Source organism: Lathyrus oleraceus, chromosome 5 (assembly GCF_024323335.1).
Source record: "Lathyrus oleraceus cultivar Zhongwan6 chromosome 5, CAAS_Psat_ZW6_1.0, whole genome shotgun sequence".
NCBI classification, from domain to species: Eukaryota; Viridiplantae; Streptophyta; class Magnoliopsida; order Fabales; family Fabaceae; genus Lathyrus; species Lathyrus oleraceus.
Window position 1 is genome coordinate 219,960,818 of NC_066583.1, and position 72,089 is coordinate 220,032,906.

Consider the following 72,089-nt stretch of genomic DNA (forward strand, 5'->3'; position numbering starts at 1 on the left):
CGTCCCTGGGAGATTTGAGCTTTCATTGTATTTTTATTATTTCCCTTTTGTAATGAACATTGATTAAGGAAATTATTAATAAAAGTTTCCCTCTTTTCGGTGGTTTATGCAAAATTAAATTCCAAAAGTCCTTGAAAACATTTCATACATTGCATAGCATGACATAACTTTGCATAACAGGTATTCTGAAGGATCTATGTTCTCACGGTCTTCCTATTGCAAACAGAAAAATGGCTCTCGAACAAACTGTCAAAGATCTCCAGGCTCAGAATGCTCAATTCCAGGAGATGATGCTGAGCTTATCCAAGGGGCAGGAGGAACTGAAGGCTCTCTTGCTCGAGAAGAAGAAAGACCAGAAACCTGTGAGTTACATTAACCCGGGAAGAAGGCGTAAAGGACAGGCTGCGGGAATCAAGATTAGACTTCCGAAGGATCAAGAGGAGGAGACGGAGAATGATTCAGAAGAGGAGAATGCTGACCCTCTCAACCAGGAGGACGACGATGAAGATTATGAAGATGAACAGTACTCTCCAAAAGAGGATAAGTATAAGTTGTTGGAAGAACGCATGCTAGCTATGGAGGGTCAGAAGGCGCCCGGTCTGGATTTCGAAAGCTTGGGATTGGTCTCTGATGTGGTCATTCCTCGCAAATTCAAGATCCCCACTTTCACTAAGTATGATGGTGCGTCTTGTCCTCAGATGCATTTGAGAGCTTATGTGAGAAAGATTCAGCCGTATACCACTGATAGGAAACTATGGATCCATTTCTTCCAGGAAAGCCTGTCAGGCACACAGTTGGAGTGGTATTATCAGCTCGAGAGCTCTAACATCCGCACCTGGACTGACTTAGCGACGACTTTCTACAAGCACTACCAGTACAATTCTGAATTGGCGCCTACTCGGCTACAGTTGCAGAATATGACTATGGGATCTAAAGAAAGCTTCAAAGAATATGCTCAAAAATGGAGAGATTTGGCTGGCAGAGTCAAACCCCCTATGACTGATCGAGAATTGGTGGACATGTTCATGGGTACACTAACTGGTCCATTCTACAGCCATCTACTGGGAAGTTCTTCATCAGGTTTCACTGACCTTATATTGACGGGTGAACGGGTTGAAAGTGGTATTCGAAGTGGAAAGATACAGGCAGCTACCTCCGCAAGCACCAGAAAGACCCATCAGGGAAAGAATGAGTCAAATGCTGTGTATGGTGAAAGGGGTCATAACAAGAAAAGCCGTGACCATACCATCGGAGCAGTCACAATTGCAACCCCGCCAGCTCAAAACTTCCAGCACAGACAAGACAGGCCAAGAAGGCAGTTTACCAAGATCAATATGACTTTAGCACAAGCACTACAGGGTATGCTGAAGGCGAATTTAATTACCCTCAGAGGCCCTCCTGCAAACGTCAACACTACTTCGCCTCGTTATAATCCCAATGCCAGGTGTGCATATCACTCCGATAGCCCCGGGCATGATACAAACGATTGTTGGTTGTTGAAGAATAAAATTCAGGATATGATCGACGCGGGAGAAATTGAATTTGATCCTCCGGAGACTCCTAATGTCATCACTGCTCCTATGCCTAACCATGACAAGACTGTTAATTCTGTGAATGACAATCCTCACATTGCTAATGTGGCGGACTTAACATCTCCTCTCCTGATCATCAAGAAGAATTTATTGCAAGCTGGTTTATTTCCAGGTTGTGCTGAAAGTTGCGATATTTGCGTACTTCGACCCAACGAGTGCTTGAAGTTGAGAGATGGTATTCAACGGCTGATGGATGATCGCACAATTCTCTTCGAAAAGGTTCCTAAGGTGGAAGACCCTACTGAAGAAATATCTGTGATTGCTAGGTCCAAAGCTCCAGTGAAGATTACCGCTACCAGAGCACCTGTGAAGATTACTGTCGAGCCCAAGGTAGCTCCCCTAATCATCACTGCACCTGGCCCAGTACCGTATTCCTCCAGCAAAGCCATTCCGTGGCATTATGGAGGTGATGTTTACATCCATGGCGTAAAGCAAGTTGGTAATTCTGCTAATCCTAATGACATTGCCGGGACTAGTAAAGTTACTCGAAGTGGAAGGATCTTCTCTCCAGAAATCTCACCTCCCGCCCCTGAAACCCGAGGAAAGGAACCAGTTAACCCTTCTCAGTCAGGGACACCCGTCGAAGTTACTACCGAAGATGTTGCCAAACAAGAAATGGAAGAAATGCTGAAAATCATCCGCAAGAGTGATTTTGATGTGGTAGAACAGCTGGGGCATACTCCGTCTAAGATCTCGATGTTATCCTTGTTATTATCTTCTGAATCTCATGCCAATGCATTGATAAAATTCCTGAAGACTGCTCATGTACCTCAGGAGACATCCGTCGATCAGTTCGAAAACTATGTTGCTCACCTGGCTGTTGACAACGGCCTAGGCTTTTCTGATGCTGACCTGACATCAGCAGGAAAGAATCACAATAAGGCTCTGCATATCTCCATTGAGTGTAAGGGGATCACTTTGTCTCATGTGTTGATCGATAATGGCTCTTCTTTAAATGTGCTACCGAAAGCCGTGCTCGATAAACTTGACTGTAAAAGCACTGAACTGAAACCTAGTGACATTGTGGTGCGTGCTTACGATGGTGCGAAGAGTGTTGTCCATGGTGAAGTGGTTCTCCCTATCAAGATAGGACCTCAAGTCTTCAACATTATCTTTCACGTAATGAACATTCGTCCTGCCTATTCCTGCTTGCTGGGGCGCCCTTGGATCCATGGGGCAAGTGTTGTAGCCTCGTCTCTCCATCAAAAGCTAAGGTATCCAATAGAGGGCAAGATTGTCACTGTGTGTGGAGAAGAAGAATATATTGTCAGTAGTGTGCAGGCCTTCAGATACGTCGAGATGGATGGTGAATTCTTTGAGACCCCTTCTCAGTCATTTGAAGTAGTTCCTCCGACTAATCCTGTCCTTAAGCCAACTTCCTGTGTGCCCAAGGTTATTAGTGCTCCTCCTGCCATGATTTCTCTGAAAGATGCTCAAGACGTGGTTGAAAATGGTGGCCGTACTGGTTGGGGTCAACTGATCAACGTACCATACAAGTCCGACAAGTCTGGTCTGGGATTTAACTCTGAAAGGATGGTCAAAGATCAGATTAATGCTGTAGAAGATGCTGATAGCGATTGCGACCTGGATAGCTGGATTTTCCCAACAATTGGTGACGAACTCAATAATTGGAAGGCTGAAGACACTATCCCGATTTCCTTTAGTCATGAGTAATTGTTATTGTCTGTTTTAGTGTTGCAATTTTTTTTAATTTTGAACTTCTTAAAGCATTGTGTCTATGCCCGGGGCACAATAGCTAATTTGTTAAGGGTTTTGTCATTTTCATAAGCATATTCACATTCAATAAATCAATGGACTTTTTGCATTCAAATATTGCGCTCTTTATCTTTCCTGTCATCTTCCGAAAAAGCTATGTTTTCTTACACACACTCACGTAACGAATTGCAGATCCATACCCACTTTGGATCCTGTTGATAATAGTTCTACTACTGTTCATTATGACTTTGAAAATCCGATCTACCAAGCCGAGGATGGAAGTGAGGAAGATTGTGAAGTACCTGGAGAACTTGCCAGACTGGTACTGCAAGAAGAGAAGACTATACAGCCGCATGAAGAGTCAATCGAAATTGTAAAGATGGGTACTGAAGTGGACAAGAGAGAAGTCAAAATAGGAGCAGGCTTGGAAAACAGTATTAAAGAAAGATTGATTCAGATGTTACATGACTATGTAGAGATTTTTGCTTGGTCTTATGAAGACATGCCAGGATTGGATACTGATATAGTAGTGCATCGTTTGCCAACGAAGGAAGATTGTCGTCCTGTTAAGCAAAAGGTTCGCCGCATGCGTCCTGAAATGTCTGAGAAAATCAAAGCCGAAGTTATGAAACAATTTAATGCCGGTTTTCTAGCTGTTACTTCTTATCCTCAATGGGTTGCTAATGTGGTACCGGTACCGAAGAAGGATGGTAAGGTGCGAATGTGCGTCGATTACAGAGATCTGAATAAAGCGAGTCCCAAAGATGACTTTCCACTCCCGCACATTGATGTTCTGGTAGACAATACCGCTCAACACAAAGTATTCTCCTTCATGGATGGATTCTCGGGTTTTAACCAGATTAAGATGGCACCCGAAGACATGGAGAAAACTACGTTTGTGACGCAATGGGGCACTTTCTGTTACAAAGTAATGTCATTCGGTTTAAAGAACGCCGGGGCAACGTACCAGCGTGCTATGGTGGTTTTGTTCCATGATATGATTCATCATGAAATAGAAGTATATGTGGATGACATGATAGCCAGATCTCATACTGAAGAAGAACATCTCGATCATTTGTACAAATTGTTTGAGAGGTTGAAGAAATACAAGCTGAGATTGAACCCGAACAAATGCACCTTTGGAGTAAGATCCGGTAAACTCTTGGGATTTATTGTCAGCGGTAAAGGAATCGAGGTTGACCCGGATAAGGTGAGAGCTATTCAAGAAATGCCAGTGCCCTGTACAGATAAGGAAGTCAGAGGTTTCTTGGGACGTTTGAATTACATCGCCCGATTTATCTCCCATTTAACGGCTACCTGCAAACCCATCTTCAAACTACTGAGGAAGAATCAAGAGATGATGTGGAATGACGAATGTCAAGAAGCTTTTGACAAAATCAAGAAGTATCTCCAGGAACCTCCGATCCTGATACCACCAGTTGAAGGAAGACCTCTAATCATGTATTTGACCGTGTTAGAAAATTCAATGGGGTGCGTGTTGGGGCAACATGACGAGTCTGGTCGAAAAGAGCATGCCATATACTACCTTAGCAAAAAGTTTACCGACTGTGAAACAAGATACTCACTGCTCGAGAGAACTTGCTGTGCTTTGGCCTGGGCTGCTCGCCGACTAAGACAGTATATGTTGAATCATACCACTTTGTTGATTTCTAAGATGGATCCCATCAAATACATATTTGAGAAGCCTGCCCTCTCCGGAAGAATAGCAAGATGGCAGATGATTTTAACAGAGTATGACATCCAGTATACTACCCAGAAAGCAATCAAAGGAAGCGTGCTGGCCGATCATTTGGCTCATCAAGCAGTGGATGATTACCAATCTATGAATTTTGAGTTCCCAGATGAGGATGTCATGCTTGTTACTGATTATGAAGAACCTGGACCGGATGAAGGACCCGAACCGGGATCCCGATGGACTATGGTTTTCGATGGATCTTCTAATGCATTGGGCAATGGTGTTGGTGTTGTAATCGTTTCCCCCAAGGGTTGTCATACGCCTTTCACTGCTAGACTATGTTTTGATTGTACCAATAATATGGCTGAGTATGAAGCGTGTATTTTGGGACTCAGAGCTGCTATAGACCTGAGAATCAAGTTTTTGAGTGTGTACGGAGACTCAGCTTTGGTAATCAGTCAGATCAAAGGAGCATGGGACACTAAACATCCGAATCTCATCCCTTATCGAGAGCGGGTGTTGACATTAATCCCATACTTTGAAGAGATTACATTCGAACATATTCCACGAGAGGAGAATCAGTTGGCAGACGCCTTGGCCACCATGTCATCTATGTTCAGAGTCAGATGGGACAATGAAGCTCCCAGGATCACCATTGAGCGACTAAATGAACCAGCATATTGTTATGAACTTAACGCTGCTGAAGTAGAAGAGAAACCTTGGTTCCACGAAGTAAAAAGATATTTAGAAGCTCAGGAATACCCGGAAGGGGCGTCCATCAATGATAGAAAATTCCTGAGGAAGTTCTCCGCTAAATTCTTTTTGAGTAATGGAATATTATACAAACGTAATCATGATTCGACTTTGCTTCGTTGTGTGGATAAAAAGGAAGCAGAAAAGATTATGGAAGACATGCATGACGGTATTTTTGGGACTCACTCTAGTGGACATACAATGGCCAAGAAGATTCTGAGATCAGGGTATTATTGGTCTACCATGGAAGCTGATTGCCACCATCACTCCAGAACTTGTCACAAGTGCCAGATCTATGCGGATAAAGTACATGTGCCTCCTGCTCCATTGAACGTGTTGACAGCCCCGTGGCCCTTTGCAATGTGGGGCATTGATATGATTGGGGAGATTAAACCTACTGCGTCTAACGGACATCGCTTCATTCTTGTTGCGATTGATTACTTTATAAAGTGGGTAGAGGCAGCCTCATTTGCTTCTGTTACCAAGAATGTGGTGGCACGGTTCATCAAGAATAGTCTTATTTGCCGATATGGCGTCCCTGAAAGAGTTATCACTAATAATGGCACTTATTTGAACAACAAGATGATTACTGAACTCTGCATGCAATTCAAGATAAAACACCATAACTCTTCTCCGTACCGGCCAAAGATGAACGACGCCGTGGAGGCTGCTAATAAGAATATCAAGATCATACAAAAGATGACAGTAACATACAAAGACTGGCATGAGATGTTACCATTTGCTCTTCATGGTTATCGCACTTCAGTACGCACTTCGACAGGGGCAACTCCTTTCTCTTTAGTCTACGGAATGGAAGTTGTCTTACCGGTGGAAGTTCAGATTCCCTCTCTAAGAATCATGAAAGAGGCAGGTTTAGACGAGGATGAATGGATTCAGAATCGGCTCGATCAGATAAATTTGATTGATGAAAAGAGACTTGCGGCTATTTGCCATGGGCAGGTATATCAGAAGCGCATGACCCAGGCATTCAACAAAAAGGTCAAGAGACGGGTGTATCAAATCGGCGACTTGGTTATCAAGCGTATCATTCTACCACAAGGTGATCCCAGGGGCAAATGGACTCCCACATACGAAGGGCCATTCGTAGTTAAGAAGGTATTCTCTGGTGGAGCCATGATACTTGCTACGATGGACGGCGAAGACTTCCCACATCCCGTGAACGCAGACATAGTCAAAAAAATACTACGCATAAAAGAGACCCGCTAGGTCGACGTACCTAGGCAAAAGTAAGGGCATCCCGGCGAACCAAAAGGGTTCGGGCAAAATTAGGAATAAACATATAAAAATGTACACCCGACAAGTCAAAAACCTGAAAAGGCGGTCCAGGCAAAAATTAGGGATAAGAGCGTATGACTATGTCCCGTTCTCAGTCAGCTTCACCCAAGTTCAAGGGACTGAACAAGCCAATCACTTCCATCCGACAGCAGGAGATGAGATGCTTGAAGACATAATGACAGTAGCAGAATTAAAATCGATAGGACTTTTCCTTCATAGCTTTTTCTTTATGTTCTCAACAATTTCCTCTTACTAGGATTTCTGTCTCTTTGTACACAAATTGCCTGTTTATAGGCCCTCTTTCAAACTCAATACAATTTTATTTCCAAAAAGATGCTTTTGTTTTACTTTTTCTGTTTTGTTTGGGTAAACGTCCATTGATTTAACTTGAACTGATATATGCATTTGAATATGATTGATGTTTATCACAATACATGCATAAAACGGAAATAGCAATTACAAGAGACTTCAGGATCGAGGAGAAGGTCTAACCATGCGTTCCAATGAATCCGGTTGCTAATTCCATTCCCCAGCATAAACCAGCTATTCCCCAGAAGAGGGTGGCATCACCAAACAGACTGGTCATCTCTTCCATCCCCAGCCAGGCTCTGTTGAGTGTTTCCACCATCAGACAGAAATCAAGTACCCCCAACTAAGAGAAGGTCATCAATACAAATATCTCCAACCAGAAGATGGGGCTTTATTTTCCCCAGGGAGTCGCCAGGAAAAACTTTTCAGATACATAATTCATTCATTACATCATTTCACAACATACGCATGCATACATTGTTCGCATTCACTTTCATAAGCATAAAACATCTCATGCATCATGACATGGCATGAAGCTAACTTTATTTTTCAGGTTAATTATCCTCCTGATACAGTCAAAACAAAGGTCCATTCAGACGGACATCTTTATCAATTACATTCAAGATTCAAATACACCCCAGATATTCATTGCAAATACAACATATGACTCCCGCAACTCAGATGCGATCTAACGTACGGTCTATTCTGATCCTCAAATCCTCAGATATTGCCTAGCGTACGGTACATTCCGGGGTGTAGTCTAGCGTACGAATACTTTCTTCTTCAGATACAGCCTAACGTACGGCTCATTCTGCAACTCCAATACGGTCTAACGTACGACCCATTTGGATCTTCAACTCAGATACGATCTAACGTACGATCCATTCTGACCCCTTTTCAGATACAGCCTAACGTACGGCTCATTCTGCAACTCCAATACGGTCTAACGTACGACCCATTTGGATCTTCAACTCAGATACGATCTAACGTACGATCCATTCTGACCCCTTTTCAGATACAGCCTAACGTACGGCTCATTCTGCAACTCCAATACGGTCTAACGTACGACCCATTTGGATCTTCAACTCAGATACGATCTAACGTACGATCCATTCTGACCCCTTTTCAGATACAGCCTAACGTACGGCTCATTCTGCAACTCCAATACGGTCTAACGTACGACCCATTTGGATCTTCAACTCCAATACGGTCTAACGTACGATCCATTTGGATACTCAAATCCTCAGATGCTGCCTAACGTACGGTACATTCCGGGGTGTAGTCTAGCGTACGACTACTTTTTGCTTCAGATACAGCCTAACGTACGGCGCATTCTGCAACTCCAATACGGTCTAACGTACGACCCATTCGGATCTTCAACTCAGATACGATCAGCGTACGATCCATTCTGATCTTTCCTCCCCAGCGAAGTCACCAGCCTAATGGATAACTCATTCTGCTACTCGGATGCGATCTAGCATACGATCCATCCTGATCCTTTATTCCCAGCAGCATATGATCCATCTGATCTTCCGTCATCAAACTTCCCCGATGGCATCTCTAAGCCCATCTCCATCAAGACTAATCGACAAGTGCAAAATTTTGGGGCATTCTAGTGTTCAATAATCTTCCACCTCCAAACCACGAATGGCACATACCATTCTAACTCTCTCGGTTCAAGAATATTGAACAGGGGCAGCTGTCATACCCCAAAATTTGCCCGTCAATCTCGCAAAACATTTTCCGAAGCGCTCCAGCTCATTTTTCAAGGGGTTTACCTTAAAGAAACAAAGGCCCAGCTCACAAGGGGCCCAATCCAGAAAATGACCCAAAATGGCCTGCTCGCTGGGCGAGCAAATCCTTCGCCTAGCGAAGCTTGCGAATACCAGAATTGTTGGGCTTCATTCTGAGCCCATTAGGTCACAAATGGTCTGCTCGCTAGGCGAGCAAATCCTTCGCCTAGCGAAGCTTGCGATATATCAGAATTTTTGGGCTTCATTCCGAACCCATTAGGTCACCTCAATCACTATAAATACCGACACTTCAGTCACGAAAATGGAGAGACGAAGACGGACGGAAACCCTGGCATAGAAACCCTGGAGACTAACTCAGAGAATTCCGAGTAAAGAAACCCTGAAGGAACTCAGCGGCATCAAGGTTACCTCTGCCCAATCCAATCCGATCCGCCAATCCAAGGTCGCAATTCAGTTTGCAAACAGGTTTGCATCGCTATTATCGCCTTATGTTCTTAATTTGCATATGGCATTATGATTAAAGTTATGAAAATATCTTAAGTTTGACATGTGAATTTTTAGTGTGTATCTGAATACCTTAAATGATTAACCATGTAATAGCTGTAATGAAAGCTATAAGGCATAAAATTGGCTGAAATTGTACTGTTATCAAAACCGGAATCCGCAACCGCTCGCTAGCACATCGCTAAGCGAGCATGCAGCGAGTATTCGCTAAGCCTTCACTAGGCGAAGCAGGAGCGAACGTGACAGTAGTTGACTTTTCAGTTCTGATTTTTTTCTTGCCCATCTGACATGTTTTATCATAGCCATGCATTGTTTATCTGATCCTGTTACTGTTGTGATTTCTTTTGTGGTGTAATTCTCGATTGCACCCTGATTTGGTATTCTGACATGTTTGCTGAGTTTTGTAAAGGTTCACATATCCCCGGAAAAGATAGCTTGGTAGGTATTCCACTTTAGTTGTGGGATACCCTTGTGGAGATTCACCCTAAATCACTTAACTGATTTCAATGTATTAATTTTAATATGGAGACCCACCCTAAATTACCTAGCTGATTTTAATGTATTGATTTCATTGTGGAGATTCATCCTAATTACCTAATTAATTGTAAAACTTTGCCTTTAAATAAGTGATCTCGGACCTCTCTTTGTTACCCTACGACTACGGTATTATGGTCATGTCCCGCGAATGTGGGGATACACTTAGCAAAGACCCTTCGATTAAATCATCATGTCCCTATAAAATAAATCATAGTCCCTCGGATGTTGCCTTCGAATATATGATTTTGTCCCTCGATGACCCTTTGTTGTAGCCTACGGTTAAATGATGATCGTCCCTTCGAATGCTAAGGTATCCTTACAAATGTTGCCTTCAATGACCAATCGATGACCCTACTATGACCCTTTTACATCCAAAGGATAAAACTACTTACTTCTCAATAGTAAGGACAGTTTTACCCTCATAAGGATAGGAAATACCCATAAAAGACCTTGGATAGGTATAACTTTTAATTGCTGGCTCACAACCTAAAATGTTTTTCACACCTCACACCTTTCAAAAACATCTTTTAGAAAATCACCACTTGGTATACATTCATACGAGAATCATTACCGAGTTATATTTTTCTAAACAACTTTCAAACCCAAATGAGATAACCACTTTGTATACATTCATACAAGAATCATTACAAAGTTAAATTCTCTTTTCAAAATAATTTCTAAACAATTCACAAACACTTTTTTTTCAGACAAACATAAGTGATCAAGCAATTAAGAGCCCATAGATAACCATGGATACAAAGGGTGCTAACACCTTCCCTTTGTATAATGTACCTCCCGAACCCAAAATCTAATTAAGGTCTTTCCTGTTCTTTTCCACCTTTCCTTATCGGATAAAAGAAAAGTCGGTGGCGACTCTTGCTAACCGCGACATTTGCTTTACAAAGCAAAACATACAAAGTCAGTTCACCGTATGACAACATCTTTTCCACATATGTTGTACGAAGTATGGCAGTATTAGATGAGCATTGAAAAGGATATGTTGCATTTGTTTTGTAGAAGAGGAATCGACAATGCCGATTCATCCATGGTGGTCATTTGTCATCATCGAAACCTGTGATTGTATGTTGTCTGACAGTTTGCCCTTACAAACTGGTTGACCAAAAATCAACTTATGCAAAAATGTTACTTTCCTTTGTAATTTTTCAATGCAATGTATTTGAACAATGTAATCCAATAAATGGAATGTGTTTTTAGTCAAATGTTCTAATGAATCACATGATACAAATGATCACTTTCTTTCAAGTTCACTATGAAACACATCACTTATGCCTTTTAAAACAAGTTGAATGAAATGAATGTGATGGAAAACATAAGACCAATGGAATGCCTTAACCAAATAGACAATGGAATTAAATTAAATTGGACTAGGCAACTTGCATGAGTCTTGACACAATGATGGGACAGATGATGACATGTGCATGGAATGAGACTAATGATGACCAATGAGAACATGTAATCAATGAATGTAATGTGAATAGAACATGAAGGCAAGCACAATCAATCACACCCGCCTCATGTACACTCGTGTTTTTGTTCCTGAATATGAAGTAGAGCTCTGGATACCAATTGTTGATGTACGAGAATGAAGGAGATGATAATGGAAGAGAAATATATAGTTTATAACTAAGTTTTATTATCAACTAAAAGCGGTTATAATGAAATTATGTTACAAACTGAAGCTAAGATTTATCTTATATACAAGTTAAAGCTAAATGCAATTCAAATGCAAAACCAAATGAAATCTAACTTAAATGTGAACTTGGATTACACTTTAACACTTGTTCTCATGGATGTGCTTCGCTATTTGATGCAGTTGTTTTGTGATTTCTCACTGCCAACAGGGTTTCTTTCTCGCCTCCTTTGAAATCGGAAAAAAATTGTGTTTTGATAATAGAAGATAATGTAATGAGAAAGATGGAAAGATTTTGAAGTTATTGAACCAAATTCAATGGAGATGGGTGTTTTGTCAAGTGCTGAAACTGATTGCTTGCTTAATGTTTATTTGCTTAAAGTTTAATGTCTTAGAGTATTAGCATATTGAAAAAAATTGTTATATTGTTTTTGTTTATATGAGTATAATTATCAGGAGGATGAAAATTGAATCCATTAACCTGGATTTTTCCATCACTCTCTCACACATACATTGAATTCCATTATTTTGATTAAAATAATTTTTTTAGTACAAGATTAAAATAATAATTTAATGATAAAAATTATAATGTATTTTAATTTATTGACAAAAATGACGTGGCAAATAAAAAACCAATAAGTCGCATGCCACCTCATCAAAAAAGTGTCACATATTAAACATATTTACACTTCAACATTTTTTGAATCAAAATTGAGGATGAGAGACCAAAATTGTTTTTATATATATATATATATATATATATATATATATATATATATAGGCTTCCATATGATTACTTGGTATGGTTAACGTTGGTTCGATGGGTAAGTGGCTTTGTTTTGTGTAAAAAGTCCTAGAATTAAACACACGTTTGCTTCCACCCAAATTTAGTCACTTTAACAATGTTAAGTTTGATTCAATAGATGCATTTGCTTTAGTTATTAAATATACATAAATAACTATATTTGATTTTTGGGAGAAAGTGAGGGAGCTCACAAGGTTCGTTAGGTTCTTTAGAACAAAGGTTATTTAAACACGAGTAAATAAGATCTCGGTGTTCAAAGCAAAATATAATTAATGTTTTTTATCATGTAAATGGTGTATGAGGCTTATGACATATGAGAGTGCATTAGGGTTTAAGGTGTTGTCTCACAAATATGAGTTCGAGAACAAGATAATACAACCCAGTGTCAAGAAAAATTCTATTTTGCTGAGGAACTTGCAAATTATTAAGGAATATTCTAATTCAAGCATAACCTCTTGGTTTTACGACCTTTTTTTCAAGCTAATAGGTAATAGGGAATCAACATTGTTATGGCACGATCCTTGTTGGAGGGTGGTCCTTTGAAAGTTAGATTTAATATTGTACTTCACACTTTATAGCATTCTTTTGTAGGACAATGTTTTGGACATATGGACTTGGTAATTTGATCATAATGAGAACTTATCCATTTTAGGAACATGCATATAAATTTTTCACTCATGCACTACTACAAATAATACATTTTATGATAAAACTTTCACCTCACCCAAACAAAACCGAGGTATAGTGCCAAGGTGCACCATGTTTTATTTTTAAAAAAAAATATCACATATTTCATCGATTTCTAAATATAATCCAGGGGAAAAATTATTTAGGACATATTTCGTTCCCAACAACAGCAGTCTATGTTTTTATTTATTTAAAAATTGTGTCTTTCTTTTTCTTTTCTTTTTTAATTTAATAATCTATTCCTTCAGTTATATTTAATAACTGAGGGGTTACTTTATCAGATTTTACTATAAAAGTCATCATTAATTCGATTTTATCCTAAACTTAATTTATATGTAACTACTCCAAACTTGTACACATCCTTCTTTAGGATGGATTGTAAGACAAAAAAAATATTCAATATTTTTCTATTTTGAATAAAACAGTTTTTATACTTTTGTAATTCATCCTAACATAATGGTGTTGATATTGTTGTTGTATTTTTTGAATAACCTTCCTATGTTGTCAATCAAAGAAAATATTGAGAAATTTATTGTTTTCCTTAGTTAAGAACATTGAGAAATTTATTCCTAAACATAATAATGTTGTTCTTTTTTATGTGAAAGCATTTGCCATGAAAACATATGCTCAAGATAACAAAATCTCACTGGGATGAATTGCAGGTGCATATTTTTTTCTCTTTTGGTTGGAACAAATAACTTATCAGAAATTTAAAAAGTTTTGTTGTTATCCAAGAATTAATTGTCAAAATCTGGATTTGTTTAAACAATATTTTAATATTATGTGTGAACAATATAATTTTAAAAAAATTATTTTCCCATCATTTTTTTTACAAAAATCGAGAGATATGTGACATTTATGATAAAACATATTTTATTGTATTTTTTATTTAACAAGAAACTCATTTTATCTCAGTTTTACAAAAATATATGCGTATTTATTGAGTTTCTTCATCGTCCTTAAACAAATCTTTGTCGTCCATTTAATGAGTATCAACGCTCAATACACTACCATTAGTGATCTGTGTGAAACGTAAAAACCCTTATTATTAAAAATATTATGAATATTAAAAATTGATAATGAAAGATTTGACATGAAAATTTTGAAACTTAAAAAAACGTTTATTTTATTATTTGGGACAAAATCTCCAAGCTGGATTGTAAGAGTAAAAAAACAGTTGGGTTTAAGGTTTGTGCTCTTAAATAATCATATAATTGAATATGTATTTTATTTATGTAACATTTTTTTTTACCAGACATTTGATCTTCCTTAAGATCAATGAAATGAGGATCCCCAATATTTTCTATTTTTCAAGATATTCAACATTTGTTCTTCATCGACATTTGATCTTCCTTAAGATCAATAAAATGAGGATCCCCAATATTTTCTATTTCTCAAGATATTCAACATTTGTTCTTCATCGACATCGACGATGATGAATCAAATTTAATATTTTTACTTTAATATTTTGTGTAAATATTATAATATTATGTGTAAACAATGTAGTTTGTAAACAAATTAATTTATTAATATTATGTATAAACAATGTAATGAGTATTAAAAAAAAGAATATATCCTTCCTCTCGGTTTTGTTCATAATCAGAGAGGTATGTGACGCTATAGTTTTGAAAATAAATAAAAAAAATTATTTATGGGGATCGAACAAATGACTATTTTAACCATCCCTTAAGTTATTTTAAAATTGAGAGGTAAAGTGATAACTTTTCATGATGTCTTTCGTTACCTCGCCTCTATAACTGATGTTAAATCAACTTAATGTTCGATGTTAAATATGTTTTCTGTAGTAGTGATGTTGAATCAGAGGATTATGTGCCCCTTCAAAATTTGATCTATAATAAATTACTCTTCTTATATGTTTTATTTTTTTTCCTAGAGACCAATTAAAAACTAACTTCCAATAAATAATAACTTGTTACAACATGACAAAAATAATGCATAATCGTCTTAGTTTCCTCACAAGTGTCTAACTAGATAAAACTCTTAATACTTATTCTTAAATTGTGTTTTTCTTCTTCTTTTGAGAGCGTTTAGTACACAATTTTGAATTGTTTAAGAATTTTAAATGCTTTGTCAGATAATGTTTTTGTTCATCATACCTAACAATTTATTGGTCTTTTGCCATCCAAAAAAGATTCTCTTAGTTGTCTTCGAGTCATTTGGTCAGTCTTTGCTTGGATTATTTGGTTTGATTGTAATATCAAGTTATTCGGGCGCAATAAAATGTCATCCTTTGAAACAGTTAATTGTGTTAAAATTCACGTAAAGTGGTGGATTAAGTCCAAATACATATCATTTTAATTAGAGTTATCTTAAAATTTCTAGAGGCCATGTGTAGGTTAGTCACAGTTTAATTGTGACAAAACAAATAGAGACCTTAGTATTCCACGACTTCATTGTGACAAATATTTTATAAGGTTCTATTTAACAACAATTTAACCGTATAGATTTTAGACCGTGCAGTAGTCCGACTTGCACACCCTCAAAGATAATCCTAGTTCTCATATGATCTGAATCATTAATGGAACAATTATCTTAAATGCTTAAAATTTTAAATTTCTTTTAACCATCTAGTTTATTTTGTTTGTCCCTTTATCTAAACTATGTTGTACCTTTACTTATATTTATTCTCTACACACCCTATACTAAAATAGTATTTTAATATATTTATTTGACATTTCTAAATATAAAAAAAGTTATGATATAATGTATATTTACACATAACATAAATTTATACAATTTTGTACTTGTTAAAAAAGCATAATGAGGAATGTCGTTTTATTTGAATGGTTTTTGTGGTGTTTGGGGTTGTTGATGGTGCTTAGAGCTAAACTATGCATAGTGTTGGGAAGCTCTATGCATGTGATTTAAGGGTGAAATTCATCCTTATTCTTCAACCCTATGGATAATGTACTTATAAATACCTATTGGCAGAGCCGAAGCTAGAAAATTTGAATAGTGGGGACAATAATTATTTTTAATATAAATTGAATATCCTTTACGAATCGAGAAGACCACAATAGACAATAAAACTTTCTCTCAGAAGATTTAACATTGATGCATGTCAAAAGTTAAGTTCGAATCTAGAATCTCTAGTTATACTGGTAGAGACCATTGCAATCTCAACCAAGCACTCTTGGATAGTGGGCCATATCTACATATAAATTTATGATTATTTTGAATTTTCTTATTTTCAAATTAAAATATAAAATAAATGTTTGAAATTACTTATTAATTAGAATAATATACTTTATATTATAAAATAATAAATAAATATGTAAAATTTAGGTGCAAACTATTATATAAATGTGTGAATGGTAGTGAGTCCGGCCTATGATAGTTGAATATTAGTAAATAACTATGTAAAATTATTTATTTCTCCACCACCGACGAATCCTCCTGCGGTGGTGTTGATGGCTACATTTGCAACTTATTCTGCAATCCTACTGGAGTGTTGGGGTTGGTTAAAAATATACATGTTGAAAAAGTCTCATATCGCTTAATTTTATGAATGAAAAGAGAGTCCAAAACTATATATAGGATACAAGTTATTTGAAGTCTCACATTTCTTAGTTTTATGAAGGAATAAAGAGTCTAATGCTCTCTATATATGATTCAAGTTCATCATTCCAAGATGCATCAGTCAAAAGTACTTTAAGCTTATATTTAACTTTCTTTGTTCTCTTATACTCTTGTATTAGAGTGTTATGAGTTGTAGTTAAATATTTGTTTTAGCGGGTGTGGATGTACTGGGGACCTGGGTTATTTCACATAGTATTATTCTCTGATTGTCTATTGACAACGATCATATTTTTTTCTCCCAATCTGGAATTTCCACGTTATATTCTTGTATTGTGATTCTGTTCCTCTTTTTTCTCTATGCATTGTTTATTTTTTTCCAACAACTGGTATACGAGCTTTTGGTTTGATCCAGGGATAAATGTTTTTAGTATGCTCCGTGATTGCAGTTTTGTCTGATCTTCCATATCAAAAAAGAAGGATAGTGTTGTGAAAGAATTGTTGAGTTCCACTCACAAATTTTGATGTGTAGTTTGAGCTAGAAAAAATTGATGGAATTTTTTTTTTTGACATGTGGAAAGTTTAAGTAAAAAATGTGTTGATATAATCAAGATTACACATGGTGCAAAATTATGTCGGTGGTTGAAGAACTTATTATCAACAAGGAAGTTATGTAACACCCTTCTAAAATACCCCAAATTTTTAATTAAAATAGCAATATATCAATCAGAGTAATTATGCAATTAAGGGTGTCACACAAACACTTCACACCATTCACCGTAATAACTGTCATGCTCTTTTATTAATTCAAAACATAAAGCATTTGCACAATACGCAGCGAATAGAAATCAAATCAATCATGCAAAACATGTAACACATTACATGTAAAATTATTCAACAAGGTAAAACATCCTGTCCCGATGTTACATCTATCAGAGCATGACCCACTAAGGAGACTACACTAGACTCCAAGCACTAGCTCCTACTCAATCACTGCTCGTTACCTGAAAAATAGTTGTAAGGGTGAGTTCCTCAATCGCTATAATAAGCATTATAAAATATCATGCAATGTTAAGTAAATTAACACATTTCATCACCCAAATCAGATTACACATTCAGCAACGACAATATCAACTCAAACATCATACTCAATACCAATACAACTCATACAACACACAACACACGTATAATACTGGAATACATCCATTCATATTATACGCCATACATACATTATGCAATGAGACTCCATGCATGCGGTACCGACTATTCGTGAACATATAGTTCACCTCACCGATCAAACCCAGATACGGCTACCAAGCCCACTAGTCCCACTCATTTGAGACCTAGTGACTCACTCACTAATTCCTCACCACGGGAATTAGCTACCACCAACTCACTAATTCCTCACCACGGGAATTAGCTACCACCAACTCACTAATTCCTCACCACGGGAATTAGCTACCACCATAAAGACTATAATATGCATGCTAAATCACCTAGCAATGCAAAATCATCAACAATAATCCACAATGGACATATGCTCACACTCTAAGCCATAAACAGTCCATTCACAATTGCATACATAACATATACATTCACAGCATTATGCATACCATCATACATTCATCAACACATGTATCATATCATGTCAAATAATTAATCACAGTATTAGCACACTCCACTAATACCTATACTGCTCAAAACAGCGGGAATTAATCCCTATTACATCATACGCCAATATAGGCCAAACACCAATTATGCACACATTATTCAAATATTAATTTTCCCAATTTCCAACAGTGTTAACCGGTTAACGCCCTGGGTTAACGGGTTAACGCAACACAGAACACGCTTTATGGCAAAACTCAACAGTGTTAACCGGTTAACGCCCTGGGTTAACCGGTTAACGCAAACAGAACAACAATTTTCACAAATCACAACAGTGTTAACCGGTTAACACCCTGGGTTAACCGGTTAACGCAAGCAAAACAGCAATACCTCACAATTCCTAACAGTGTTAACCGGTTAACACCCTGGGTTAACCGGTTAACGCAAGACAGAAAGCTGTTCCTGCGCTAACACGAAGCAGAATGCAGAATTCTCCGCATTTTCCGCCGTTGGAAGACTTCCGGACCTCCGATTCCGATTCCGTAAAAAGCTATACGTTCGGGAAATCACAACTCACACAAATACAGATTCAATTACAGCTTTAACACAACTTATCCAACACAATTTTTCAGCATTCAACATCCCAATTAGGGTCAATTCAACGGTTCATCACTACCCATTACATGTTAACCCATAATACCCATTAAACGACGATAAACCCCCCTTACCTGAGTTAATCCGGCGAATCTTTAAGCTTCAAGCTTTTCTCTTCTCCAACCTTCTTCCTCTTGCTCTGTCTCTTTGCCCTTTTCCTCTTTTCAGCCGCTTCTCTGCTTTTCACGCAAAAATCCTCTTTACCAAAATGAAACTCTTTTCTTATTTCCCACTTATATACTTTCCAATAATTATTATTCCAATAATAATAATAATAATCCAATAATTCCAATTATTTAATTAAATTAATAAATATAATATTAACTTAAATTAAATAATTATCTTATTTTTATCGGGGTGTTACAACTCTCCCCCACTAAAAGAGTTTTCGTCCTCGAAAACATACCTCAAGCGAATAACTCCGGATAAGACTCCTTCATCTGACTCTCAAGTTCCCAAGTCACATTGCCACCTGCTGGTCCTCCCCAAGCTACCTTCACCAAAGCAATCTCTTTACCCCGCAACTGCTTCAACTCTCGATCCTCGATCCTCATAGGTGATGTTTCAACAGTCAGGTTATCTCTCACCTGTACATCATCTACTTTGACCACATGCGACGGATCAGGAATGTACCTCCTCAACTGAGACACATGAAAAACCTCATGCAAATTCGCAAGTGACGGCGGTAAAGCGATACGATAGGCTACCTCCCCTATCCTCTCCAAAATCTGATAAGGACCAATAAATCGAGGTGTCAACTTCTTTGATTTCAAAGCTCGACCAACCCCAGTTATCGGAGTAACACGAAGAAACACATGATCTCCCTCTTGAAACTCAAGTGACTTCCTCCTCTTGTCGTGATAACTCTTCTGACGACTCTGAGCAATTCTCATCTTCTCCTGAATCATCTTAATCTTTTCCGTAGTCTGTTGAACAATCTCTGGTCCAACCCCAACACTCTCACCGGACTCATACCAACATAAAGGCATCCGACATCTCCTACCATACAAAGCTTCAAACGGTGCCATACCAATGCTCGAATGAAAACTATTGTTGTAGGTAAACTCAATCAAAGGTAAATAACAATCCCAAGTACCTCCCTTTTCCAAAACACAAGCCCTCAAAAGATCCTCCAGTGACTGAATCGTCCTCTCAGTCTGACCATCAGTCTGCGGATGATATGCAGAACTCAATCTCAGCTTAGTTCCCAAAGCCTTCTGCAACCCTTCCCAAAACTTCGATGTAAATCTAGGATCTCTGTCCGAAACAATACTCGACGGAATACCATGCAAACTTACAATCTTCTCAATATACAACTCAGCTAATCTCTCTAACGGATAATCCATTCTGATCGGAATGAAATGAGCCGATTTCGTCAATCTATCTACAATCACCCAAATAGCTTCAAAATTCTTACTTGTCCTCGGTAAACCAGAAACAAAATCCATACTGATACTATCCCACTTCCACTCTGGAATAGCCAACGGTTGCATTAGCCCAGACGGCTTCTGATGCTCAATCTTTGACTTCTGACAAGTCAAACAAGAATAAACAAAACTCGCAATTTCTCTTTTCATTCCCGGCCACCAAAATAACTTTTTCAAATCATGATACATCTTCGTAGCTCCAGGATGAATACTCAGGCCACTACGATGTCCTTCCTCAAGAATACTCCTCTTAAGTTCGGTAACATCCGGAATACACACCCGATTACCAAATCTCAAAACACCATTCTCATCAACTCTGAATTCACCACCTTGACCCTGATTCACTAGAGTCAACTTATCAACCAAAAGCACATCGGATTTCTGACCTTCTCTAATCTCATCCAAAATACCACTCGTTAACTTCAACATTCCCAATTTAACACTATTGTGAGTACTCTCACACACCAAACTCAAGTCTCTAAACTGCTCAATTAAATCCAATTCCTTAATCATTAACATAGACATATGCAATGATTTCCGACTCAATGCATCAGCCACCACGTTTGCTTTACCCGGATGGTAATTCAAACCAAAGTCATAATCCTTCAGAAATTCTAACCATCTCCTCTGTCTCATATTCAGTTCTTTCTGATCAAACAAATACTTTAAACTTTTATGGTCACTGAAAACCTCAAATCTTGACCCGTACAAGTAATGCCTCCATAACTTCAGAACAAATACCACGGCTGCCAACTCTAAATCGTGTGTCGGATAGTTCCTCTCATGAACCCTCAATTGTCTCGAAGCATAAGCTATAACCTGCTTGTTCTGCATCAACACACCACCCAAACCCAACAATGAAGCATCACAGTAAACCTAAATGATTCCGACGAACTCGGTAATATCAGAATAGGAGCAGTAGTCAACCTTCTCTTTAACTCTTGGAAACCTTCTTCACATTTTGAGTCCCAAACAAATGCTTGCCCATTTCTAGTCAACATCGTCAACGGTAACGCCAACTTAGAAAATCCCTCGATGAACTTCCTATAATAACCAGCCAAACCAAGAAAACTCCTTATCTCCGAAACTGACTTCAGAGCTTCCCACTTAGATACCGCTTCTATCTTAGAAGGATCAACAACAACATCATCTCTTGAAATCACATGACCAAGAAAACTAACCTCTTCTAACCAAAATTCACACTTTGACAGTTTAGCAAATAACTTCTTTTCTCGTAGAACTCCTAAAACCACTCAAATGCTCAGCATGCTCTTCTTCAGATTTCGAATACACCAAAATATCGTCAATAAACACCACAACAAACTGATCTAGGTACGGATGGAAAATCCTATTCATATACTCCATAAACACTCCAGGCGCATTAGTCACGCCAAAAGGCATTATAGAATACTCATAATGTCCATACCTCGTTCTGAAAGCAGTCTTCTGAATATCCTCAGTTTTCACACGTATCTGATGATACCCAGATCTCAAATCTATTTTGCTGAACACACTCGCACCAACCAACTGATCCATCAAATCATCAATCCTCGGCAAAGGATACCGATTCTTGATCGTCACTTTATTTAGTTGCCTGTAGTCCACACACAACCTCATAGTACCTTCTTTCTTCTTAACCAATAACACTGGTGCACCCCACGGTGACACACTCGGACGAATACATTTCTTATTCAACAGATCTTCCAACTGACTCTTCAATTCAGTTAACTCAACAGCAGACATACGGTACGGAGCCATTGACACCGGCCTAGTACCAGGTACCAAATCAATCGAGAAAACTTCACGCTCTGGCGGTAATTCATTCACTTCTTCCGGAAACACATCAGGAAAATCACACACCACAGCTAGATCGCAATTCACCAGTTTATCTTTAGCCTCCAAAGTCGCTAACAGCATAAACAACTCTGCCCCATCTGCTACTGCCTCATTCACCTGCCTCGCTGATAGAAACAAACTCTTTCCTTCCTCAATCTCAGGAAAAATCACAGTCTTATCAAAACAATTGATATAGACTCGGTTAAACACCAACCAGTTCATACCCAGAATAACATCAATCTGCACTAGTGGAAGACACACTAGGTCCATCCCAAAGTCTCTACCAAAAATACTCAAAGGACAATTTAAACAAACTGAAGTAGTAGTCACTGAACCCTTCGCAGGAGTATCAATCACCATACTTCCATGCATCTCAGATATCTCTAACTTAAGTTTCACAGCACAATCCAAAGATATAAAGGAATGAGTCGCACCTGTGTCAATAATAGCTACAAGAGGAAAGCCATTAATATAACACGTACCTCGGATCAAACGATCGTCTGCAGAAGTCTCAGAACCCGATAAAGCAAAGACCTTGCCTCCCGACTGGTTCTCTCTCTTCGGCTTAGGACACTGTGGACTGATATGACCCACCTCTCCACAGTTGAAACAAGTCACAGTCTTCGACCGGCACTCTGCAGCCAAATGACCACCTTTTCCACACTTGAAACACTTCCTCTCAGCACTGGTACACTCATGGACACGATGTCCAGCCTGACCACATCTGTAACACTTAGCAGGGGCACTGGAGTCTCCCCCACTAGGCCTCTTCATCCCACTCTGTCTCTGGAAACCTTTGCCAGCTGCATACGGTTTCCCACGATCATTCTGATTCTTGCCTTTCATATCAACCCTCTGCTGATAGCTTTCCGCTCTGGCCTTGGTATCCTGTTCAAAAATCCTGCAACAGTCAACCAAATCAGAAAACACTCTAATCCGCTGATATCCAATAGCCTGCTTGATCTCGGGACGCAACCCGTTCTCAAACTTCACACATTTTGAAAATTCTCCAGCAGCCTCATCATAGGGAGTGTAATACTTCGACAACTCTGTGAACTTAGCAGCATACTCAGTAACAGACCTGTTACCCTGCTTCAATTCTAAGAACTCTATCTCTTTCTTTCCTATGACATCCTCTGGAAAGTACTTCCTCAGGAATCTCTCTCTGAACACAGCCCAAGTGATCTCAGCATTCCCAGCAGATTCCAACTCAGTGCGGGTAGCAACCCACCAATCATCTGCTTCTTCTGACAGCATATGCGTATCGAACCTGACCTTCTGGTTATCGGCACACTCAGTCACTCGGAAGATCCTCTCGATCTCCTTTAACCACTTCTGAGCACCATCTGGATCGTATGCTCCCTTGAACATTGGAGGATTGTTCTTCTGGAACTCACTCAGTTGACGAGCAGCTCCCATTCCCACAACATTCGGATTTCCCCCAAGTACTCCAGCTAGCATACCCAGAGCCTCAGCAATCGCAACATCGTCTCTACCTCTTCCAGCCATCTCTATTCTGAAAACCCAATCAAGCTAAAACAATAAGTACTGATAGGGTTACACAACACCTATCCCGTACAGGGGAAACAGAATAATTACGACTCGACTCGACCGACTATGCTCTGATACCACTAATGTAACACCCTTCTAAAATACCCCAAATTTTTAATTAAAATAGCAATATATCAATCAGAGTAATTATGCAATTAAGGGTGTCACACAAACACTTCACACCATTCACCGTAATAACTGTCATGCTCTTTTATTAATTCAAAACATAAAGCATTTGCACAATACGCAGCGAATAGAAATCAAATCAATCATGCAAAACATGTAACACATTACATGTAAAATTATTCAACAAGGTAAAACATCCCGTCCCGATGTTACATCTATCAGAGCATGACCCATTAAGGAGACTACACTAGACTCCAAGCACTAGCTCCTACTCAATCACTGCTCGTTACCTGAAAAATAGTTGTAAGGGTGAGTTCCTCAATCGCTATAATAAGCATTATAAAATATCATGCAATGTTAAGTAAATTAACACATTTCATCACCCAAATCAGATTACACATTCAGCAACGGTAATATCAACTCAAACATCATACTCAATACCAATACAACTCATACAACACACAACACACGTATAATACTGGAATACATCCATTCATATTATACGCCATACATACATTATGCAATGAGATTCCATGCATGCGGTACCGACTATTCGTGAACATATAGTTCACCTCACCGATCAAACCCAGATACGGCTACCAAGCCCACTAGTCCCACTCATTTGAGACCTAGTGACTCACTCACTAATTCCTCACCACGGGAATTAGCTACCACCAACTCACTAATTCCTCACCACGGGAATTAGCTACCACCAACTCACTAATTCCTCACCACGGGAATTAGCTACCATCATAAAGACTACAATATGCATGCTAAATCACCTAGCAATGCAAAATCATCAACAATAATCCACAATGGACATATGCTCACACTCTAAGCCATAAACAGTCCATTCACAATTGCATACATAACATATACATTCACAGCATTATGCATACCATCATACATTCATCAACACATGTATCATATCATGTCAAATAATTAATCACAGTATTAGCACACTCCACTAATACCTATACTGCTCAAAACAGCGGGAATTAATCCTTATTACATCATACGCCAATATAGGCCAAACACCAATTATGCACACATTATTCAAATATTAATTTTCCCAATTTCCAACAGTGTTAACCGGTTAACGCCCTGGGTTAACCGGTTAACGCAACACAGAACACGCTTTCTGGCAAAACTCAACAGTGTTAACCGGTTAACGCCCTGGGTTAACCGGTTAACGCAAACAGAACAACAATTTTCACAAATCACAACAGTGTTAACCGGTTAACACCCTGGGTTAACCGGTTAACGCAAGCAAAACAGCAATACCTCACAATTCCTAACAGTGTTAACCGGTTAACACCCTGGGTTAACCGGTTAACGCAAGACAGAAAGCTGTTCCTGCGCTAACACGAAGCAGAATGCAGAATTCTCCGCATTTTCCGCCGTTGGAAGACTTCCGGACCTCCGATTCCGATTCCGTAAAAAGCTATACGTTCGGGAAATCACAACTCACACAAATACAGATTCAATTACAGCTTTAACACAACTTATCCAACACAATTTTTCAGCATTCAACATCCCAATTAGGGTCAATTCAACGGTTCATCACTACCCATTACATGTTAACCCATAATACCCATTAAACGACGATAAACCCCCCTTACCTGAGTTAATCCGGCGAATCTTTAAGCTTCAAGCTTTTCTCTTCTCCAACCTTCTTCCTCTTGCTCTGTCTCTTTGCCCTTTTCCTCTTTTCAGCCGCTTCTCTGCTTTTCACGCAAAAATCCTCTTTACCAAAATGAAACTCTTTTCTTATTTCCCACTTATATACTTTCCAATAATTATTATTCCAATAATAATAATAATAATCCAATAATTCCAATTATTTAATTAAATTAATAAATATAATATTAACTTAAATTAAATAATTATCTTATTTTTATCGGGGTGTTACAAGTTACACCATAATGTTTCAACCTGGTTTTCGACATGTGAAAATTCTCGAACGATTTAGCTTCAAGTGAAGTATACTATTATTTAGGTGGAATATAATAGTTTTTAAAAACTACGATTGTCGGTTAAGAAAATGTGAAATTCTTGGAGTAATTTAGCTTCAAGTGAAATTTATTCTTCATGATAAAATATATGATTGTCGGTGATGATAATGTGAAATTCTTGAAGTGATTTTATCTTCAAGTGAAATATATTCTTCATGAGAGAGTATGATAGTTTATAAAATTATGATTGTCGGTGAAGACAATGTGAAATTTTTTGGAGTGGTGTAACTTCAAGTGACTATACTCTCTATTGTGAAGTATGATTGTCGGTGAAGACAATGGAAGTTTATGTGTTATTTTCAATCAATATGGAGACTGCTGGTGTTGGTTGAAAATATACATGTTGAAGAAGTCCCATATCGCTTAATTTTGTGAATGAAGAGAGAGTCCAATGCTGTATATAAGATACAAGTTATTTGAAGTCTCACATTGCTTAGTTTTGTGAAAGAATAAAGAGTCCAAAACTATATATAGGATCCAAGTTCTCCATTCCAAGATGCACAATTCAAAAACACTTTAAGCTTCTGTTTGACTTTCTTTGTTCTCTTATAATCTTGTATTAGAGTGTTGCGAGAGGTAGTTAAATATTTGTTTTAGAGGGTGTGAATGTATCGGGGATCTGAGTTAGTTGATGATATATTATGTGTTATAACAATTTTTATATAATATTAATTTCTGATTGTCTATTGACAACGATTGTGGTTTTTTCTCCTAATTTGGAGTTTCCACGTTATGTTCTCGTGTTTCTCTTTTTTTTCTCTATTATTTTTTCCCAACATGGAGGAAATAACTATGGTGATTGGTGAATGGTAATGAGTGTGACCTAGTTAATTTCATGACACCCCACCGTGAGCGCTAATTATACTTGCTAACAAATACAATAAGGACAACCCTGTAATTTGAGGATTGTTTATGGTGTTTGGGGTTGCTGATTATGCTTAGAGCTAACTCACGCAGAGTGTCGAGAAGCTTGCTGCACATGATTTCATGGTGAAATTCATCCTTCTTCCTCAATCTTATGACTAATGTATTTATAGAGACCTCTTGGGCCGGATCTTTAGACTTAGGGAACGACTATTGTGCTATTTTATCATAAGCGTGGGATGTGGAAATAATTATTCCCCCTGTTATTATGGAAAATGTGGTTTTCCCATTTGTCTGATCATTTCATTTCATTAGTGTGCAAGGACATGTCACTCTTCATGTTTTAAAACTTTATATAAACTTTTACTTATTTTGAATTTCATGCTAGATAAATTAATCCTAACTATATCTAAAAAAAAATAGATTTGTTAATTCTTTATCATTTACTTTAAAGAGAAGTAATGTAAAGCCAATTTTAATATAGAATCATCTTTCTTAATGTTGATGGTTTCATTTTCATTTTAAGTAATTTTCACACACACATATATATATATATATATATATATATATATATATATATATATATATATATATATATATATATATATATATATATATATAGATATAATAGATATAATAGATATAATAGATATAGATTTAATCAATATATTTGACGTCATCAACAACATTATATATCTGAAATATTTTCGAAATTCTAATTTGATATGAGAAAAAGGATGGTGCATTAATGGTGTAAATTATTTTTACATTGTCAACCAATGACAACCATGTATCCAGCCAAGTCAATTATTAAATTTTAACTTATTTATATGATTTGTCATTTTAAAGTATTTTGATTGGATGCATGTGTAATATTTTTTTACACTGAGAGTGCACTATCATTAAACTCATTTGATATTAGTAGATATTATCAAATATATAATTTTCCACTTTATTGAATATATATATATATATATATATATATATATATATATATATATATATATATATATATATTAAATAAAATATATATTTTGTTTTTTTTTTCTTTTAAATAAAAATATATTTTATTTCAATAAAAGAATATGTATATTTTGTAAAAAAAAAAGGATTATAAGGGCAAAATGCCACGAATATTCCCTTTTGCTCTCTCTTTCGACGAGAGTCGATATTTTCAGATTTTGTCGCGAGGCCATCCTCACTCGTCCCTGATAATCGTTAGACACGAAAAAACTTTCCCCAATCTGCTTGAAGATCGGGATTTCTCTCCCAGGTTCAACCATCCTAATTCAAACGGTTCACACGTTTCACTTTCTTTCTCCTAAATTTCTAGGGTTTCAATTTTGATCCCGCCAATTTTAGATACCTAGCAGCACGATACCTGATTTCGCTTTTTTTTCTCCATCCGATCTTACTTCATTCATAGGTAGGGGTTTACTTGATATGCGCACTTTGTTCTTCAATAAGGAAACTTAGTTGAATTCATTGTTTTCTAGGTTTTAGGGTTCTAGAAACGGAATTGTTCCTTTTCCGCTACAGGGTTAGGGTTTTCCGTTTGAATTTAGCATTTCAAGTATATTTATGACGACAGGTAGACACGGAGGTTATCACGATCACAAATTCAGGCACAGTGAGTCGGATTTTGGCATTTCAAGGAGTGGTTTTACTACTAATAATTTTAATGAGGAGTATGATGGGATTAGAAATAATGGTAAGGGTCGGAGGAGGGATTCGAGAGATAGAGTTATTACAAGGGAGAGAGAAATTTCAAATGGTAGTTACCGGTCATCTTCGAGTAGGAGTGACTCTAGCAGTAGTGGCGGCCTTAGTGGCAGGCTTGGTCCTAGAAGATGTGATTTTCCTGTAAAGACTATGGATAGAGAGCCAGGCGAGCTTTCTAGTGAGAGTGGATCTGATGAGGGCGTTGAAGCAGAGTCACTGGTAAAACGCCATAAGGCTGTGATGGGTAAAGAGTTTGATTATGATGTTGAATCAGAATCACTCTTCAAACACCGCGAGGTTGCAATGGGCAAAGAAAATGGGACTCAATCTCCATTACAAAGGAAAAGGAAATTTTCACCAATAGTATGGGATCAAGATGACCACAAATTGACTAATTTATCCAAGCTTAAGGTTGTCACAACAGTGACTGCTGTTTCTCCACCACCTCCATTTCCAAGAGCAGTCAACGAGTCGCCTCATGTTCCTTACAATGGAGTTGAAGTTCTTCCTCCTGAGAATCCTGTGTTGTCGACTGCAATGGATCCTTCTATGGTGTCTGAGTCAGTTCAAGATGCTGAATCTGAGTCTCCTATAGGTTTGAATTCACTGTTGTCAGAGCAGAGGTTGGTTAATGGGAACACTGAGCAACCAGAAGTTGAAGATTACGTGTCAACTCGCAATATATCATCTTCAAGATGGGCATCTGGAGATGGCTCTTCGGATGATGAAGGTGAAATCATTGATGAGAAGGAAATCCTTAAAAAGAGGAGGCTATCTCTTGAGGCGGGTATGAAAATACGAAACAAGATGTTGAGACCAGAGGAATCTAAAATTGAAGGTTTTGAAAGGTCTAGAGGAAAATCATCTGAATCCGAAGAAAGAGGTAGCACTGGGAGATATTCCGGTGAAGATGATTATCCTGGTATTGAGGCAGGGAAGGACAACTACATGGAGATTGACAGCGGAGTTTGCAAAAGTGACGCAAGTGGTAGTCACACAAATACTGATTCTGAACGTGAAGACAATTACAGGGAAAGTATGGAATCTCTGTCTCCACCCCAGAGAGTTGTCAACATGCTTCAGGGGTGTAGAAGTGTTGATGAGTTTGAGAGACTGAACAAGATTGATGAAGGAACATATGGTGTTGTATATAGGGCCAAAGACAAGAAGACCGGTGAAATAGTGGCACTGAAAAAGGTTAAGATGGAAAAGGAAAAAGAAGGCTTTCCACTGACTTCTCTGAGGGAAATAAACATACTTCTTTCCTTTCACCATCCATTCATAGTTGACGTTAAGGAAGTAGTGGTAGGTAGTAGCCTTGATAGTATTTTTATGGTTATGGAATACATGGAACACGATCTTAAAGGACTAATGGTGGCAATGAAGCAGCCATTTAGCCAGAGTGAAGTAAAATGCTTAATGCTCCAGCTGTTAGAAGGTGTGAAGTATCTTCATGACAACTGGGTGCTTCACAGGGACTTGAAGACCTCAAACCTGCTTCTGAATAATAGGGGCGAGTTAAAAATTTGTGATTTTGGATTAGCTCGTCAGTATGGGAGTCCATTGAAACCTTATACATCATTGGTGGTTACTCTTTGGTACAGGTGAGTGATGTTTATGTTAAATAAGCCAGTTGTTTCTGTTTATTAACATCATTGATTAATTTTAAATTTGAATTATTTTCTTGGCTACATTTGTAATTTGTTGTTGCAAATTTGAAAACTATGTTGTTACCATGCAGTCACTCATTACGGTAGATCTATTTTTGTAGTAGTATTGCAAGTTTGCTGTAAGTGACCGACCTCGTCTTTCGGTGACCCGTCCGTTTTAGGGAAAATAAACATACTTCTTTCCTTTCACTGTGCACCAAGTATTTTTTTACATACTTTTATAAATGCTCAGCAAGAGGTTTGTTGCTATTGTAGTGCTTGCTTTATTAGTGGCATTTGACCCTAGTTTACTGTGCATTTTATCATGTCTTTGATTGCATTTTCTTGCAATGGAAGAGATCATCTGATTCATGGTTGTTTCTTAGGGCTCCTGAACTTCTTTTGGGGACAAAGCAGTATTCAACAGCTATTGACATGTGGTCCCTGGGTTGTATAATGGCTGAGCTTTTGTCCAAGGAACCATTGTTTAATGGGAGGACTGAATTTGATCAACTTAACAAGGTATATTTTTAAATGCCTAGTCTTGTAGTGGATAAGTTCTCACTCTCACTAATGTGGCCTTTCAACTTTTGGTGCCACTTGGCCAAGGCTGATTAAGATATATTAAAACATATTTGCAGATTTTCAGAATTCTTGGCACCCCAAATGAAACAATTTGGCCTGGGTTCTCAAAATTACCTCTAGTCAAGGCCAATTATGTCAAACATCAGTAAGTAATTGTGATTTCCTTTATGCAAGACATTGATTGTTTCATTCCCCTGTTCTTATATTTTGCCACTTTTTCCCAGGCTTCAACTCTGTGTGGTTGGCTATCTGGCCTCCCCGGTGACTCACTTTTACACGAATTTCCTATTGTGTATTAACCACAGGAATGTTCCTTTCAGGTATAGTCTCCTGCGCAAAAAGTTTCCCGCAACATCATTCACTGGATCCCCAGTTCTTTCTGACTCTGGATTTGATTTGTTGAACAAGCTTCTCACTTATGACCCTGAAAAGGTAAAAATCATATCTGCGTCTTTGATTATTTATTACATATTTGTTTCAATGCTTATTAAGAACACAAGCCATTGTTGTTATTGTTTAAAGAGGATCACCGCTGAAGATGCTCTCAACCATGAATGGTTTCGTGAAGTTCCCCTCCCCAAGTCTAAAGAATTCATGCCTACATTTCCTGCTCAACATGATAAAGAAAGGTGACATAATAAGATATTACTTTAGCAAATGCATTTATAATATTACTTGTTTGTTTGATACTTACATATGCTTTTATATTGCATCAGGAGAATGCGAAGAATAATGAAGAGTCCACATCCGTTAGAGAAGCACCGGAAGGATTTGCAGCTGGGCGAATCAGGAACTGGTAGTATTTTTGGTTAACAATGGTGCAATCTAAAGTTTTCGTCTTGAAAGTCATTTTAAAACTGTTGAATGTTTGCATGCTTGAGGTGAGAGTATGCACTGGATGTATGTTCTTAGACGATAGCCTGTGCTGTTTTTTTTATCAGACACCTGTTTTGTTTGGGTTGAGATATGTATTCTTTATCTCCTGGGAGACAGATTTATTTCAGGTTAACCTTCATTGTTGGTCATCTTATAGAAATGCAAATGGGACACAGCTGGCAGCATAAGGTGTGGTAGAATTGCCTTCTAAAACTAGGAATAGTCCATTTATGCCGAAACTTGTAACATATTTTCATTCACCTACTGTAAACAATTTAAATCTGGTTGAGTATTCAAGCAGTATGGATTTTCTTGCATCTATCAGATAGTTCTTTGGTTATTTTTTAATGTTCATATTGTGTTTGCAAGAGAAAGTTCGTGTGAAGTGGAAGAGTGCGTTCTGTCCATTTTGTTGAAGAAAATGACACTTACTTTTCACATCAAAGGTAATGAGCTCCTTATGTATCTTAGATATCCAGGAATGAAAATTAGACTTTGTCAGTTTGAGAAATCATGTCTAACTATAAGCCTCTGTTAACATGGTCTGATAGTTGATATTTGTGTTTTTGTGTGTCTGCTTCTACTCCCACAAATTCTCAGTGTGTTAATACTTTTCAATTTGGTTTTGTTAATGTCATGACTATGGGTTATATATTCTAGACTTCCAACATTTTAGAACCAACCGATACTTGTTTTGGATTGCAACTGCTGAAACTTCAATGTAAATTACAAATGATATTGTTTCAAGGGAATATCTTGTTTAGAACGGAATTTTGTTTAGAAAGGAATATCTTGTTTCAAGAGACTATTTTGCTGCCCTTTTATTGAAGTTTCTTGAATCTAAGTGTGTGAGCCAAGTGGATGAATTTAGAAGATTTTCATGTTTTTTTGGTGTAAAAATTTGGTATCATTGAATAGGAATGGCTCCAGGTTTCATTGTTTGCAAATTGGCTTTTATGGTTGTATCTTTAAGTTATGAAGACTGAAGCATCAATGAACACGGAAATGTGTTTTTTTTCTTTATTTTATCTCCTTCCTCATTAAAAACAAATAATTAAATATGTATTTTTAGTGTGGTGAACTCTGTAATGTGTTGTAGTAACTAAGAATGTTAACTAATGCTTGAGCACATATAGTATTGTAGTATGTATTCATCATAAACGGATTGAAATTTTCAAGGGTTTGAATATTCTTTTTTGACATTTGTGTGTGGATGTCACTGCAGTATCAAAGCTAGCAGGTTGAGGATGTTACCTGTATACCCTGGAATATATGGAACTATGTTCCATCAGGCTCTCTAGAGGTACCATCCAAACCTTGGTATGTTATAATACATCTCTGTAGTTCTATCAACTACCCAGAATTTTAAGGTCACAATCTTTTATTTATTTCAGTTGTGCATGTTCTAGTGATTCCTTGTATAGTTTATTTTTATTTCTTGACTGAAATTTCAGTTAGGCTTTTAGACATTTTATTTGTGCCACAATACTTGAACCCATGGGTAGAAGAACTATGTTTTGTTTTTGTTTTTTCTTTCCTTTTTACGATCTTGGTATATGATAAATTGCCATTCTTGTCAACTTGAAAGTGGGATACACACTGCTGCTTCCCTGTTAAGGCCAACAATGGAAGAATTTTGACATCTGTGGTAGAACTACTAATTAGTAATTACTCTTAGTTTGTACAGCTGGGAGATGTGCTCTTTTGTTGGGAACTGCAAGTATCGTGTAACTCATAAAATTTAGACATTTTGCTGTATTACCACAAATCCCTCTCTTGTTTTTTTTTTGGCATGATGTAAGTAAATAATCCAATTTCCTTTTCTTTACCCGACTAAAATTTACATATATTCTGATACCAGTTCGAGTTTTGTAGCAATGTGAATGTTGTGCTATTTCTTGGTTCAATGAAGTTTGTAGCAGTGTGAATTGCCAGTGGGCCATGGCAATTGTCATGGTACTTCACTACCATTATTCGAATGGGATGGTGTTAACTGTCTAGGGTTGTGTTCTAGACTCAATAAATTGGCATTTAGACGGGTTTATTAATTGTAATTTACATCACATGATATTAGAATTTTCTCAAATACCTGTCTGAGTATCCGTTTGAGAAAATAGGGTTGATGTTTTTCCTTTTTTACTTTGATTAATTGGTTTGGCTTTAGTGCATCAGTCTAGGATAGTACTCGGGCTGTTGTTTTATAAATCTTCTAATAAACATAGCGAGTATTGTAAATAAAATGTTATAGCGAGCGATGTCAGCACTACCATTATGCTAAGGTATGTTTTAAATGTATATGTAAAAGGCATCCCACATGAAGCCGAGGTATGTTTTTGTATCCACAACTTGCATTAATCTTCATTCTCTTACTGACTTCGAGTAAAGGATTAATTTTACAAGTTCATCCCGCACCGTTGCATTGCAAATATGCTCCACCAACTGATAATAAGAACTAGCCATGTAATTAAGGGTATTAAAATGAAGAGCCTTAGCAATGTTCTAGACTACAATTTTGTCTTATAGGAGAGAATGAAAATAAAGCCATTTTGATAGTCGTGATGAATGATTAGCCATTGGATTTGCATCTATAAGAAGCCAGTTCCACCAAATACAAGAGATGAAGATGAGAAGTTGAGAATAATAATTAGGGTAAAGCAAGGGTGTTGTGTGAATACATTCATCTATACCTTTGATTTATTTTTAAATAAATCATTTCGTTTTGTATATAAAACTGGTCCACCAATGAACTATCTATTTAATAGTTCATCTTAGATGTCAATGCTAAATATATGAACCGTAGCTTGAGATCTTTGACTTAGATTTTCTACATGAATGTGAAAATCGAAGTGGATATAAATTTAAGTGTAGGTAGCTAAGTCATATTATCTAAACCAAGTCACAAATTTGACAAATGAAAACTTGAAATCGTTTTCAACAAGTGGACTTTTTCGACTGATATGACTAGGTAATTTGAAGAAGCTTTCAACAATACTGACGATTTACAATGGTTTAAGAACATAAGATACATGAGATATAACTGTTATTGGTAATGGAAGTTTGTATTATCAATAATTATTGATGCAACTAGTATATAAAAGTAGATTTTGACTTTGTAATGGAAGTTCGTATTTTATTATAGTTTATGTAAAATTCACTCATCTGGATCACATAGATAAAGAATTTCTAAGAGAGGTATGAACTTGCGTATTTTTATTCAATTGCCTTACTATTTTTCTTTATTAACTTTATCCCTTTTAAGTACTTCTGTATTTATTTCTTTCAACTTACATCCAATTACTCTAAATTCAAACACAAAATTTTACATCACTATTACTCTTTCTCAAACATTTCACTCAAAATGTTCTTATGATTTTTTTTCGAATTTAATCACTTAAGAACTAAAACTAATGATTTGTTTAGCAAAAACTAACATTAAACCCAAATTTTTTCTTATTAATCATTTGTGTAATCGTATTATCATGAATGAAAAGTGGATAATAATAATTGGTGCTGCATCGGCGAATATTGAAATAGAAGGAAATAAATCCTCTCAGGCTCTTCCTTTTCTACATGTTACATCTTAACCCCTCGTCTAATATATTAAATGACAGAGAATGCATGTGTTTAAACACGAGGATCAAGAGATCGAATGTTGAAAATTACAAATACAACTTCATTTTTTTCCAACACAATATGATCCAGACATCGGTGGTTCTGACCGCTTTTTACCAAACTCAGATGATCCCTTCCCTATTTTACAGCTTGTTGATGTGACACAATGCGATGCAATCATGCAACCCAAGATGGGAGCAGAAAAAATAATGATTAAGGGTCTGTTTGAAATGCATCTTAAAAACTCTTTTTTAATTTTTAAAAATTTAAAATTTAAAAATTTGTTTGCATGTTTTGCAAAAGTGTTTTTAAAAACTTTTTTCTATTTTTCAGTTTTTAAAAGCAAAAAAGTGAAATAATTTAGTTGTGTTTTGCTTCTTACTTTTTAGTTTTTAGTATTATAAAATTTGAAAAAAAAATATAAAAATTTATAATTTTCATTAATAGCATTAATGTAATTTTAATAATTTTTTTATTTTAAAAATAAAATAAAAAAACGTATTAGAAAGAGTACGTTATTTCTTTTATTTATGCTCTTTTTATGTATAAGTAATCTTTTCAAATATATTTATTATTTTACTTAATTTTTTTTTGTGTTTCTTAATTATTTTCACTATATAATCTATTTTTCTATTAAACATGGAATCCCATTTTTTTACTTGTTTTTTTCTTATTATTATTACAAACAAGTGTTATGTGATTTGTAAAATTAAAAATTGATTTAACCCAATTATTTGTATTCGATCAAATATCAATTAATTTTCTTAAGTTTGTAATATTTTATACAATAAAATAGACTTTAAAAGTAAATGACAAAATATGCATTTTTATTCTCTTCTTAAAATACTATTAAAAGATTAGATCATCAAACAAGTTTTTTCATTTTCATATTTTCAAAACAGTTTTTAAAAATTAGTTTATCAAACAATTTTTTTTTTGTTAATTTTCTTCTTAAAAATAGCTTTTTAAAATAGATTTGAAAAACAAATTTGAACAACTAAAATTGAAAAGTGTTTCAAAAATACCCTAAATCTTGCTATCCATAAACACATGTATGCTTACTTGCTTTTTTATCTAGAAAATAATGTACTGGACAATGAGCATAGACATGCTTATGCGAATCCCATGACAGTTCGCATTGTGGAAAGAGAGTTTGAGCTTAGAAGAGGTAGTAATTTCGAGAAAGAGGAACAGTAGTGGCTGGGGTGCAGGTTAGAACCTCTCCATCTGCAGTAACTGTGTATGTCTCTGGGTCCACAGTGATTTCTGGAAGGGCGTCATTCAATTTCATGTCTAGTTTGGTGATCTTCCTCACATTGTCCACAGCTTTCACCTTCTTGTCAAGTCCATATAAAGCTTTTACACCATAGTCCAAAGCTGCCTGCACGAGACAGAGCATCGACATGTGATGTGAGTTTGTAATGAATTATGGGCACGTGTGTGGTGCATGTGTATATATGAAAGAGGTAAAAGGAAAGGGTTGCATGCCTTGCTCACAAAAGCAATAGAGTTTGAGCTACCAGCCTTGCCATATGCTCCAAACATAGGTCTCATAATCACCTGCAAAATCAGGTTTCTAGTTTAGTAGAAGCATTTTTAGATTAAGCATCTCTAAGAAGGCTGGTTGCATATATATACTCTAGACACTCTCCATGTAGTGCTATCTCATAAGGGTGTGTCAAATTTAGTGTACTTTGGAATTATATGAAATTTTGTAACGAGAACTTTCATTTCAACAGTTGGATATCTTAATTTCATATTTTCTTTTGTTTAAATTTATTAATTTTGTATTTTACACAAAATTAACGAGTTATGCTAAGTTTGACGCTTAATGTCATGATATAAAAGAAAACGTTACCGGTTCAGGTGTTGGGATGCTAGCGTTTGCGTCACCCATGTCAGCCCATGCAATGTCACCACCTTTGATCACCATTTCTGGTTTTGCTCCAAAAAAGGACGGTTTCCATAAAACAAGATCAGCCAACTTTCCCACCTGCAAGATTAGGTAAACTGTGAATGAAGTGATCAAATCTAATAGTAAAATTAGAAAGATTAGCACTACTTATAAAGCATACTGCTAATTTTGTAATATTACAGTATCAGAAGTGAGAAAGCTGGATTTCTGAAAATGAGGTTTCTTTTTTTTCTAAGCCAGTAAATCGCCTGGTGTATGCTTCTACAGTTTTTTTTTTTGCTTTGTATCTTTAATCACAGGTGGGTAGGTTCTGAAGGCATTCACAACCGTGATTTTTTCACAGGAAGTATCGTTTTCCACAAAAGTTCATGCTCCAATCAGACAAATGCCAAACAATAAAAAATCATACCTCAACTGAACCAATATACTGTGACAAACCATTGGCTATAGCTGGATTAATAGTGTACTTTGCAACATAACGTTTGATTCGAAAGTTGTCATTGTCGCAATCATCCGGCTGCAATGATCCTCTTTGTGACTTCATCTTATCGGCAGTTTGCCAAGTTCTGCTTATCACCTAAGGAAAAAAGTATTCAATAATTTAACCCTAAATAAAATAAATACTATCAATTTTCACGAGTATACTGTCGTTTTCTGAAAAAATAAATGATAGCAAAAAGATAATTATGGGAATTTCATACAGAAGACGATCACATCAATATCTGCAAGATATGAGGATACTGTTTCACAGACTACATGAGACAATAACAAGAGAAATACTCAAACTAATTGAGAGATATGTTGATGGCACACACCATTTCTTTTTTGGGATTTAATTTGGCATTATCAAGCATTTAAGTTATTTATTTCGTAATAAATGAGTATAATATAGATGGGATGAGTTGAGTAAAGGAAGGACCTCTCCAATTCTACCCATAGCCTGTGAATCAGAAGATATGATGCTAATTGCACCCATATCATGCAAAATATCTTCAGCAGCGATTGTTTCGGCTCTTATTCTTGATTCTGCAAAAGCAACATCTTGTGGACTATCCTTATCAAGATGATGGCAGACAATCTGTACATCAACAAGTCTAAATTAAGAATCAAATGGTTTAAGCTACATTATTACTATTGTTTTCTTTTTTCATACCAACATGTCAAGATGCTCGTCTATGGTATTTGATGTAAAAGGACGTGTAGGATTTGTTGATGAGGGTAGGACATTCTTCACACCACATACTTTGATGATATCTGGAGCATGGCCACCACCTGCACCTTCACTGCTCAGGAAAGTAATACAGAATAGTAAATAAATAACCAGCTAGTTTTGATTGGAAAATGGAACCAAAAAGACATTCGGTTTTCAATTCTTGTGGACAGCAAGATGTGCGTATATAACTTTTTTTGAAACGACAAAAGATATATTGATACTATTATTCCAAGCACAAGATGTACAAAGAAATTAACAGTGGAAGCAGGGACATGACCAAAACACTCCCTCGTAGCACAGCGTGCTACTGCTACAAAAACAAACAAAGGAAAGACATGAATACTCCTAAGCATTACAAGATTAACACCACAAGACAGACCTGCTAGCAAAAGGAAAACAAAAACAACATAAAAAGAAGCAGATAGTGCCCAAACCAAATGCTAGGAGACACCAAACCAGCCCACACCACATGGCCCCCTACACAAGCAGCAGCTGCAAAACAGAATTCGAAGAGGGGAAGCTCTGACCAAAGCATACAGACAGGTCAATTATGATATCCATGGGCAAAGCAAAAAAACGCAGCAACCTTCTAAGGTCTGCTACTGCAGAAAAGACAAGGAGCAGGCAGCACAATGCATCCCCTCCCCCGAGCCTTTATCTTTATCGAATCCCTGTCAACAAAGCAGACCAAAGCAGCCCTGCTGCCATAACCGGATTACCCTGACACGAACCAGGCAAACTCGGCTGCTCAACCTGAGGACACAGTACCTGGTCGCCAAACTCACCTTTGCAGACAACCAATTCTTTGAACTCACTCCAACTTCTCAAACAGACAAACTGCAAATAGACTTCCAAACAAGCTATTTGTCAGCAGCAAAACCTGAATAAAATGCAGACAACACAAAACACCGGTATAGGGAAGCCTCAAACCAAGCAATGGAACCATAGCTATAACTAATTGTCCAAGGTACCCACCATTGTGCTGGATAAAAGTATTAATAACACATCAAAAAGCGACCATCTCATTCCTTACACCGGCCTCCTCTTCCATACACATTTAGCTCATTACACACATAAGAGGATCCCATGACCACTCATCAAAAAGACAAGGATTCTTAGCCACCTTTTTCAAATACCATTTCTATGACATAATTTTGATTTTATCCAGAATTATTTCCGAAGCCTCCGCCTTATAACGTTTAGGCTTTCCATAACGACCAAATTATTGCTTGCCATTTCAATTTTAGCCCGCTTCTTACTCTCTTGTTCCAACCAATATCCAAAAATATTAAAAAAAATGGAGAAAAGGTCCGACGGAATTATGAGAACGACATAACCACTTACTCACCCGGTACCAAATCTTAAAAGCGAAGTTACAATGAAGTCTCAGATTCCCTATCACACATCGGGCAAAGCAAGGACCTCTCTTTGCCAAATTAACTTTAGAAGGGATACAATCCAACAGTAGCTGCCAAGAGAATGCACATACTTTTGACAGAACTGAGCTCTTCCAAATCTATAGAAAAGGAACTGAGCTCTCTTCCAAATCTGATAAAAGAAAACTAGTGATTAACAAGAACGGGATTCCACCGTGAACTCCCCACTATCTTCTGGGCCCCACCTTCAACTGTCCTCATACCTTGTCAAAATATATTGGTCGACAATTTACCCTATTTCCACACCCAAAGGTCCCTCTCCCAACTACACATATCTCCCGCATTATTTTCCTTCTGCTCGGAGATTAGAAATAAGCGAGGGAATCTAGAACAAAGAGCCTCATAACCCATCCAAATATCTTTCCAAAACAAAGTAGCTGATCCATTACCCACTTTCCTAACGGCCACATTTGAAAACCAACCTGAGCCTATCCTATAGGCCCAAATCCTTCCACCAAACCGAAGAGATTCTAGTCTTCCCTCCTCCATCTAGACCCACATTTCCCACAATACCAACCTCATAACGCTCAACCAGAATGTCTTTTCACAATTCATGACCATTTGAAAGCAACCTCCATCACTCTGAGATCTCTAACACCCAAACTCCCCATACTTTTAGGCCTACACACCACCTCCCAACTAACCCAACAAATTTTCCTCTTCTTCCTCAGCCTACCCTACAAGAACCCCCGTTGAATTTTCACCACCTCTCTCCACGCTCTTGGTGGCATCTTAAGAAACATGAGCTAAAAAATCAAAATAGCACTCAACACCGAGTTAATTAGCACATTCCTCCCCCGAAGACTCACATATTTATTCCTCAGGATCCTAACCTTCTACGGAGAACATTTAACATTGGTTGCCAAGTCAACATCCTATGGGGTTTATCTCCCACCGGTACACCAAGATATCTGAATGCGACCCCACTAATCCTGCAATTTAGGAAGACTCTTGCCATCATCATAAAATCATGTCGCACATTGATGCCCACTAGACATCTTTTCCAAAAGTTAATTTTAAGATACGACGCCTGTTCAAATCCTCTTAGCACCACCTTGAGGATCCAAAGATTACCTTTCGTAGCTGGCCCAATACTCAAAGTATTGTCTGCATATTGTAAATGTGATATAAGAGTATCGTGGTCGTCCCCACCAAGAAAGGAGTGAATTTATCATCACCCACAGCCCTCCTCATTAGTGCACCCAGTCCTTCTGCAACCAAAAGGAACAAGAAAGGTGCCAAAGAACCGTCTTGCTTGTTCCCTCTTTGAATGCTGATCTCTTCACCAACAGAGACTTTTTTTAGTAAAACCAAATCTCCGCAGCATATACTTCAAAAACCCTCAATCAACCAAGTCATAAGCCTTCTCAAAATCAACCTTGAAAATCAAACAATCTTTCCGCACCTTCTTTGCAAAGTAAATTATGTCATTAACCACTAACACAACATCCACCAACTGCCTCCCCTTATGGAATGTCTATTTGTATGAGAGACTAACAAATCCATAACTTTCAATAGTCTTGACACTTTGGACACAATCTTATATAGACAGCCAAGTAGAGAAATAGGCCAAAAATAGACACAATTTTATATAGGCACCCGTGCTTAAATTTTTTTCAAAGTTAGCATATACCTGTGGTAAGCATGAATAGTTTTCCCTTTAAATGCAGCAATTGTGTGTTCCACAAACCCAGATTCGTTTAAGGTGTCAGTATGTATGTTAACCTGTTATCGTAAAAATTAGTAAAAAAATAAGCAGAATATTATGAAGATTGGAATATTACACTGAATGAGCGGACACATAAAACCAGAAAGGGTTAGAATGAATGCAGTACGGAGGAAGTTGGAGTTGCACCAACACAAATTCTACTATAGAGATTATTTGATACGGAAGTGATAGAAACTCATAATGCAGTTATGAGATTACAGTTATAATTCTGTTAAAGTCTCATATTATTAGTTATGCAGTGACCATTCTATTTATAGAGTGTTGTGACAGCTGTCACATACTAACAGAAATACAGCTGTAACACTGTAACAAACTAACAGTATTACAGCTCAGCATACTTATATATTAAACTAACAAGTCCCTATCTATACTATCTCTATCATCCCCCCTTAGAAGCTGGTTGGGGTCTTGTCAAGTCACTCTTGTTGAACACTCTCAGCTTTGCACGCAAGGGAATGAACTTTGCTGTAGATAGGGGTTTTGTTAAGGCATCAGCCCACTGATCCTGAGCTGGAACATGAGCCGCAACCAGGCTTTTGCTGAGAACTTCTCACGCACAAAAAAGATATCTAGCTCCATATGCTTGGTTCTGTTGTGTAGAACAGGATTGTGAGCAAGAGTGATTGTGCTCAAATTGTCACACAAGATTTTAGGCACTTGGAAAGGACAATGGAGTTCCTGCAGTAGTGATTGAACCCAAATCAATTCTGCAGCTAGCTGAGCCATGCTGCGATACTCTGCTTCTGCACTGGATCTGGCCACAAGCTGCTGCTTCTTTGACCACCAGGATACGACATTAGGACCAATAAACACACATGCACCTGAAGTAGATCTTCTGTCATCAGGGTCTGATGCCCAGTCAGCATCACAAAACCCTAGTAACTGCAGAGGCTGTTTGGTGGATGCTGGCTGAATGAGGAGACCATGATGAAGTGTGCCACTTAAGTACCTTAAAATTCTCTTGACAGCCTTCCAATGATCCTCCAAGGGATTTGACAAAAACTGGCAAACCTTATTGACAGAGAAAGAAATTTCAGGCCTAGTTAATGTTGCATACTGCAGAGCACCAACAATAGACCTGAACTCAGTAGGATCATTAACTGCAGTAGAGCCCACTTTTGATAGTTTACTGTTGGAAATCATAGGAGTGGGCATGCCATTTGCCTTTAACATATTTACCTTGGCCAATAAGTCAGTGAGATACTTTGTTTGAGAGAGAAGTAAGGATCCATTAGGCAAGTGTGTTACTTCAATGCTTAGAAAATAATCTAGTTTTCCCAACTGCTTGAGAGAGAATTGGGCATTAAGATGCTTGATCAAGGAGTCTATAAAGGATGCAGAGTTGCCTGTGATGATGATATCATCCACATAGACAAGAATCATGATGTGAAGGCTGCCATGATTAAGCAAAAACAAGCTAGGATCACACTTGCTGGCCTGAAACCCATGCTGAAGAAGAGCACTCTTGAGTTTGTCAAACCAGGCCCTGGGAGCCTGTTTTAATCCATAGATGGCCTTATTTAGCTTGCATACTAGTGACTTATCAGCAGACTCAAACCCAGGGGGTTGCTTCATGAATACTTCCTCCTCAAGAGTGCCATTAAGAAAGGCATTGTTAACATCAATTTGTTGAATGGTCCAGTTATTTGTGACGGCAAGAGTTAAGACAATCCTGACTGTAACAGGCTTAACAACAGGTGAAAATGTTTCAGTGAAATCAGATCCAGCCTTTTGATGAAAACCTTTGGCCACAAGTCTGACCTTGTACTTGTTTATAGAGCCATCAGGATTTTCTTTTGTCCTGAAAATCCACTTGCAGCCTATGGGCTTTCTGGAATCAGATGAAACCACCAATGTCCAGGTCTGGTTTCTCATCAGTGCCTGATACTCTTCTTTCATTGCCTGAAACCAGTGGGGAGCAGCCAAGGCTTGACAACAGAAGTTGGTTCCACATGAGTAAGGTTCAGGGTAGGGTTAATTCTAGGTAGGGTAATACCACTTTTGGCCCTAGTATGCATAGGATGAACATTGAGGGGATTGATGAAAGGGTGATTTGGAATGGGTGAAATAGAGGTAGAACTAGGAGACAGACTTTGGGTAGAAGATGGAGAGATGGTGCTGGCTTCTGCTGGGTCAGAAGTAATAAGAGCAGGGGAGGACTGGGAGGATGAATTGGGTGTGTTATGGAACAAACCTGCTTGTGAGGATGAGTTGGGTGTGTTAGGTATGGTAGACAAACCAGAAGGTGGCAGAGGATCAGTATTGGGTGAGGCCACAAGATCAGTATTGGATGGAACTGATTGATGGGAGTTGGCTGAAAAGGATGAGAGACCACCTGTCTGTAAAGGGACAGGAACAGAGGAAAGAAATGGCATAGACCAAGAGGATGCAGTAGGAGTGGAAGAGGAGGCTGGAATAGACTGAGAAGTGGTAGGGAACATGGTGGAGTAAGGGAATTTGGATTCATGGAACAAAACATCTTTGGAGATGTAAATGTGTCCACTAGATGCAAGACACTTGTAACCCTTGTGAGTTGTGGAATATCCAAGGAAGATACACTCTTGTAACCTGTAGTCTAATTTATGGGAGTTATAGGGCCTAAGAAAAGGATAACAGGAGCACCCAAACACTCTGAGATTGTAGTAGTCAGGTGGTTTGTTAAGTAGCTTGGAGTAAGGAGAGTGATTCTCAAGTGTGAGGCTAGGGAGTCTGTTAATAAGGTAAGCAGCTGTGACAAAGGCATGATCCCAAAATTTTAATGGGAGGATAGACTGAGCAAGTAAGGTTAGGCCAGTTTCAACAATGTGGCGATGTTTGCGTTCAACTATACCATTTTGATGATGTGTGTGTGGACATGTAAACCTGTGAATAATACCCAACTCAGTGAGATACTTAGTAAAAGGCCTGAACTCACCTCCCCCATCAGTTTGAACACATTTTATTTGACAGTTGAATTGAAGTTCAACCATTTTCTTAAATTGAGTGAATTGAGTTAGGGTGTCAGATTTGAGTCTAAGAGGAAACACCCAAACAAACCTAGAGAAGGCATCTACACAGGTCAGAAAATAAGTGTAGCCACCTGAGGACTTCATGGGAGCTGGTCCCCATAGGTCACAAACCACTAGTTCAAAAGGTTGGCTGTACACTGTGGTGGATAGGGTAGTTGGCAGCCTGTGAGACTTGCCTAAGCAGCAGGCAGTGCACAGTTCTGCATGTGAGACTTGCCTAAGCAGCAGGTAGTGCACAGTTCTGCAGAAGGTTTTGGGGGGATAGGTATGTGACATAGTTTTAAAATTTCAGTAAGAGCATGGTGATGTGGGTGCCCTAACCTGATATGCCATAACACATATTTATTGGTAGCTATTGAGGAAGGATTGTTAACATGCTGAGAGGATAACTCAGTATTGTGAGTGACATCATTGATATGGGAAGAATTGGAAAAATTGCTCATTGTATTATTATTTAATAAGGCATTGTTACATGAAGGATTACAAGTAAGCATACAACTTGAAGTATTGTCACTGTGTGCTAAAGGAGTATAACTACAATTATTCAAAGCAGAAGAGTGGGCTAGACATGTGTTAAGACTTGGAGTAGACTTGGATACTTGAGTGGCAGGATTTGGAAACTTGTAGAGGCCATCATTTCCCACTAAACCACGAAGAACTTCAGAAGAAGCCTGTGATTTGACAACACAGAATTTAGGGTGAAACTCAAAGAAAACATTGTTATCTTGAGCAAATTTGCTTACACTAATTAGGTTTTTGGTGATGTTAGGCACAAGTAATAGATTTTGAAGGATGAGAGACAAGTTAGGATAGTTTGGTAAGGGAAAGCTCATGGAACCAACTGAGTTAATAGACAAACCTTGACCATTTCCCATAAAGACCTGGTCAGATCCAGGCAATGTAGAGTCAGACAGATTTGAGGCATCAGGTGTGACATGGTGAAAAGCACCTGAATCAGGATACCACCATTGATTGTTGAAAGTAGCTTCAGAACCTGCAAAGAAAGCTTGTGGTGCAGAAACCCTAGGAGGAGTGGCTCTGGGAGCGCTATAGCCAAAGGAAGATGAATACATAGGGCGTGCAGGCACTAGAAAAGGATTATAGGAAGCTCTCTGAGGTGGATACATAGCACCAGCTGAGTTGGAATAACGGTGATAGCAGATGGAGGCATCGTGTCCAGATTTGTGACAGATTTGACATTGCGTTTTACCAAAACGACCACTGCCACGGCCATAACGGCCACCTCCACGACCAGATCGACCTCAACGCGCGCTGTAACCATGATTCTCAGCATTGGCCGTCACATGACTCGTACCTTGAGGAAACGCTTCAGTGACAGAAGGATCAATGGCAACCGTCGTAGGCGACGGCGCTACTTGCGTGAGATTCACCGTCGCTGGCGCAGTGGTGGCGGCTGTACGATGCTTCTCCAGTCGCGACTCATATGCAAGAAGCGACGACTCCAGCTCATCAAGCGAACCGAGTTCTTCTTTGCTGTTAACAGCTGCAACAATGGAGTCGAATTCTTTTGGAAGTGCATCAAGGACGATTTCAATTAGGTTACGAAGGGGAACATGATCTCCAATCGAAATCAGTGACTCACTGATTTCACGAACTCGAACCATGAGTTCTGAAATTGTAAGTGATCCTTTCGTGAGGCGACGCAATTCCGATCTCAACTGCCGTGCTTTGGTGGAGAGCAGCGTGTTAAAATACCGATGAACTTCCGTCCAAACTTGCCATGAATGCTTGCAATCCACGAGCTTTGGTAGAAGCGAATCGGAGATGGTGGATAGAAGCCACGTGCACATGAGTGCGCCTTGTTGTTCCCAATCAAGATACGCAGAATTCGCACCGCGAGGTGCTGAATCAGGATCGAACGGTGATCGTTGAGGAATCACCGGCACGGTGACAAACCGTTGCAGGCGATGACCACGCACAACTCCATCGATCTGTTGCTTCCACTGCTTGAAGTTCTTGTCATCAAGCTTGACTGAAATCAGGTGTGAAAGCTTCACTTGCGAAGACGGAAACAAAGAATCCATGGATCGTAAAGAGAAACTCTAGATACCATGATAGAAACTCATAATGCAGTTATGAGATTACAGTTATAATTCTGTTAAAGTCTCATATTATTAGTTATGCAGTGACCACTCTATTTATAGAGTATTGTGACAGCTGTCACATACTAACAGAAATACAGCTGTAACACTGTAAGAAACTAACAGTATTACAGCTCAGCATACTTAGATATTAAACTAACAAATTCTACTATAGAGATTATTTGATACGGAAGGTAGTCCAATAATTTGCGGTAGAAATAAATCAAGAAAGACTAACGATTAAGGATTTAGATTTAAATGGTTTTTGCCTTTAGACAAGATTTATGGTTGAATATTATATTGTCGTGGTTGTAATGTAAAAGTTAAAAAAAATACAAAAGTAAATAAGTGAAAACAATGAAGAAAGTTGTGCCTGGATATCATGTTGTTCTGCAACAGCCAAGCAGCATTCTATTGCGGCTGGTGTAGTTCCCCAATCCTCATGCAGCTTCAGTCCCATAGCTCCAGCTTTGACTATTTCATGTAACTCATCAGGCTTGGCACAATTCCCCTAAAGCAATTAATTAAAGTTTTAATTAACTTTAAACATAAAGAGGTGTGTTAGGCTAGAATATAGGGAAATCAGAGTTATTTGTTAGTTAGAGTATTTGTAGAAATAAGAGAACACAATGTTAGAGTTGGTCATTATTGAATATTGTAAACATTGTGAAAAGAGTAGCAACTAGCAACTCTATTGTGAAGAAGAAACCTTGGGGGAGAGATTCCTCTCCTATTCTTTCCTATATCTTAATAAGGTGTTTTCTCTTTGGAATCCACTTCTAGGGTTCCTAACAAGGTATTCTAGAGGTCCAACATACAAGCTTGAGCAGAAATGAGGAAAAATAACCGAACACAAAAGAACAAGCATTATTATAACCGAAAAAGAAAAAGAGAAAACAGACTTTTCCAGTAAAACCGAAGTTCAGGGGCAGGTCATCTGTTGATTGCAGCATCATTTTCATCTGAACTGGTGCCGGTGTGCAAGTTGTAGCACGTGTTCCAGAAGCTGGTCCAGTACCTCCTCCCACCATTGTTGTGATCCCTATGTATAAAAGAAACGAAGGACTTAACAAAATCTTCTAAGCGAACCTACAATACATACAAAAATTGTATTGCGCAGCCAAATGATCTCAAAATCATGTATCCAGAACTCTAAGAGAGCATGCATTGAATACTTAAAATTCACGTAACAAACACTTTCATTAGAAATTTCTTTTAGTAGTGAAACTCACCACTTGATACGGCTTCATATACTAATTGAGGGCATATAAAATGCACATGACAATCTATAGCACCAGCTGTTACAATAAAGCCTTCTCCAGCAATGACTTCAGTATTAGCCTAGATATGGGACGATGTGCATATAAGCTGTATCAAGATAATGATGAAGGAATTCAACTCATATCCTCAGACATCTGGAAAGGAACTTACCCCGATGATCATATTAGCAAATACACCATTCATAACATCTGGATTTCCTGCTTTTCCAATGGATGCAATGAGGCCATCTTTAATACCAATGTCTGCTTTGTAAATTCCAGTATAATCGATGATCACAGCATTTGTTACAACAGTATCCAAGGAGTGATCAGGTGGATGGCCACACGACTGACCCATTCCATCTCTTATGACTTTCCCACCTCCAAAAACACATTCATCACCATAGACAGCAAAATCTTTTTCAATTTTCGCAAACAAGTTAGTGTCACCAAGACGAATTTTGTCACCAGTAGTGGGGCCATACTTGTTAGCGTATTCCTCTCGATGAATTACATTAGTCAATGAATAGTCTTCACCGGTAATACCTTCCCTAGTAAATTCATATTTGAGGTAAGAAATCTTCTCAGAAATAGACAATTTTATATAACAAGAACAATAATAACAAATCATAAACCTTGCATTTTCATCTTCCTTATGCCCGAATCCCCTTGTTCTGACAGCCTCCATGGCTTCTATGCAATTCAAATCATTAACTGGACCATCAACAATGTTGTTACCTCCTCGGATGACTTTGTCACCTCCAATGCTTACAAGTATAACACTTTTACTTTCCCCTGGCTATCAAGAGTAAATGTTTTTTGATTAATGGTTTGTAATCTAATAAATGAATTAGTTCACCAGAAGGTTGCATCTAGCCTGCTCACATGAGATCGGTACTGACGTGCGAAAAATTCAATAAACTATATGACAGAAATAACAGACCTATCACTATACATTACAATTACTGTGGTAAGTTTAAAAATTGACAAAAAAACATAGAATTCTACCTCAAAGCGTGTGGTAGTCCCAGATGCTATATTAAGGCGCTTGCCAAATGCTTTTCTTCGATCAAAGATTAAGTAGGGATTTACTTCAATAAAATGATAGTGGCTTCCAACCTGACGATTTTCAGAAATATTGTAAAATACCCGCTACAGTTATCTTCTATGGATAATACAAAGAAAGGAGTCAACTAGCTGGAATATTAGACACAGTAAACTTTTAATGTCAATATTTATCAACCTTCAACAATTATAACTATATTATACTTGACAAGAAAATCTCAAAAGATTCTATTTCCTGAATCAACTATGATTCATTGACACCACTTTGTTATTTCACGTGCACAGCTTATCCTACTGCATTAAGAACACTGGCACTATGTGTAACTACACCATGTTTCAAGCATTTTTGTATCAGGAATAAAAAATAAAAATAAAAGCATTAATTTAATCCAAAATTCTAAGGTGTGAGGCGTGCAACACGCTGGCAAACACCTGAATTGGTCTATCTCCATTGTTTACAACTTTAAGATAGACGGCCTCCCTTCCAGCGTTAAGAATCAGGCTTCCGTCTCCAGATTTTATTTCACCAGGAATGTTATCATCTTCATTGTTCTCAATAAACATGTCAAGTGAAGGTACTGTAAACGCAATTTTTATCCATCAAAGCCTTTTCACATAAACAATAGACATTCTGATTATGAACAGCTACTAAAACTTCATAACAACTTCATTTATAGGTAAAGGAGAAATAAAATATATGGCCTTAAATTCAAACTAAGCAAAGACACAATAAAGATACGTCGTCATATTAGCGTGCTCAAAGATGAAAGTACTCAGCCGAAATACATAATAAAATGCCTATTTTAAATATCAATATACAGGCATACCTGGAAGAAAAGAACCAAATAATGCTAGTTCAAGGTTTCCATTTTCACAAGCAATTGGGTCATGAACCGTGACTAACTTAGTCCCATCAAGAAAGGTAGCTTCAACCTACATTCAATTTTATTTGGTAAAATTATGACAATAGCATTTCTTTCATTTTCTTTTAAGAATCATGATAAAAAATTAAAAATTATTTGGAAGTGCTTTTTGAACAATCTCACAAAAGTATTTGTATAATAGAGCCATTGCCACCATGATGTGAGTACCTGAACAGTTTCTAAGAGATGTGGAACAGATGAAAGAACTTGTCTCCTGTGAAAATATGAAGACAGATTTAGACATTAAACAAAAACACTAGTTCTTTCTTTTTCTACAACAGAATGATAATCCCTCTTATTATTAACAAACTCATATTTGGTTGTAATAAAATGTAAGCATTATACCTTCCTAACAGTTGTCTTCCGATGCACATTAACTCTGCAACAGTCTTATCACCATTCCGAACAAATTCAACAATCTAGACAAACAAAATCGATCAGATAACAAACTCTGCATCTTTGATAGGAAATTGATGATTTACAGCAGAGAAGAAAAAAACCTGTGTTGCTACAAGAGCGACAGCTTCAGTATGGTTGAGTTTCAAACCACGAGCGAGACGTTTCTGAGCGAGAAAACCAGCGTTGTGCAGTTGAAGTTTTTCGATTTCTCTTTGACACAGTTTCATTTTCTCAAATCAAATCAGTGATAATGGATCCTGAACAAGTGAATACAGTTTCACGAAGTACGAACCTATCACGAGTTAACTTTTTTAATTGTTCTTGGAGTTGGACCACTGATCGAGAGTCGTATTATTCAGCGTAAAATAATTACATAACTGCACGTTACTACTAGAAACTAAATTATTCTCTTTTTAGAAACTACATGACTTATAATTTCACTTAAATTTATTTTCTCAAGTCGACATACAAATATTATAATAAAAACGGTTATTTTATTTGAGAGCAAATTGGTGCTGCACGAAAGTTAAGATAAAATAAATGTAGTTAAAAAATAGAAAATGTATGCTATAGACGGCTTTGTGGATTGTATCAGACCGTTTTGTCACGCAAGGGGACAGAATAGTTGTGGCTGGATCATTTGAGATTAACAAGATAGATTGCCCGCCTATAAAACTTCTTTTGGTAAATAAAAGAATAGAAAAACATAATAGCGAGTTATCCGGTTGTTATTTGGGCAGTTTACATTTTGGATAATTTGGGATATATTCGATTCGTATTTATTCTTCACCGGATAATTTATCATTATGTTATCCGGTTTGTAACATTTCCGGAGAACTTACTTTTCAATTTTTTAGTTTGTTGTATTTTGGCAAATTTTTTAATGGCTCGCATTAGAGGTCGGGAGAGTTTTTATCGACGATATGGTGAAGGATGACAAACTCAACAGTCGGCGGATCGAGAGGAAAATTAGGTAGTTGCACCTGAGCCTCGTCCACTGCGTCCAACATTCTTCGGAGGGTCGTCTGATATGTCTCTTCTGGTGAGGTATCAGGACCACGTTGCTCGCCATTTATAGTTTGGCGAAGTAAGTTAATCAATGACATTTTATGTTGAATCAAATTTAATGTTAATTATTTATATTTTATAACATATATTATGAATTATTTTCAGGCGAAAGTTTCGAAGAAAGAGTTAAAGATTGTTGCACATGGAAATAAATTGATCAGATAGATTCCGCACAGTCTTCCATTGATGATAGAGAGATGGTTTTCTGATTTGGTATATCCTTTCTACCGAGAACCAGTTTATCGAGGATATATCAGAATTTAGTATCGACATTTGTGGAGAGATGCATCCAAAAACATTCATATGTCATTTGACGAGATGATCATTACTTTGGACGATGTTTCTTGTCTACTTTATTTACCGTGTAGGGGGAGTTCTGTAACCCTACAGAAGGTTTCACTGATTCATAACACACATAATTTATCGCGTAAATTAAATATAAAATAAAACCACTTAGGGTGTCACACATTCATAACACACATGACCTGCTCTGTAACACGAGTTTCAACAGTAAATTGCAATACGCACATTTGTAATAAGGATGTTTACACGACATCCAACTTATCTGAATCATACCTGGGATGTTTACACGACATCCATCTCATCTGATCAGTATTATATATATTCACATAATAAGACATTCATAACTTGTCACCGCACACTCACTTCCATTTTAAAGTATCATCACGGCGGAATTATCATCACAATTATGGAAGATAAAACAAGTAATAACATCTAGTCTCAACTTCAATTGTAATAACAAAATAAGAGAGTTGTAATCAATCAACTCAACATCTTAAGAATTCTCAACAACAAAATTTGTCTTATGAATTCAACATAATCAGACATAAGGAATAAAATAAGCAGTTAACCTAACCCGATGTTACATGATCAGAGTAAGGTACCACTAGTAAAAGCGAAAAAATAAAGAAGTAATCCAAGAGCTACATTCCACTTACTTCAACAATACTACTCTTGAGTATCTGCATGATGCCCATGTAAAGGCAACATTCAAATAGAAGGGGTGATAATTCATTTCAATAATAACGATATAAAATAAGAATAGAGTACATCATCTACACAATCATGCACAATAATATAACACATTCTTACATCCAAATCATAATCAACATCATACACGACAACATCTCAATTATCATCAACATTATACAAGACCACATCTCAATTATCACTAAATCCATATGCAACAACATCTCATCCAACAACACATCAACAACAACCAATACAAATACAACACTTATGCAATATACTCAACACCAACTCGACATGCACGCGGTGCCAAATATGAACACTCAGGTTCATCTCACTCCATGATCCCCACCATAGGATCGATTCCCTCTTCGAACTGGAGCACACCAAAAATCACTGCCATCACCATAGGTAACACTTCACTAATCTCCCATAATAAGAATTAGCTACTCGCACTCGATCCATCACAACAGAATCGATGCTCACTAAAACTCGTTACCATTAACATAGGTAACACTTCACTTATCCCTCATAATAGGAATTAGCTACTCACATACGATCCATCACCATAGAATCGAGGCTCACCAAAATTGGACCTAAGTCCGTACACCAAGATGCATGACTCTCAAATAATATGCATTAATATAATAAGGTTCACCTAAAGGATCCCTACACACATCTCATAATTTATGCATCACATCATTCATCATGCAACAACCAATTCATGTTACCGCATGAATAATATCAACAAACAACAATAACTCGTCAACATCTTAACACCATCGACATAACAACATAATTATCACACCACGATATTACAATAATGCAACGATTCATCAACCAAACGTATAAACCAATAAATTTATTAACATAATAGACATGTGAATATTATTAAAACATATCAAAAATCATGACCATGTTATAGGTCTGAGTGTTAGCTTTCTAACGCTTTAAACGACATCAAAATCGGACTTATGAAATAAAAGTTATGACCAAAATCGTCGGGATATGCCAACAATTCATTAATCTAACGTATGAACAAAAAGTTCAGCATACAATAGGCATAGGAATAATACTAAAACAATTCAATTATCACTATCATGTTATATCTCTGAGAGTCAGCTTTCTAATGTTTCAAACTCGAACCCAAAATGATTCACGAGTTGAAAGTTATGATCAAAACCGTGCACGAAGACGTTACTAAAAAGTTGTTGTTTTTCTAAAATTTTCAACACAACTTTCATCTTCTTCAACCCCAAAAATATCCATGAAATAATCACCAAAATTATTTTATCCCTGAAACAAAGTTATAGCCCTCTATTTCAGATATCTAACGCTTCAAATGATACTCGATTTGGACTTACGTATCGAAAGTTATGGCAAACACAATTTTGGCCTAAAAACACGAACAAAGGCTCCCGCGCTGAGCGCGGTCGTGACAGACAGAATGCATAATTTTCTGCGTTTTTCATCGTCAGAGGCCTTTCGGACCTCCGATTTTGATTTTGTAAAAAGCCAAGTGCTCAGAAAATTACGACCCATGCAATACTCTAATTATCTTAAGTTAATTTACAATTTTAACACAATTAAATCATCTAATCATTGTTTTAAGATTATGCTTAAAACCTTCAAAATTGTAATAATGGTGGATATAGGTTCAATCATCAAAATAGAAAAAAAATACACGCATATAAGGCACACAAAATTCATCATATAATCATCATATAAAAACCATCATAGCATCCCAGTTCAAAATTATGAATAAAAACACCCAACCCTAAGGAGGTTAAGGGTTCCTCCATTCTACCATTCTATCATATCCTTTACTATTGGAACAAGTTCTCACCCTTACTTGAATTCCTTGGAAAATTTCTGAATTGAAACCTTCACTCTCTTTTCTTGATCACCTTGCCTATTTCATATTTGCTCCTTTTTCTCCAATGTCACGTATTGTGAAAATCTCCCTAAACATGAGGTTGACGATCATCAGGATGCTTTCTTCACTACAAGGGTTGATTCAGTATATGATGCTTTTGGTCCTTCTCCCGCTGACCTCGAACATAGATTTCGTATGATGGAGGACAAACTAAAGGCAATAGAAGGTCCCAATACCTTTGGGTTAATTGCCGCTGACATGTGCCTAGTGCAAGCGTGAAAATTCCTCCTAAGTTCAAGGTTCCAAACTTTGAAAAATATTAAGGGGTCACATGCCCGAAGACCCACATCTGAGCTTTTTGCAGAAAGATGGTCGCTTATTCTGATGATGAGAAACTCTTAATGCACTTTTTCCAGGACAATCTTAGTGGGGCTTCTCTGGAATGGTATATGCAGTTAGAGCGCACGCATATACGAACCTGGAGGGAACTTGCTGAAGCCTTCCTAAAGCATTACTAGTATAATTCAGATATGGCCCCCAATCAGACTCAGCTCCAAAGTCTCGCTTAAAATCCAGAAGAATCATTTAAAGAATATGCCCAACATTGGAGGGACCTAGCTTCCAGGGTTCAACTTCCTCTCCTCGAAAAAGAACTGGTAGGTATGTTCATGGACACCCTTCAAGGGCCATACCTTGATAGGATGATTGGAAGCGCTACCTCAATATTCTCAGACCTGGTCATTACCGGTGAGTGAATCGAGAACTTCTTGAAGATAGGAAAGATACAAGATACAACACCTGCAGCGATTCCCCAAAAAGAAAGAAGGGGAAATCAATGCTGCCACAATAGCCAAAAGAGAAGTTGGAGCCTACCAAATGCCATACTATCTGGTGGCAGCAATATCACCTAATTCGTATCAACAGCCAACGTATGTTATCCCAACTGGTCCTCCAGCAGTGCAGTATCAACAACCTTATGCTCCTCAACAACCTATTGCTTCGCAACAGCAAAACTACTATCAGCAAGGTAGACAGGGACCAAGGAGGCCTCCCAGAAGGTTTGATCCAGTTCCCATGCCGTATGATCATCTGCTAGGTTATCTGCTCAAGAATTCGTTGGTTCAGTTAAGAGAAGCTAAGGCTCTTCCAATACCTCTCCCGCCCGGGTATGACATGGACGTTAGCTGTGAGTATCACTCTGGGACGCCAGGGCACTCAACTGAGAATTGTAATATCTTCAAGCATAAAGTACAAGACTTGATTGACTCAAAATCTATATTGTTCGCGCCAGCTGTTCCAAATGTCATGAACAACCCCACGCAGGCCAATACATCTGTAACGCCGTAGTCAGAGCAATGGTAAATCTGAAAAAGTTATGTCTGTGGGACAATCCTGTCAGCTTCTGCCAGAACCAAAACCCCAAGCTATGGGAGGAATAAGGCTGATCACTCCAGTAATCATTAGTTTGTTCAATCATTTTCATGTGTAATTTTTCTTGTTTGTCATTTGTAAATATTCACTTGTAATAAACTCGCTTGTTTTTTTAATAATAATGACATTGAAATAAATATGCATTGTTTTGAATAAATCCATTCGTGTCCACTCATACTTCTCATCGGTATCAAACTTTTGTTAAGCAAAGTCAAAAGGAGAATGATGAAATTGAAAACACGATATCACTACACATATGCTTTTGAATAGAACCTTGTTGATGATGTAAGACATTATTTCAAATCCCCAAACACCAGTGTTTTAAGGAAGATAATCCTTAGTTAACCCATTCGAGCCGAGGAGTAGGAGTTTCTTTCTGAATATAGAACCCTTAATCTCAACCTGGGGTAGGGTAGTCGTCAGTTAGTTTGACCAGGTGTTCAAACTTCAAAAGAGGAGTGTCTTATCTGAGGACCAACCATATTCTATCCCTCACATGAGGTAGGAAACAATAAGTCCACATTGGCTGTCCCTCACCCACAAAGGCACGAGGCAGTCACAACCCTTCCAATCTATCAAACAAAGGTCACACGATTTGTTTCGTCCAAAAATCAAAATCAAAAGAAAGAAAGCCCACTAAGTCGAATCTTGAGAACAAGTGACTTAGGCCGAAATTAGGGCATTCCTGTGGATCGCAAATCAGAGTCAATCCAGCAAGAGTAGGGAAATGAAAAAAAAATCAACAAAGAGGAATCATAAGAAAATCCTCTGTGAGAATAAAATCGTGTGGCTACAAACCAAATAGAAGGCGTATGACCGCCACTCTAAAAACCTCGTGGGTTTAGTTCCACTCCCCAAATCCTTTTTGGAAGACGAGCTCTTGTATCGAACTAAGCTGAACGTATGACTGAAGAACATCAAGGAGAATGGGTGGGTTAGAATAGATTTCGAGCCATAAATCCTTTTTTCTGAAAACTGTGAACCAGGCCATGTTACAACCCTCAAAAGACCTAATTGAAGCAAGGTTTAGTTCGAAAGCGTACTATAGTCAGTACAATCGTGTTAAAACCGACTCCTTAATGATTTGCTTATCATTCATGTTGGTATCGATATGACATTCTCATTAGTGATTCATTCACTATATGTCATAATTCCAGTGAGCAAGATGGGATTTCAAAACTAGCATAAACATGACATTTGCATTATCATTTCCAAAATGAACTTGTTTTACTCTTGAGTAAGCATCTGAAATCCAGAAATCTTCCACAATGAACATGAATTGAGGAACTTGATGATTCAAAAGTGCATAATGCCTAAGACCTCCATTGAGCATGGGCAAGCCACTTCTCTTGATCATACCAGAGTAGAATTCTGAAGAATCTGTTGAGCAGAAAGACAAACTGCTTCAAGATTCAGTCGATCAGAAGCAGTCACATCGAGTAATCTCTACAAGGTTCAGTCGATTAGAAGCAGTCACGTCGAGTAATCTCTACAAGGTTCAATCGATCAGAAACGGTCACGTTGAGATTTGATAAATCTCTCTAAAGACCGGTTAGTCAGGGGCATTCCCTCAAAGATCAGCCAAACAGAGGCAAAGTTATTTCAAGGCTTACATTGGGGCATGCCACCCCAAGAGCACAAGAAGTCAATCTCTCTGAGATGGTTAATCAGAGGAATGCAGTTCTAAGACACTGGGGTGTCGCATCCGCGAAAAAACAACCGGCGGGCTAAAACAAAAACAACACAGAGCCGCCACTGCGCGTTATTTATCCCAAAATAGGGAAAGGAAACGCTCAGAGAAACCTGGAAAGGAAATGGTCTCGCGACCAAAGAGAAAGGGTAAGGGAGTCGGTTACGCAAGGGGAAGGTATTAGCACCCCTCACGTCCGTCGTACTCGACGGGATCCATGTTCTAAAATAAAGAAAAGGTTGCTAAACATCACACACACACACAGGGAACGCAGGTGGGGTTAAGAGAAGGGAGATCGATAGGACATCGCATCCTATGCCTACATATCTCGTCTGGAACGAGAATCAGAGTTGCTGTAGTTCGGCTCACGCACGCCAAACAACATACACACCCACAGGCAAACCTGGAGCCTGAATGCCAATCACTGGACTTACATCAGCATCCGAACCAAAACATACACAAGAAGGCAAACGTGGAGCCCGACCGCCAATCACTGGACTTACGTCGACATCCGAACCAAACACAAGATCAGATAACAAGTAAACACACACAAAAAGAAAAAAAGTGCCCGGAGAGACCTCGCACGGTCTCCTGCCTACATACCTCGTCTGGAACGAGGATCAGGGCGATGTAGTTCCCCTGAAAGGGAAAAGGAAGAACATGCAAACTAGTAGGGAGTCAGGAACTCGAGCCTACAAGTCATCAAGCAAACCAGAAGAGACGCTGAGACGTCAGAAGAAACGACACACACAGACTAACAGGGAGTCGGGAACTCGAGCCTGATAGCTGCAAAACAAAACACACGCAAAAAAGAAAAGGGTGCCCGGAGAGACCTCGCACGGTCTCCTGCCTACATACCTCGTCTGGCACGAGGATCAGGGCGATGTAGTTCCCCCTCAAGGGAAAGAAAATCTAGCCAGAAACCAAGGGAAGACACACTACCAGGGAGTTGTACTCGAGCCTAGTGTTGTCATGCATCATTGCCCTACGTTGAGGTTTCTACCTACTTGCACAACTGCAAGCTAATCCTATCCAAGAAGAAAGCAAGCATACAAGCATACAAGCAAACAGAGCAGACAAATATTCACAAAGCACACACTATAACCAGTCAAGTGAGGCTCAAACAATGGGTTTGACTGCCGAAGCAAGTCATCTGTACATGGGTAGTATTCGCTCTTAACCTTGCCATTGCGGGGCTAAGGTGAAGCAGATGAAAGGTGAGTGAAGATTAGACTTCACAGCTCTTATCCCTGACCAGGGAGAGCTTCAGACAAAGGAGCGTGGGTCCAGAATGGAGGGACCCTTCTACGCTCAAGACTCTGACTCGATTGTGCAACAGCTCAAGATCTTGGGTTTGTGTCCCAATGCATCAACACACAGTCGTGTGAGCAGAGGGACGATTCACAGAATAGTGGGGGATAGATTGCATATCCCTTTGATCCACCAATTGCCTCATAGAGGTCTTTACCTGCTTGGCACAAATGTAAACAACCACAAACATCGCCTCTTAAGGAGGACTTCAGACAGTTGCCTGGCCAAGTAACAGGCCAGGTCTTCCAGACTACATGAAGAATAGAAGTCCTACCTCAAGTGGTTTAAAAACCAAGCAGCAGCAAGCAAGTTCTTAAAGAACTGTAAGCGACTAAATGTACCTGAAATCAATCAAGTATCATCAGTACTCAGACAAACCAACAGTAAACAGCAAATGTTAATCTATACAGACAACACAAGTCAATGCACACAAGTGCAAGCTATAAGCTCAAGCTCAAGCTTCAATCCCTACAAAACAAGGTCATGTTAGTAGACAACATTAAACAAATTCAATTTTTGCAACTTGCATTTATTTCTTTAAGCCTTTTGCCTTTTAACCTGAAAATCCACACCAAATGTGAGAAACTAGACCTCTAGGCCAAGCCTAGGGTCCAAAAGGGAGAAAAAAATCTAAACAGCAAGAAAAACCAATCCAAAATCAAATTAAAACAAATTAAAAGCAAATTCAATTGGTCCCATGCTCATACCATTCACCATCATCATTTCATGCACAATTTAACATCAATCATGCAATTTGCAACTTCACATGACCAAACAGAACTATTTCACTCAAAAGCATACCAAAACAATTCCAAAAATCCTCAAATAATTCACACCTAAACAGGACACAATCAACAAGTAGCATGTGAATTTTCAGCTCAATTGGACAAAAGAAAGTAGGTCAATGAAAATCAAGAAATCCAGACACAATTATTCAAGCCAATTCATAGCATCAACACAAGCATTCACTTCAAAAATTCATAAAACAGTGAAAACAATTAAGAAATGAATGGGACCAAAAGCATGATGTACTACAATGTGTCTATAACCAGCATACCAAATTTCACATTCATCCAAAACCATATGAGAATTTCACAGAAGATATGCCAACATGTATCACACAATGTCACCAAATGAGCATACAATGAAGAAAATTATCAATCAATTGGAAAATGCCATAGAAAAATCCAGAACAACTCACATGTTATCTTGATATATCAATGATCATTCATGCAAAATTTCAATCCAATCCAACAATTATAGGTCATAAAAATAAATTCATGAAGTTGACCTAGCTAGGTGTGACACAAATTGTCACACCTAGATTCAAAAAATCATATCTCAATCATCAGGTATCCAAAAATCACAATCTTTACATGGAAATCACCATCAACATGTCCAGCATAAGCACAAAAATTTTCATTCATTTCTTTACAAGTATGAGCATTTCATGTTAAAAATGGCAAAACATGCAAAAAATGTATACAAGTCAAAGATCAATAGGCCAGGTCAACATTTCTCCATGCACAACTTATGTTACCATGCCTATAAAAAACTAGAGAGAATTTGGGATCAACAAAAAAACTCTCACTAATTTTGGATTAATAATTAATTTTCTATGATTTTTTAAAGTTAAATGAATTGTTGAAATAATTATTAAAATGTTTTAATGAATTAAATAGATTCAGTGGCAAAAATGTAATTCTCGCTAGCCATGCCAAAACGCAGGCGTTTCATTAATTGAAGTGTCAGCACGCGATTGGTTGGAAGCGGAGGGAAACAGAAATTCAAAAGCAAAGGCGCAACATGAAGATCAAACAACCAAAATTTCCAGAAATTCATCATCAACATCATCAATTTTCCAGAAATATTCAAGAACGCATGAACAATGAATCTTCACTAAAATTATCATGCTTATAACCAATGGAAAGGTCTGAACACCAGGATCACAAATATGTAAACGATTTGCCCTAATTCCTACTGTATCTCACGGATTGAGCAAAAACCTAAACATACATCCAACTTCAAAACGCGATTTCTTCCTCTACAGTTAATCATTCCAAAAACTACACCTAGCATGTTGATCTACGTGGAACGCTCTACACAAAGCACATAACAATTGAAGGAATCATGATATTCGAAAACTCACCTTAAAGTGATGGCAGTGGTGAATTTGGAAGCCTTTGCGCGCAATTCCTCAAAACAGTCCAAGCTTGATGATAGGGAAGGTGAATGCAAAAGATAGATTAGCTCAAGATCACTCCAATTGTGAGAAATCGTGATTTGCCATTGATGAACCAAAGATGAACAGTTGCGAATCTTGATGGTTATGGTGATGATTCCTCAAAACAGTTGAAGATCCATGTTCATAGAGCACAAAGCAAAAAGAATCACTCGAATTGATGAAGAATTGAAGGAGTTTGGTTAAATTTGGTTCTTGAAGCTTCTTGATGAATTTGGAGAATTGGAGGGAAAAACTGTTAGAGATTTTGTGAAATTGTGATTCTGATCCAAAGTTAGTTATGATTAGGCTCTTATACTTCCACTTAATCACACTCTTAATCATCCAATTAACCAAAATGAAAGTGATTAGCTTAATGTGTAATTTACAAAGCAAGGGCAAAAATGCCATTTCATAATAGGGCCCATGACAGCTGTATGACAGCTCACACACTCTCCAATTATCAGTTGTGATGTGTTGGCTTTGGTTTCATGGCAATTGGCTTTGTAATTTTCATTTTCACCATGTCATGCCAAATTATGTAATTTCAAGTGAAGTTCCAAAATGACTTAACCAAATATTGGACTTTTAAAGTTTATGACAGTTGAGACAATTTCTAATTTGCATTTGTGAGGTGTTGCAAAAATCCCCATACCAAAATTCTCATTATTTCTCAACTTGGACCATTTTGCCCTTGGACTTTTAACTGTACACTTGAAAAATGACCTTTTGCATTGACCATTTTTGATGAATTCCAATTATGCACCATGAAAGTACATGCCAAATGGAGTTTGCACATAAAAAGATCACTCAATTTGGACACTCCATGTGGAAGTTATGCCACTTTGATTATGGGTCATTTTTGAAATTGAATGGACCATAACTTGCCAACCATACATGGTATTTTCAAGTTCTTGGACTTTTTAGAAAGGTGAGAACAATATCTACAACTTTCATGTTGAACAAATTTTCATTTGAAGCTTCCTTGGACATGTAATTTTGTGGTCAAAACTTTCCATTTTTGGAAACTTCCATTACAAGTCACTTTCTATTTTTGGCAATTTTTGTCCTGACTTTATTTTCTCCATTCTTGAGCTTTGCAATGTCAAATAACACTTGTTCCAACATGAAGGAAGTGTATCCAACTCATTTCCACCTCCAAATCCATTAAAGCATGCACAGTTGACCACAGTTGACTTTTTCAACTGATAGATGAATCTGGCAATGCACTGATCAATCTGAGCCCCAATTCTCTGATGAAATGGCCCAAGGGTGAAACCCTAGCCTCAATAAGCCCCATAAAATCATGAAATGATCCTCATCTCCATTGTAGACCCCATCTCCTTGCTATGCCCTGATTGGCCCAATGCACCTGATTAGGGTTGACCAGTGGTCAAAACCCTAATCTCAAGGAATGTGCTCCAACACTTGATGATGACAAACCATGATGATGATGATGTATTATTGCAACCAAGATGAAGACCAATCTCCTTTGAGAACCACAAAACCCTAATTTGGACCTCCACATCCTCAGATGATTGATGACCAGTCCAATGAAACCCTAGGCTTGCATCTCCACCTCTTATCTTCTAACCAAGACTTAAGAGGACTTGCACAATGTAACCACATGATATGCAATATGCAATGCCTAATGACCTAAAAATGATATGCAATATGTTAAGCTAGTCCCAAGAGAGGAGGGCAAATTTTGAGGTGTTACAGCTGCCCCTATTCAATCCACTGTGAACCTGTCGATATGAATAGCCTCGGCTTTCAGATGATCAGGATGAAGAGTGATTGAATACCAAGAACAGACGTACAATTTGCACTCTGATGGGAAAATAATTAACAACGCCGGCCAGCATCGGCGAAGAAACAATCTCTGAAACAAAAATCCGTTTGGTACGGAAGAAAAGTCGGCCTGAATACCACTCATCCGCTCGGGATTATTATTTTCTTTTTCTGCTTTTCTTGAACCCCGAAATTTTCTCTACGCAAATGATCCTCAAATCACTGCATTTGAACCCCGTTCTCCTATTTGCCAAATAATGAACCCCATTCTCCAGTTTGAACCCCAGTCGCCTGACGATAACTCACGATCGCCATTGTGAACCCCGTTCTCCAGAAAATGCCGCAACATCTCCCTTTCTCCATTTGAACCCCGTCTCCAGAAAATGCCTCAACATTTTCTTTTCTCCGTTTGAACCCCGATCTCCAATCTCTTGTGATAATTCCGCTGGCAACGTCGGAAATAACACCAAACACCACTCTGAGGGCGACATATCAGAGGGTATACCTTCACAAAAGGAAGGTAACATGTGCATCTCTTCTTCCGAAGACACCCGTAACGACCTCCACTGGCATCCGCCAAAGTCTAAGGTGACACATGAACAGAAGATAATCCTAAGGAGCTCATCCCGGATACATTCTTCAACTCCAATCTTCATTTGAACCCCAGAAAATACCTCAGCATTTCCTTTTCTCCGTTTGAACCCCGATCTCCAGAAAATATCGCAACACTTCCCTTTCTTCATTTGAACCCCATCTCCAGAAAATGCCTCAACATCTCCTTTTCTCCATTTGAACCCCGATCTCCAGAAAATGTCTCCACATTTCCTCTTCTCCATTTGAACCCCGATCTCCAGAAAATGTCTCCACATTTCCTTTTCTCCATTTGAACCCCGAAATCGCGCTAATCGCGTAACGTCTTCTGATATTATTTCCATCTCTGTCCGACGGAAACATTTCCTCCAATATCGCACTACTGGGGAGCATTGCTGATCTGACGTCGTGATGCTGAACTCCTCGGAGTACCATCTTCACCATCTGATGAAACCAAACCTTCAAGCGGTAACCACGGCTTGAATCGCGCTGATCGCGTAACCTTTCCATCTCTGCCCGACGGAAAAACTCCTCCAGTATCGCACTACTGGGGAAATACCCTTGATCAAATCATGAGGCCAAACTCCTCGGAGTAACACCTCTACTTCTGGTAAAACCACCTCTCAAACGGTAACCACGGCTTGAGACTAGCTTGTGCTTGCAATATGATGCATGATTGATTTTTTCTGCGTAATGCTCCATAATTATGGAAATGCTACGCGCTTTATTATTTTTTCTATGCAATATGCTATGCTTATTTACATGATGAATGCATAAAAAGTATCCCTCTCAGGGACTCTTCTGAAGAGCTCGAGACACTCTGCTGAGGAACTCGACATTGCTCCAACTCCACCCTGCTGGGGAATAGCACTGCTGTTGGGAAAAGGCCACCCTTGCTGGGGAAAACCTCCTTTGCACCCAATCTACCCGGGGAATGCTGGGGATAAGAACCACCAACACTCTGTGGGGATACCACAATCTTTGACTTGCTGGGGATATACATCCCACCTCTGCTTGGAGAACCCTCACAGATACCTGACAACTTCACTGGGGAAATGCTCACAGATAGCTCTGCTGGGAAACAGCAACCTCCAGGACTGGCGGCTGGGAAAGCATCGGTCTGACACCTGCTGGGGATAACCATCCTGACCCTGCTAGGGAAGCGAATGCCACTCCGCTGGGGACAACCCATGCAATCCATAGGTAGGATACACTCAGCTGGGGATGCAGATATCGGCCTGCTACGGAAACTTGTCCAATCCACTGGTAGGATGAACACTGCTGGAGATATATTTCCTTGAAACCCGCTCCACTCGGGGAATAGCAACCTTCAGGCTTGGCTGCCGAGCAAACACCATTTACCTGCCGGGGATAATCATCCTGACTCGGCTAGGGGATCCGCAGACCATTGGATCTGCTAGGGAGTTGGTCCTCTAATTCTGCTTGGGGACCTCGCTGGGGAAATGAGAAAAGTTGGTATAGAACACCCGTCGACTCGTCGAACCATGGTATCCACCTCCCAATCTCGTATCAGCTTTCCACTTTTGAGAATTCCCATACTTGTCTGGACCTTTTCTGCTCCATCATCTTGTATTCCCAATCGCCCCGCGCTCGACAAGAAACGTACTCCTGGGATTTATACAGAAATTTCAATCTTTCGACTTTGAAGAGTCTTCTTGATTAATTCCAAAGGTCGTCGGACGTCTCTCGTCTTCTCATCGCTTCTCTTACCCATTCATTCGTCCCTGACTGGACCCTGCGGGGAATTTCTACAGACTTTCCAATCTTCCGACTTTGAAGAGTCTTCTTGATTATCATTCAAGGGTCATCGTACGTCTCAACGTCTCTTCGTCATCCCCTCACATTCATTCGTCCCTGTCTGGACTCCATGGGGATTTGTTTTTGTCGACAAGCTTCCACATCACAACCTGCAAGTGAGTGAAAATAACTAACAGCACCTGCAAAACAGATCGTTAGATAAAACCGTGCCCCAGGCGTGTCAAGATTTCAACACTTGGGTCACTCAACCTTCCGAATAAGATTTCAAGCTTCAATCTTATAAACATGCATTGGAAGGGACCTGTATGTCTTAAAATGCAAGATTCTTTATCAAAATAATCGGATGTTTTTGCAATCAAAGCGGTAATGAAAAACAAAAAACAAAATTATTTGACTGATTATGCATTTTATTGATTTGAAAAGTGTGTGGCTCAAATGAGCAATACAAAGGAAGCAATTCCTGAAAAGAGGTAATTGCGCACAAAAGGAAAAATCTATCCTAATGGCAATGTGAAACCCGTGATCTCATCGAGTTCCAACTCGGTTACACCCCATATGTCCTCAGACTCTCCATGCTTTCTGCCTTTTGAACAAGACGCTTCTGATTGATCCCTACCGGGTATTATCCATGATGCCTTAACCAAAGCGCAAACGATCACGCTGGACGCAGTTGTTCGTTTCAATCCCTCTTTTGCCTGGACCGCCCTTTCGGGTTTTCAGTCCACCGGGATACCCTTTTTTACCCAAGTCGCCTTCTCATGTTTTCGACTTGCCTGGTGTACATTTTTTCATTCTATCCCTAATTTTTGCCCGAACCTTTCTTTCTGTTTTTGGTTCGCCGGGATGCCCATTTTTGCCTGGACTATTTTGTTCTTTTCGTCCAGCGGGTCAATTATACGAAGTATTTTTTAACTGCGTCCGCATTCACAGGGGATGGAAAATCCTCGCCATCCATGGTTGTTAGCAACAAGGCTCCACCAGAGAAAACCTTCTTAACCACGAATGGACCTTCATAATTCGGTGTCCATTTGCCCCTTCGATCGTTTTGAGAAGGAAGGATCCTTTTCAACACCATATCACCTACGTGATATACCCGAGGTCGCACCTTCTTGTCAAAAGCACGCTTCATCCTTTGCTGATATAACCGCCCATGACAGATGGCCGCTAGCCTCTTTTCCTCTATCAGGCTTAATTCTTCGTACCGGGTCCTTACCCATTCAGCCTCTTGCAACTTCACGTCCATCAGGACTCTCAAAGAGGGAATTTGAACCTCAACAGGTAATACAGCCTCCATCCCATACACAGCTAGAAATACTTTGCCCCAGTAGGTGCACACCGAGGTTCGATACCCAGGAGACCAGCTTCCTACTCAATCACACCGTCGGTGTCTTCAAACGTTATCCGGGCAACAAAAGCTTATTCACCTTAACTTCCCCATCAGACGTCAGAATCCGTTCGGATTCAGGGTCAGGCCCCTCCTCCGGGATCGGTTACTCTCAATCTTTCGATTAGAGCACCTCGAGATGTCCTCATCAGGGAACTCAAACTTCATCGGTTGATGACCTTCTACGGGTTGTGGGCGATGTAATCAAACAATACACCCCTTTATTGCTTTCTGAGAGTATCACAAATCAGTCAACATTCTTTTGCACTCTCGCAACCTGTCCGGCCGATGCTGGATTCTCAAACCCATACTTGATCGGATCCATCTTAAAATCCACAAAGTGGTATGAACCAGCATATACTGTCTCAGTCGGCGAGCAGCCTATGCCAAAGTACATCAAGTTTTCTCGAGCAGTGAATGTATTGTTTCACAGTCGGTAAACTTTTTGCTAAGGTAAATTGCATGCTCTTTTCGACAAGACGCGTCATGCTGACCCAATACACCTCGTAGACCCCTCGAAGGCCGTCAAGTACCAGATTAACAATTTCTCCCTCCACATAAGGCATCAGAATCAGAGGTTCCTGCAACTTATTCTTTTATTTTCAATGCCCCTTGGCAATCATTATTTCGCCTGACCGTTTGATCTCTTTTTAACAACTTGAATATTGGTTCACACGTGGCTGTTAGATGAGATGTGAACCATGACATGTAGTTCAATCTACCTAGGAGACCACGAACCTCTTTCTGTTTCCGGTTCAGGCATTTCTTTTTTCTTTTTCTATATTTTTTTTCCTTTTTTTTTAAGCAGGACCAACCTCGATTCCTCTCTTACAATGAACCCCAGCAGCTTACCGGCTCGCACTCTGATAGTGCACTTATCTGAATTCAACCTCAGTTTGAATTGTCTCAACTGGTCAACCGACTTGCCCCGGTCTGCCAGATGCCCCTCTTCTGTTTGGGACTTTGCTATCATGTCATCAACATAGCATTCAATTTCATGATGAATCATATCATGAAACAAAGTCACCAGGGCTCTCTGATAAGTAGCATCGGCGTTCCACTTCTCTAGAGGACAGTCTTCTCTCCATGGTAGCTTGTGCACAACGATATCGGTGTTCAACCCTGGCATATTCTGACATGACCAGGCGAAAGTATCCACATACTCCTTCAACAAGGCTACCATTCTGCTCTCGACTTGCCTCTGAAGCGGCCCTAATTTCACTTCCTTCCTGACCTCGGCGGTGCTTGGAATAACAATCTCGCATCGCCCCTCGAGCGGCTGAATCACCTTCTCCTCTTGTTTCAACAACCTGGCTAATTCCAGCAGATCACAATCTTCTTCATCTTCTCCTTCGGCATGATAGATCGGATTGTCGAAGTCATATGAGGTGTAACCAAATTGTTATCAACGAGATCCGGAGAATTATTTTTCGAAGTCGGGACAAGACAAATCAAAAAAAAGAAAAATGAAAATAAACATTGCCATTTTTATTTGTTTTTAAACTGCAAAAATAAATCAAAAACAGGGAACACCGCTTTTTGACTGAAAAACATCCATTTATTTATGATGCAGAAAATGCAAATTTAAACATGAGGTGGCCCTTACAATGGACCATTACGTGTCGGGCAACACGTATGGTCTTCATGCATATAAGACTAAAACAAGAAATATTACTCTTCCAGCAGAGTGTCAGTGCTGATCTTTTTAGGCCTTCCAGCTTCCTGGTACGCACGATTTTATCCACGATTCCAGCTCGCGGTCGCTGTCACTCTCTTCACCCACTGTATAGGCGTGATCTGAATCTAGCATTCCAGCACTGACAAAGGTGAACGACGGACGACGTCCTATGTTCTGCTCAGACGAGTCTTGACCTGGATGATAACCAATCCCAAACATATCCACCTTTACCACAATGCCTATGATCTGTCCCCAGCCTGGGATCCCTCCATTTCTCACCACTTCCACTGCCTGCTTGTAAGAGGAAATGGACGGATTTTTCTCTTTCTCAACACCAATGGCATTTTCCACCTTGACGGTTTCAACTGCCAGACTGGGTGCTTTATACCTTGCATCGTCCATTTCTACTTCAATCTTTCTCTGGACCGATTCCCCAATTACTACACACCCCTTTATAGCGATGGCCGCACAACAATCATTAACACGAGGGAAAGCTCCATTTTTCGTCGGACGTTTTAGGGCCACAGACACTGGCATTCTTAACTGATCCTTCTCAGTCACCTCTACCCCTTTCTTGTCCTTCGACATCATCTCCACTTTTACAGGACCATGCCTTGTCACGAGGTTAGCACTATCATTTTCCGTCGGTGCAAAGCTGATTGTCTTAGAATCCACCAAGTCCTGGACCACATGCTTAAAAGCTTTGCAATCCTCAACATGATGTCCGGGTGCCCCAGCATGGAACTCACACCTGACATTCTCATCGTAACTGGCAGGCCTCTGATCAGGTTTCAACAGAGTCAACATCCTTGGCCGCACCAACCCAAGATCCTTCAACTTTTTAAACAGAGAGGCGTAAGTCACGGGCGGCTTATTGAAATGACGATCTGTCGTCCTCCTTCTCACTTGGCCCACTGCTCTTTGTGTCCTCTGTTGAGGTGGTGGTTGCCGCTGTTGTGCAGATTGATTACTAGTAGGGATTGTTACCGTATCAGCATATGGGTGATAACGATCCTTACCGCGTTCTCTTTTGGCCTGCACACCACCTGATTCAACTTCCTTCTCAAGATGACCATTGCCAGAGGGTTTCTTTGCTACAGAGCCAAAGGGATTTGTTACTTCGGATGACGGAGCCTTTCCCTGAACTTTCTCCTCGATCATCCAGCCCTCAATCTTTTCCAATCTCTCGGCCATGGCTTTCTGCCCCAAGGCAAGCCCTTGCGCAACACTGAACAAATCCCTCACCATCTCTTTCAGTTCGAGGATGTCGGCGTTGGGAGAATCCATCAGTTTGGATTTGTTGCCCCTAGCAGGATATCTGAGCAAACGAGCTATGCGCACCGGTTGACACCTACAAAACAGCAAATGGGTTAATATGCATGAATGCAATGTCTATCCATATGAGGAAGATTCTGTCTTTTGATCCTGGTTTCATCGAGACAGATAATATTTCACCAATAACATTCTGACATCCGGATGTCTCTCAACCAGCTTCTTAATCAGTAATACTCCCCATATGGCTAGATGTAGGTTCGATGCAGATGAATGCAAAAATGAGAATGATGCAGATGTATGAATGCAATGCACTGTGCCATCCCCCAAGTCATCTGAACATCTGTTGCACTGAGTTACGACCTCTGAACCGATCACAACCATCTGAAGGAACATGTAACCACAAATCCGACTCAAGGGTTCCGAAATAAACGGAACTGACAGATACATCATCATCATCACCAGACAATCTCTGAGCAGATAACCACCATAATCATCTGAATCGGCCCGGGGGATCCTGAAATAAACGGATCCCCACTGATAAAATCGGCCCAGGGAATCCTGAAATAAACGGATCCCCACTGATAAATACCACGGACAGCACTCCGGCGTCACGACAATAAATGGCCATAAATCCGACTTATAAATAGGACTCTGATCCACGGAACAAAAAGTCACCATCAAAATCACCATCTGTACCTGTGATAAAGATCATTCCCTCCCCACTCACGGGTGTCATCTAGGCCAGGGTAAGGTCGAGAGAAACGCAGCATAAATAACCTTTCGCAGAATACTATCATATACACACCCGAAGTATGTAACGATAATATCCTACCAGGGTCTGAACTGCTCGTGATGTCAATGTTCCGCTAAGTGGCGCATACCACCCGCTTCCCATGAATCACTCTATTCCTAGGTTTCCTAGATTTCACTCATAGCCTGGGTATTGGGCCTTTTACCTCGAGTAACTCCCACCCCAAACAGAGAAACCACCTGCACAGAGGACGACAACATGATAGTATGATGCATGCAAATATTTATGCAAATATATACACAGTCAGAATAATAAATGCAATAAATAAAGCAAAACAAGCAACCTAAACTATCCTAGAACGCTAGGAAGGACTCGCTTAGGGAAGATGGACCAGCACAGGTCAACATCTTGATAATCCCCAGCAGAGTCGCCAGCTGTCGCATCCGCGAAAAAACAACCGGCGGGCTAAAACAAAAACAACACAGAGCCGCCACTGCGCGTTATTTATCCCAAAATAGGGAAAGGAAACGCTCAGAGAAACCTGGAAAGGAAATGGTCTCGCGACCAAAGAGAAAGGGTAAGGGAGTCGGTTACGCAAGGGGAAGGTATTAGCACCCCTCACGTCCGTCGTACTCGACGGGATCCACGTTCTAAAATAAAGAAAAGGTTGCTAAACATCACACACACACACAGGGAACGCAGGTGGGGTTAAGAGAAGGGAGCTCGATAGGACATCGCATCCTATGCCTACATATCTCGTCTGGAACGAGAATCAGAGTTGCTGTAGTTCGGCTCACGCACGCCAAACAACATACACACCCACAGGCAAACCTGGAGCCTGAATGCCAATCACTGGACTTACATCAACATCCGAACCAAAACATACACAAGAAGGCAAACGTGGAGCCCGACCGCCAATCACTGGACTTACGTCGACATCCGAACCAAACACAAGATCAGATAACAAGTAAACACACACAAAAAGAAAAAAAGTTCCCGGAGAGACCTCGCACGGTCTCCTGCCTACATACCTCGTCTGGAACGAGGATCAGGGCGATGTAGTTCCCCTGAAAGGGAAAAGGAAGAACATGCAAACTAGTAGGGAGTCAGGAACTCGAGCCTACAAGTCATCAAGCAAACCAGAAGAGACGCTGAGACGTCAGAAGAAACGGCACACACAGACTAACAGGGAGTCGGGAACTCGAGCCTGATAGCTGCCAAACAAAACACACGCAAAAAAGAAAAGGGTGCCCGGAGAGACCTCGCACGGTCTCCTGCCTACATACCTCGTCTGGCACGAGGATCAGGGCGATGTAGTTCCCCCTCAAGGGAAAGAAAATCTAGCCAGAAACCAAGGGAAGACACACTACCAGGGAGTTGTACTCGAGCCTAGTGTTGTCATGCATCATTGCCCTACGTTGAGGTTTCTACCTACTTGCACAACTGCAAGCTAATCCTATCCAGGAAGAAAGCAAGCATACAAGCATACAAGCAAACAGAGCAGACAAATATTCACAAAGCACACACTATAACTAGTCAAGTGAGGCTCAAACAATGGGTTTGACTGCCGAAGCAAGTCATCTGTACATGGGTAGTATTCGCTCTTAACCTTGCCATTGCGGGGCTAAGGTGAAGCAGATGAAAGGTGAGTGAAGATTAGACTTCACAACTCTTATCCCTGACCAGGGAGAGCTTCAGACAAAGGAGCGTGGGTCCAGAATGGAGGGACCCTTCTACGCTCAAGACTCTGACTCGATTGTGCAACAGCACAAGATCTTGGGTTTGTGTCCCAATGCATCAACACACAGCCGTGTGAGCAGAGGGACGACTCACAGAATAGTG

The 72,089-nt window shown here is 38.8% G+C and overlaps 2 protein-coding genes across 13 annotated transcripts; one reads left to right on the forward strand and one right to left on the reverse strand.

Annotated features, from left to right (window-relative positions):
- Positions 1-28,043: 28,043 nt before the first annotated feature.
- On the forward strand, positions 28,044-33,628 carry LOC127083084 (cyclin-dependent kinase G-2). Of its 12 annotated transcripts, XR_007788303.1 has the most exons (10): positions 28,044-30,244; positions 30,676-30,811; positions 30,931-31,019; positions 31,099-31,306; positions 31,397-31,503; positions 31,591-31,670; positions 31,868-31,939; positions 32,122-32,196; positions 32,976-33,053; positions 33,339-33,628. XR_007788303.1 is itself a non-coding variant. In XM_051023321.1 (9 exons), the coding sequence occupies exons 2-9, from the start codon at positions 28,791-28,793 to the stop codon at positions 32,993-32,995; spliced, it is 2,169 nt and encodes a 722-aa protein (XP_050879278.1). In that variant the 5' UTR covers positions 28,044-28,344; positions 28,510-28,790; the 3' UTR covers positions 32,996-33,628. The 12 variants fall into 12 exon arrangements, 6 of the variants coding, with proteins under 6 accessions (XP_050879278.1, XP_050879272.1, XP_050879274.1 ...); XR_007788302.1 differs by having other exon boundaries at positions 32,976-33,628; XR_007788301.1 differs by having other exon boundaries at positions 32,126-32,196; positions 32,976-33,628.
- Positions 33,629-36,337: 2,709 nt separating this feature from the next.
- On the reverse strand, positions 36,338-50,810 carry LOC127083086 (urease). Its single transcript, XM_051023322.1, has 18 exons — positions 50,513-50,810; positions 50,358-50,431; positions 50,181-50,226; positions 49,917-50,022; positions 49,522-49,667; positions 49,033-49,143; positions 48,660-48,823; positions 48,197-48,575; positions 47,998-48,106; positions 47,668-47,807; positions 47,139-47,276; positions 41,560-41,651; positions 38,431-38,560; positions 38,197-38,355; positions 37,687-37,854; positions 37,221-37,355; positions 36,851-36,922; positions 36,338-36,743 (listed from the first exon to the last, which is right to left on the reverse strand). Exons 1-18 carry the CDS (start codon positions 50,636-50,638, stop codon positions 36,522-36,524), a joined length of 2,517 nt encoding a protein of 838 aa, XP_050879279.1. The 5' UTR covers positions 50,639-50,810; the 3' UTR covers positions 36,338-36,521.
- Positions 50,811-72,089: the final 21,279 nt, after the last annotated feature.

What these genes read in the sequence shown, in the direction of transcription:
- LOC127083086 (XM_051023322.1), bottom strand. Translation starts at nt 50,638, where the DNA reads ATGAAACTGTGTCAAAGAGAAATCGAAAAACTTCAACTGCACAACGCT. An exon ending in TCGCTCTTGTAGCAACACAG is followed by an intron (nt 50,432 to 50,512) that starts GTTTTTTTCTTC and finishes TTGTTTGTCTAG; the next exon opens with ATTGTTGAATTTGTTCGGAA. An exon ending in GCATCCCAACACCTGAACCG is followed by an intron (nt 36,923 to 37,220) that starts GTAACGTTTTCT and finishes CTGATTTTGCAG; the next exon opens with GTGATTATGAGACCTATGTT.
- LOC127083084 (XM_051023315.1), top strand. Translation starts at nt 28,500, where the DNA reads ATGACGACAGGTAGACACGGAGGTTATCACGATCACAAATTCAGGCAC. An exon ending in GCCAATTATGTCAAACATCA is followed by an intron (nt 31,020 to 31,098) that starts GTAAGTAATTGT and finishes ACTTTTTCCCAG; the next exon opens with GCTTCAACTCTGTGTGGTTG. An exon ending in GCTGGGCGAATCAGGAACTG is followed by an intron (nt 31,671 to 32,121) that starts GTAGTATTTTTG and finishes TGTTTGCAAGAG; the next exon opens with AAAGTTCGTGTGAAGTGGAA.